The sequence below is a fragment of the Homalodisca vitripennis genome, unplaced genomic scaffold (genome assembly GCF_021130785.1).
Source record: "Homalodisca vitripennis isolate AUS2020 unplaced genomic scaffold, UT_GWSS_2.1 ScUCBcl_2089;HRSCAF=6494, whole genome shotgun sequence".
Taxonomy (NCBI): domain Eukaryota; kingdom Metazoa; phylum Arthropoda; class Insecta; order Hemiptera; family Cicadellidae; genus Homalodisca; species Homalodisca vitripennis.
Genome location: NW_025778260.1, coordinates 25851 through 97939, shown reverse-complemented (window position 1 = coordinate 97939; position 72089 = coordinate 25851). Strand labels below are relative to the sequence as shown.

Below are 72089 nucleotides of genomic sequence, written 5' to 3'. Positions count from 1 at the left end.
TACTTCTGTCAAAAAAAACAACTAAGGTTGATTTTTATAACATTCTTTATATTTGTAGCCAACGTAAAGATAGTAATTATGATATCTGCATTACTCTTCTGATCAAGCATGAGCATGGTATTATATTAAATAAATATTGCAGTTTAAAGGTGAATTTTTACGTCAAAATTTGAATTGTATTATCTGGATAGTAAAGTCTATGTTTAACAGTGATTGCAAAAACAGTTTTAAACAAAAATTTGTCGTTTCTCTTAAGCTTACTCTATGCTTTAAAACTATAAGTGTAATATATGTTTACCAAAGAACAGCTGATTAAAAATTTGAAAAGACGTTAACATATGTTTGCTGCAATGCATATTCTTATGGGTATTTCTGTAACCAGTGGGGCGGAATCCTGAATCGGGAAAGGGAAAACCTTCTCCGTGGAAAAATACATATACGTACAAATTTTCATCATGATCGGTCCAATAGTTTCACGATTCCATAAAGGACAAACATACAAACATTCATTTTTATATATATATATAGATAAGACTTGTTCAAAATAGGTATAAGCTCTGTTTTTCTGTTTGGATTGAATCAGTTATATTAAGGGATTTATCGAATTCATAAGCCAGAGTTGTTTTACTTAAGTACAGGTATATTTGTTTTCGCACAGGACTTGTGGGGGGTTACAATCAATAAATATATCTATTTTAATTTTGTAAATTTTGACATGAGAGTGTATTGACAGATTTCTATTACTTTATACCAAAGTAAGCCTTTGTATTTCACAGCCTTATTATTTGCATAATTCACAAATATCTGAAACAATAAGAAGTTGAATCGCGTGTTATACAAAAATAATATAACAGTGATTTATATGACGTAAATCACCCCAAATGTCGACGATTGAGTAGCTTTTTCCAGCGTTGCAGCGTCGCTAAACTAAGACTTGGTAATGCCGAAAAACGTACTAGTAACTTTATACTTAGTAGCATGCAATTGGGAGATTTATCTTTTGCAGTAACTCTCACCCGCTTTTTGTCTGTAACCACCACCTGTCTGGATCTTTTACATAAACAGCTATAATTATAAACAGCATAATTCCTAAAATCTCCTAAATTAATATTAAAACTTCAAGTCTCGCGTTCCATTATATCTCCCAAAGCAGATTCCAAATAAAATGGTCCCAAACATAGATGTCACCTGGAGTTCTATCTTGTAAATTGAACTTGTTCCTAACACCAAAACAATTCTACAACCGTTATTAGTAACACAAAAGGCAATAGTTATAGCAGCTCTACGAGTAAATAGGCGATACCCTACAGATGCCGTTTTTGACAACACAGTTATTTGTTAGGAAATTGTTGAAGCATATACACACGCGATTCGACTAAATCTTCCAGGAAGTAACTCACGACTACAACACTAGAAATGCGGACAATGTTGGAATACGTGTACCAAGACTTTCAAGGACTTACTCGATCACTAATCCGTCCATTATATCACACTATTTATACAGAAATATACCTGAAAACCTACATCACAACTTTTATAAAAGCACACAACATATAAAAAAAAATTAATACATGGTTACTGGAGGTTGGAAGGGACAGAACTGAACAAATTATGACATCAATTTATAGATAACGAAACAATTATAAACTTAACTTTAGACCCAAATACCACAATACAAATGTGTTGTGTTTGCGCGCTAGCGTGTTTGAGTATATGTGTGTACGCGTGCGTTCGAGTGAGTGTATGTTGGGTGTATGTGAGTGCGAGTGGTTGGGGACGTACGAGTTATTAGGTGGGGGGAGGGTTACAGCTGACATAGTCTTCTCCTATGTAACCAAACAAATCTTTAGTCTCTTTTTTATAAATTGCTAAAAACATATTCAATTAATAAGTTTTGTTTTTGGATATTTATATATTTATTTTTACAGCAATTCTATTTATTTTTTTATTGTAACTAATTTACAATAAAATATTAAATAACAGTGCGGTATATTACAAGAGACATTCCCAAAACACACTTACTTAGTTTGGGAACTAATTTGTAAGTATTATTTTATAAAGTTTTTACAGCAACCTAATCAGTTTATTGTATATTGTATTACACCTAAGGAAACGCATGTAAACTAGATGTAAATGCATTTTGTTGGAAGAAATAAATACTTTTTTACTTTTGACTTTGACCACTAAAGGAGGTCAAGTCCATTGAAATAAAACTCTTCTTTTGGGTTTTGAAACCAAAAACCAAATATGAACTCTCTAGAGTTCATATTTGGTTTCCATGAGTTCTGTGACAGTGTCAGATTTCAGACATTGGACTAAGTGGAAGATGAAATGGAACTAAATTCAATATCGCATTAAATCAACCCTTCTCACCATAGCTACGTTATTCTGTAACTACCAAAACAATATTTGGAATAACAGATTTACGTCACAATATCTTTCAGTATCCATTATATCATTGGAGCAATTTCTCTAATATTCCTTTGATCTTTGATGTTGTACAAGTCAATCATACTCAGAAGGTTCTTAATCAAATTATTTGCACGTAGTTAAATCAATAACATTGCTAATCAAAATGTACTCGTGCGTAACCAGCGTGTTCATTGATAACTTAAAGGGTTATGAAATATATCTCTATCATCGTAAATCCTAAAATATGCTGGATATCGAAAACCTTAAACCTTTTTATCTTGGTCTTTATCATCATTTCATACTACCTACTCAATTGCCTTGGAAAAATTTTGTAACACGAGACGCGTTTTCATTTTAACCAGCTACTGCTATTCATAGTAGCTTTATCTCCATAGAAATCAGTCAGCTGGTTGGAATTATTGCTTGTTTTCGTAGATATAATTAATGTGTTAGTCCACTTTAAAGTGATATTAGTCATCAGATTCTGATTTACTTAGTTAATTAAGTACAACCAAACATATTACACACATTAAAAGTTGGTTAATATGTAACCAACTGACATTCACTGATATCATATTAAAGCAGATGAGTAACGGGAGAAGGTGCGGCAATAGAATGAAGGTCGAAAACATAATGTGCATGATAAGGAACTGTATTGCTTATAGTCAAGGAACCGACAACCATTTTACTCTGTATAAGCACACAAATCTACAGAGTAATTTTTCTAAAAAATTAATTGATCGTCAGCTGCGCGACTTTTAATGGGAGAGTATCAAAAGGGTTAAAAATATAAAATTATAACTTTTTCTTAGATTATATTTTTTCTAGTTTAATGCACATAAAACCAGCCATCGCGTCCACTCGTAAATATTTAAAAAATTTAATCAGAGTATTAGTTTAATAACAAGCTTAGTTAATTTTTGTCTACAATTGTGTGCACCAGAGTGAAATAAGTCACCAGAGAACCCGGTGTATTCACAATGCCACCTCGACACTACTGGTGAAGGTACTGGTAATATAATGTACCATTAATACTCCAGTATATTGGTAAGATACAGTTTTTAGATAGAGATTGCCATATAGTAAGAGTTGTAAAAAATATCCATCTGTGGTTAGTTGTTCTAGAAACTAACTAAAATTGTATTTCGATGTTTGTTGAAATGCATAATTAATGAGAAAAAAATCTCTATTATATCCAGTATAGTTAATATTTTTAATGCGACTAATAAATATACATAAGCACGGGTTTATTCCATTTCACAGATATAATTCATTTTAATAATAACTGAGCATTTAAATGGGCCTGTATCTTTTGAAAACAACTAACAAAACACTTTTTCCATCTACTATTATAATTAGACATAATTTTAAAGCCATCTATAAAGATGTTTTTATAGATAGTATTATAAATGAAGGCAAAGACTTGCGAGCTGGTGATGTTTGGTATAGATAATTGTAATGATTGTGGCAAGTATATATTAGCATTCAGGCATTTGTAATATAAACCTCTCCCCTTCCCCAAACTTCTCTACCGACATAGTTGTACAACTTTGCTTATTTGGTTACATGTGTTTTGTTACTTTATTAACAAAGTAATCCTATTTTCACTACTTTTTTTGTAATGAAAATAATGTCTAAAGTTTTAGGTTGTGTTTTTTTACTACTCAAAGTTTTTTTAAATTATATTTGTATTTACCTTTTTTAACTAAAATGGAAGACACTAGGAATTTCCATATAGTAATATTCCCTTTTTACTATCTACAAATTTAAGAGCAAATAATTTAATGTTTTTGTAAAGTCTATTATCTTATATCTAAAAAATGGCTGCAAATGTTTTTTGTGTTCCACAACTTTTCCAAAAATGAGTGATTAGAGAGGAACAACAAATTTTGAAATAGTTAACTCCTTTAATCGTGTCTCATCAGATAAAAAGATTAAAAACTGAACCCAAAGCCGTTATAATATGGGGTTTTAAAAATCAACACCCATTCTGGAAAGGTGGAAAAAGTAATTTTTAAATTTGAAATTAAATAAGAAATTGGGTCATGGTTGTTAAAGTGTCCACGCCAAATTTTATATCTCCATTCTATGATGAAAAGTCCATGGCCTATGATTCAGTTCACTGCTGTCCCCTAGATTCACTTCTTACTGATTTATATCTTTCAGTAAAACCTTAACTGGATATATCAAAAGCAGCCCAATGGATAACCAGGGGAAACACATCACAAACCACAAAACATCATGACATTCAAGAATCAAGAATCAAGAAATCAAGAATTTTTTATTGCCATCCCACACAAACGATGCATTGACAAAGTCATAGAGTTTAAAATATGTCCTTAAAACATATATAATATACAATATACAAATAAAAACACATACACAAACCTTAACATAGGCCTACATGGTACAGTTATATCCTCAATGCTGAGCATACATGCATGAACTACATTGAAAATCCTATTACTTATATTGTAAAGATACATTTCTTCGATAGAATAGAATGCATTTTGCTTCAACCATTTAGACACAGCTATTTTAAAATTATTACATGAAATTTCCCTAACTTCTAATGGTAACTTGTTATAAAAGCTTTATGCCTATATACAGATATAACTATTATGGGTTTTGGCTAGCCTAGCATGTTTTTTGGTTGATTGAGTCTTGGTTTCTTGTATAATGAGTATGTATTGAGCTTCTTAAGTCAAATTGTTCTAAATTTTCTTTTACATATATCAAACTCTGGCAATACAAAAAATACAAGGGAGTGTAAGTATATCATATTCTATAAAGTAAGGTTTACACGAGTCCACTATTGCTAAGATTAAAAATTTTTCGCACAGCCTTTCTTTTGGCACAGAAAAACCTCTCTAGCTCCGCTGGAGTTACCCCAGAGAAGGGTACCATATGTAAGGTGGGAATGAAAGAGGGCAAAATAAGCCTTTAAAACCAAACTAGGACTAGTACAGGATGTCAGTTTTTTTTTAACAAAAAGATCACTCTCGATAACCGAGTACATAAGGCATCAGTATGTGTTCTCCAGGTGAGCTTAGAATCAAGATAAAGACCTAGTAACTTCACAGACTTATTCTCAGAGTTTGGCACCTAGACTAAATATAATATGCTCTGATTTATCCTCATTAACATATAGGTATTTGCAGAAAACCAGAGATGTGATCTCTCTCTCATATAATTGATCATTACTAGATTAAGTTGAGAAAGTCTATTGGAGCACATCAAGGTAGTGTCGTCTGCATAAAGGACACACTTGTTGGGAAGAAATTTTGGGAGGTCGTTAATAAAAACAGTGAACAAAAAGGGACCCAGGACAGAGCCCTGGGGTACCCCCCTTGTCACCCTCTTGAGAATCAGACCTCTGGTCACTTATTCTGACATACTGGTACCTGTCAGATAAATAAGAAGTCAAGAGAGACAACTCAACACCTTCCAGCCCATAGTGGTTTAGTTTTTTCATAAGTTCTGAGTGAGGCACCACGTCAAAAGCTTTACTAAGATCTAACAGTAAGGCACTAATCTCTTCTTTACCTTCAAAGCCACCAATGATATAGGAGACAATGCTTTCAACTGCTTTGACAGTGGAGAGACTATGTCTAAATCCATATTGTTCAGAGGAAAGCAAGTGATTGTACTCAAAATAAACATTCAACCTGTTGTTTAATTAGGCTTTTCAATTACCTTGGATTACTACAGGAACCAGCGCAATCGGGCGGTAGTTGTTTACATTAGACCTGTCACCCTTTTTGTAAATTGGCACTGTTACAGTTGTCTTAAGGCATTGTGGAAAAAACACCAATCCTGAGCATTCCCAGTTAATAAGTATTGTTAAAGGATATAAAATTTCACTTAAAACTTTCTTTAAGACAAAGTTTGAAAGTCCAAAAACATCTTCTGATTTTGAGTTACTAAGTTTTAAGTACAGTGTTATATAAACATCGACAGGGTAAACATCATTCCACTTAAAAGGTAATGTCTGGGGATTTCTTATACCAGAAGATTTCAATATTTCAATAGCACTAGCATTATTCAGATTGGCCCCATTATTATTTACATTACTAACACATTAATAAAATAGTCATTTAAAATCATCAGCAGACAATGGAAGCTTGGACAGAGAAAGATTTTTAGATATAACCGCCCCAGATTCGGCATTGATTACATTCCAGGCAGCTTTGCATGGGTTTGAGATTCCAATTATGTATCTATCATTTGCACTTCTTTTTGCAATTTCAACCTGTTCTTTATAAAATTTCTTAATTCTTTTATGTCTTTCTAACAAAGTAGGATTATTTTTACTCACTTCATAGCTAATATCCAGTAATAACCTAATTTTCTCTAAAAAAGGAGTGTACCAGTTTTTATTTCTACATCTAAGTTTTCCTTCAGATCTAGTTTTAGTCATTAAAGGACACAACTCAATCATGAAAGTTGTGAGACAAATGCTGCAAAAAAGGAATTAAAAGCATTGTCAAGGTCATCAGCACCTAAAATCACATTTGACCAGTTGCTATTAGTTAACCTACACTTAAATCTATTAATATTTACATCGTTCAGCAACCCTATAGCTGTATGTTGTTTTTTCACTCACGTTTGGCGGTGAAGGACCTGCAGCAAGAAATTTAGTCTTTAACAGCAGGCCAAGATGATCCGAGAGATGAGGCTGTACAGTTCTACAAGTGTAATCAGTTGGGTGAAGATTGGAGATGAAGTTATCCATGGCAGGACTCAAGACGAGTTGGTTGTAGATTCACACAGAAGCAGTCATAAGATTTGAGGGTATTAATAAAATTTACAGTTTGCAGACTACTACTCCTAGGATCAATATTCAAGTCACCTGCAATAACAGTCTTGCACTTGCGGAATTTAAGGCTACCCGTTATAAAGTCAAGAAGTTGACACAGTCTATCAGTAAAAGCTTCTACAGATGAATCAGGTGTACGATACAGTGTCACAATCAACAAACCAACAGCACTGGACATAATCATAGCAGCCTCAAAAACCTTGCACTCACAGAAAGTGTCAATATTTACTACTTCAAATGGATGCAGAAAGGAGTTCTTTAACAAAAAATTGCAGCTCCCCCGTAGGGAGACGGTCTACAGTAACTAGTAATTAGGGAGTATCCTTCAGGTACATATAACCCTAATTCGTCCTGAGTGCACCAATGTTCCGTTGACACAAAGCACATCACACAAAGTATTGCGATTAAAAATCTCTAGTAGGTTCAGTTTATTTTTTATTGACTGAAGATTAATATGTACAAGTGTGAGTTCACTCGACAATGTAGTTTGAGCACTGGGAGTTAGGCCTATGCCCACTGTCATTAATCAAGTGTGTAGGCCCATGACTTATGTATTGTGTCCATTTTCCTGGCCGGTTTCCAAAAAAGGAGCCTCATGGGCATTTAAGGGATTATTACGTGAGTATTTGAACCGACTCACATAAGTTTCCTTCTGGCCAGAAATTTTCAGCATACACCATATTCCACAGAGACAGTGGAATACCAACTTTAAAGGAACTATATCCTGGATACCTATTCCTTAGCTTGGTTACTTCACAATCATTATTGCCCTTCACACCTTCATTTACATATTGTTTAATGTCTACACTTTCCACATTTTTCTGCAAATCTAGAAACAAAAATATGTCTTTGTTTTTCAACAACCCTCAATTTATCATTTGTTACAGATGCACAGCCCAATATAAACTTGGTCTTCTTGATAATGGCACTTCTCTGAGGTTGAGTTGAATAATTATTGCGTTTCTTGCGTTTCACTTCAATAAATTCATTGTTTACATCTTCACTACCCAAGTCCTCTTGTTCCCCGTCCGAGGATCCAAGTCCAAGAGCAGACGGAAACACCAGCTGCAGGACTGCAATGCGAAATAGACGGCATACGTGATTTGTCATGTAACCTTGCTTTCTTAGCATTTTTCCTATGACTGACAGGCACAGGTGCCTTCTCAATCCTGTCCTTCATAGACGATATTTTTTTGCTACCGGTCCAATGTATTGGGTGACAGCACTGAGTTTGTATTGCCTTGATCAGAAAAATCAGAAAATGGACCGCTGAAGTCAAAAACACGGTCGTAATTTCTAACCTCACTAACCCCGACACTGTTTTCTTGTCGAACAACTTTAGTCGACAAAATTGAGTTTGTGTTTGGCAGAGTAGATTTTAAAACACTAGCGTAAGAAACATTATTGCCGTTATTACTAGTAAATATGTCCCCAATGGCCTCCGTATGATTATTCACAATCAAGGTTAGGTTTGAATTCTCTTTTTGCACAACGCTCAACTGGCTTCTAAGCTCAGTTTGATTTGAGTCAGTTCAGAAATTTGATCCGTCAAAAATTTTTATAAATTCAAAACATTTACAAACACAGTCATTTTCGGTTTTATCAGCAGTGTTATCAGCAGGTTGCGTACTTACGCTACGGTCACGTTGGATATGTCTGCTGCACACAGTTGTCACACATAAAGTTTGATTTTTCTCCTTTGGAATATAAATAATCACTTTTAGATTTCCCAGCGCACTCAAAGTGAAACCATTCCCTTACAGATTCCCTCGCACAAAATGCCACCAGAACTATTTATGACTTTCTCGGGCAAGCTCCACAGTTTGGATTCTTGTTAGTAGGCGCCATTTTTTCTCCCCAACATTAGAGTAAAGGGATAACTTGAAGATTTTCCTAGATGATTGGATGGACCTCATTCTGGGCAAGAATACAGATAGATATCACTGTGAGAATTCCAAGTTTGTTTTAAAGGCGGCTTTAGAGCTATCTCGAGGTTTAGAGGCTACAGCACGCTTTTATGTAACAACAACTCTTTTGAGATTATCACTTGAAGAGCTTCCGCCAGAGTATGATGTATGTCAGATTTGATGTAAGGCCCTCGTTGCTGCGCCTTTTTTATGTATGTCCCCCGGGTTGCAGCGCCAATTGATGAATGTAAATTTGAAGTGATGTCAATTTGATGAGAGTGGCAGATTATAACGCCAATTTGCTGTGTGTCACCCCCACGTTGGTTGCGATAATTTGATGAAAGTCAGTTCTTTAGAGTTATTGACTCACCATGTAGTTGTACGCCCCTTGTCACTAGTGGCACGTTGTTGTACCATGTTCCTCATCATGGTATCGGTCGCCATCTTGCCCAATGCTAGCTGTATTCCCTCGGTATTACTCAAAAATGATTAGATTTGAAACGTCTCTGGTGTTATCACCAGAGACAAGTCTGTGTGTATGTCAGGGTTCCAAAATATGGTAAGTAATGATTACAAAATTTAACATCACTCCACACTTTTTATAAAAGGGATATTTAAAGAAAGTCAAAAGCAAGTGACCACGAGATTAATTTATTAAATGTCACACTCTCAACACATATTATAACTTCACTCACCTTGCAGTGCTTTGATAATTTTAAAAGTCTAAACAATATCCCATCCTTGATTAAATTTCAATATACTATACAACAGATCATTACTATCCCAGGAGAAACCAACACAACCTCCTTGCTTCGAGTCTGGTGAAAGAAGAGCGAATCTCCGTATAAAACGACGGATAACCGACTCAAAACAATACTCATCCTTCTCTCGTTCAAATCAGCGTCTTCACGAATAAATATAATTTGATTCTTTTTATAATTGTCGAAATTTATTACGTTTACTATAATTAATCAATTTAAGTATTTCTATTTTCTTTTTATTATTTTTTCAAAGCTTTTTATTTAAATTTTTAGCAACATGTGCTTTATGACGTCATCAATATACAAGTCATTCATACCACAATTGGCTTTTCTGCGTAATTCTATTTAATGTTTTTGTAAAACACACGAATTTTGGTTATGTTTACTTCATTTTAATTAATCAAATCTTTTCCCGAATAAAGTTCAATAAATTTCTTCGTTATTAAATAAATCTCAATTCCGACAACATGTGATTCACTGACGTCACAGTCTGCCGATTCATTGACGTCACAGTCTGCCAATTCCCCGCGAATATTCAAATGTCGTAATTTGACCTGTTACACAACCCCCAAATATAAATTGATCACATATTCGTTATTAATTTATATTTCTCCTCCAATTAAATCTTTTAAATTTTTGTCCAATTTAGCTATTATTTAAATTTCTTGATAATTTTGTTTAAAAGTATTCATTTAAAAAAAAGTAAAATATCAAAGCAAAGCTTACAATCATATTACACAAATTACAATGTATTAAATGTTCACACAAATTACAGTGTACATATAAATCAATTACACAAATTACAATTAATACAAATATCAATGAATATATAAATCAGCTACACAATTACAATTAATATTAAATGATTACACAAATTATAGTGCACATATAAATCAATACAATTAATACAAATATCAATGAATATATAAGAACAGTACTAAAGTTTTAAATACTTTTAAATTAAATACTTGTAAACCTCTATATGTTTTGAATATAATGTTTAACGTGTCCATTTCACATAACATAATGTTCAATACAAGTTTAACTCTATTATACACTCACAAGTTATAATAATACACAAAACACCTTGAAAAATCCTAAAATATATTCTTACTGATAAACAATATTGTAATATCCTTATATTGTCCATCTCCTACTGGAAACATATTACATATACTATCTACTATATTACATTATCGTTGTCACATTTATTCTAAATATTTATACAACCCTATACTAATCTGACTTACTCTTATTCTATGAATCTCTTTAGTTCTCTTACATTACGGATCCCAAAGAATTCATTATTGTCTAGTCTGGTTAATGCATATGCATTTTCTCTTTTAATGCCTGTGATTACATATGGTCCTTCATAAAGTAAGAAATATTTTTTAATCTTCTTATCTAATGCATTTGATAAAATATGGTTTTTTACTAATACTTTGTCATCTATTCTATACTTAATTGGATTTAATTTCTCATCATGTCTTTTATTCCTTTTTTTCTGCCTTACTTATTAAGTTTTCCCTTACCATTCTAATTTTATTAAAATGATTAAATTTACATTCAATTGGAAATTTAATTATTTTACTTAGAAAATTATCAGATCTTCTTCCAAACATTTACTTCATATGGTATTGCTTCAATGGTGTCCTGTACTGAATTGTTTAACACATGTTCAGCAAATAACAGAATGTCAGGCCATTGAGTGTGTCTTTTATGACAATATATCCTACAAATTTTATTTACTTCTTTATTTGTCCTTTCCACTATTGAACTTTGTGGGTGATAAGGTGTACTGTGATAAACTTAAATATTTAAGTTATTAAGAGTTTATGTTCCACAAATTTGAATTAAAACATGGACCATTGTCGCTGACTATTTGCTTTCATTTTTCCTACTTGAGGTATAAACTCTTTAGTTACTTTACTTAATACACTTCTACTGTTTGGTTTCTTTATGGCATATAAATTTCACAAATTTTGAAAAAACATCTACCATTGTTAATATGTATTGTACATTTCCTCTTCCCTTTGGTAATGGACCTATCAATCTATTGACACCAAGTCTAGCACATTCTGAGATATTATATTCATTTGTCTACCTTCTTGTCTTACATTCCCATGTTTACTCTTTTGGCACAATATGCACTTTTTTTAACTGTTCCTTTACACTTCTTTCCATTATTCTTAAAAATACAATATTCTTTAAGTATATTAAATATTTTATGAACCTCCTAAATGTCCATATTTTAAATGTGTAAAATTAACTAAATCCTTTTTAATACCTTCTGGAATACATACTTTCCACACATCACTATTTTCTATCCTTTCTCTTAAAAATTATCCCTCTATACTCCATAAATATTTTATTTATTTTTCCATAATGAACTCCTTCGCTGTCATTTAAGATATTTTTTATATTTTCTCAAATACTCATCCTGTTCTTGTTTTTTATCTAGATTCTTTAATATTTCCTTTATCTCACTATCTTTAAAACCTAAATCAATTTTGTTGTACAAAACCTTGATACTGTATTTTTTCTACTGAATTTTGACTATCCTTCTGTGTAATCCTTGACAGTATGTCTGCTGGAATGTTTCTCTTTCCCTTTAACAAATTCTATTTCAAGATTAAACTCTTGTAATGCTAAAGCCCATCTCAACAATCTACCATTTGTTAATTTTACAACTTTTTAAGAATGTCAATGCTTTATGAATCTGTTCTCTCACTATCACTCTGGGATGTCCTATTAAATATGATCTAAATTTTTTACAAGTTAATACTACAGCTAACAGTTCCTTTTCTGTGATCGTGTAAAATTTTTGCGCTTGTGTTAAAGCCTTGCTATAAAATGATATCACCTGTTCCCTCATTGATTTCATCTAACTGATATAATATTCCACTAATGTTAAGGTCACTTGCATCTGTATTTAAATAAAATGGTTTGTTAAAATCTGGATGTTTTAAAATGACTGCATTTAAAAAATTCTGTTTTAAATTTGTCCAAATGCCTTTTCTTCTTTTTCTGTCCACTTCCATTCTATTTTATTACTCAATAAATGATTTAACTGTCCTATTAAATTGCCATAATGTCTTTGAAACTTTGCATAATACAAACATAATCCATTAAACATTTGTAGTTCTTTTATGTTTGTAGGTCGTTTAAAATTCACTATCTGTTCAATTTTTATTTTTATCCATTTTAATTCCTTCAGCTGAAATAATGTATCCTAAATAATTTATCTCTTTTCTTAAAAATTGTGATTTTTTTAATTTGACTGTTATTCCTCCTTCTTTTAATCTACTTAAGGACCTGTTCTACATGTTTTAAATGTTCTTCATATGTGTTTTGAAGTGATTAATATATCATCCACATATGTAGTTACAAATTCTGTCAAGTCATGACCTAATACTTTGTTTAACCCTTTAATGAACAACGCAGTACTAACATTCAAACCATATGGTAGTCTTTATATTGTAAATTCCTCCCTTCGAAGACAAACGCTACATATTTTCTGGACTCTTTACTTAATTGTGTTTGTAGAAATCCTTGTGATAAATCTAATGATGTCATGTATTTGACTCCTATAAACTTTTTCAATACATCATCTATGTTTATTGGTGATTCCCTATCTGGTATTATGTGTTGATTCAAATTCCTGCTATCTAGACATATTCTTAATGACAGATCCTTTTTAACTACACACACCAATGGGTTAGAATATGGACTATCAGACTCCTCTATTATGTCTCCTTTCAACATATTTTCTATTTCCTTTCTTACACCTTCCCTCTTTGAATAAGGTATTGGGATAGAATCCTCCCTACAAATGGCTTTTCATTTGTTATATTTAATTTGGCCTCATAATTCTTTATACAGCCTGGTTCATCTGAAAAAAATATCTTTATTTTTCATCAGTATACTTTTTAATTTATTTAAATCTTCATTTTCCTTTACTTCACAATGTTCTAATATTTCTAAAACCTGTTTATCCTTCTCATCATCAACTTTGTCCTTCATATTTTCTGTATGTGTTTTACATAGAAATTCTATGTTGTTCCAAGAATTTTTCAGCTCATCTTCACTTACTAATGTATTTATGTAATTGCACCTAATTAACTTTATACCATTGACTATATCCTCTGATTCACAGTTTGATTTCAGTAAATTCAACATTTAATTACTTCTTTATCTACCTCCGACTTTATCTTACCATGTTCAAAGTCAATTTTTGCATTGTGTTCTCTAAAGAAGTCACATCCTAGTATTATTCCCAAAGTTCACTGCTTTGACTTCTAGAAAATTTATTTGAAAATAAATTTATTCTCTATTTCCACCTCTATCATGACCTGTTTATCACAATCTTTTTACTTCTAATACCTGTTACTCCTATTATACTTAAATTTGTTACCGGCAGCTCTAAAATTTCAAGTACACTTCTTTCTTTTATCTCATTATAATACTTTTCTGACATTATTGTCGCCTGGCTTCCTGAATCTATTATCATGTGATACTCCTCTTTATTTATTTTTTCCAAGTATCTCAGGTAGTGCTTCTGCTACTGGTTTTATGGGAATTTTTATTATAATTATCTTCATTGGTCAATTCATCAAAGATGTCATTTTCTGGTATAAAAAGCTGTATTCACGCCTAGTCTTAGTCCGGATTTTTTCTTGTCTGATCTTATCAGATTTCTAAGCTCATTTGCTAGAATTGTTAGACCCTCTTTATTCAGATGTATTAAATCTTCACACCATTTTCCTTTATAGAATATTTCCTTTTTCTTATAATTTTCACATTACAGTCTGTACTATCATAGTTATCATAATACTTCTCTGCCACTTCTAAAACTGTAACTTTTTCATTATTTTTCTTTACTTTTTATATGTTCATTTATTCTTTCAAGTTTATTTAAATGATATCTGTCATTCTCACCTAACTTTGGTATGGGTGGAATGGTTACCAAGATTATTTTATCAGCTTTCTCTCCAGTAAAAACCTCTACTAGTTTGTCATAATCATTACAAATATTTTTTACTTCTTTATCCCTTAATAAAATCATTTGTACCTATCATTACTATTAGCTGTTTTTCTAAATTATTTACATGTCTTAGCTCTCTGGTCAATGTTCAATTGTCTGACCTCCTTTGCATAAGTTAATTCTCTTTTCCTCCTTTCTCTCTATATTCACCTCTTAAATTCATTATTTTCTCCCCAAATCTACTAAGTTGAGAATCTCCTATCATTTGGTATCCCTCAAAATTAGGTTCCTTTTTCTCAATTGTTTCCTTCATTCTAGCCTGTCCTACCCATTTGTTTTCCATCCTGTTTTCCTCTAGTCATCTATTACCTCTCATACTTCCTCTTCCCCTTGTATATTTCATATTGATCTCTCTGATGCCTTGTTTCGTTGTTTTTCATACCTTTCTTTCTCCTTTCCATAATCATTTGTATCTCTACCCCTATTATTGCTTTGTCTTCTCCTATCATTTTCAAACTCTAGTCTCTCCCTATTATATGTGTTCCTATTGTAGTATGAGCCTACTCTAGTCCAAATTATTTCCTCTAATATTCCCTCTAACTTGTGTCCCTCTATATGGTGTATCTCTTGTCCTAAATTCTTGTATTGATTTACATTTTTATTGAGTGTTGTCTCATTTCTCATATCAAAATGATCTGTCATAACTTCTATATGTGTCACTATTCAGTATATTAAGTTGTGATTCAACAGGTTTTCTAGATCTTCTGATCTTTCAACATTTTGGGCTGCAGCAATTGCACTACTTATGGTTCTAGGAAACATGTTTGCTTATATATGCTAGGAATGTTCCCATGTCAATTCTAGTTTCTAAATACTGGCTTTTTATTATAAAATTCCAATACATAGGTTACTAGATTATCAAATCCAACCCTATATGTACCGTTTACCCATTAGTTCTTTTTCAAATTTTTTCTGTTCTCCTATGGACCAATATTTCCCTTTAAAACTCCTATAAAACTGTTCAAAGTTTGTCCAATTATGTATATGCTGTCGCCCCCACTTTCCTGCTTCATTTTTCATATATTTTAAAATTATCAATACCTGGAAGTCCCATCCTTCTCCATTTTTCTCTATATATTTTTACAAGCTTCCAAAAATTCCATAGGATGTACATTATTTTTTATTGGATCAAATTCCAATAAGAATATTTCTGTGTTTGCTGGTTGGCTTATTCTCATGCCTAACATGCTTTGATTTCTCATCATATTTTTCTAGTTGTGTTTGTTTGTTTTCTAATTTCCCTAAAGTTTTTATCCAATCTCTTATTCAGGGATTTTTCTACCCTATTTCCCATGTCCTCTATTTCCTGAAAACTACTGCCCGTTACTGACTTGTTTTCTACATCCCTACTCGCCTTACCATTTTCTGTATCCTGGTCAAGTTCTAAGTTAGCTCTGTCCCTATCTACCCTACCATTTAATTCATCTAATCTTGTTTTAAATCTCTTATTTATCTTTTCTAATCTTTGATCTATTTTCTTTTTATCATCCTCAATGTGTACAAACCTTTTCTCAATTTCCCTCATATCTTCTTCTCTTTTATCTTTTAATTTCTTTATCTCGGTTGTAACCTCTCCTCTAACCTGACTTTTAAGTTTATTCCTCTCACCTTTGTTTTTCTCAGCTTGTTCGTTTATTTCAAGTCTGACCCCCTCCTCCAAGTTCTTTAAAGTCTTTATTTAAAGTATTTAAGTCTTTATTTTATCTCTACTCTCCGTAATCTCTACTATTTTATTGTTTAACTCACCTCTCATCTGTTCCATGTCCTCGTTTTAACTGCTCATTACTTCTTAGAATTTCCGTTTTTAGTTCCTCTTTATTCTGATCTATTTTATAATTCAGATCCCTTAATCCCTCATTATTTTTATCCATCTTTTCATTCAAGTCCTTCCTTAATTCCTCATTATTTTTCTTTTAACTCCTCATTATTTTTTCTTCAACTCCTCATTATTTTTATCCATCTTTTCATTATTTTTATCTATCTTTTCATTCAGACTGTTCATCATAGTCCTCATGAATGCAATAAGACCTTCATCCCTATCAACTTCCTACTGGACTACTGACTCTGCTAACCTCATTCTCTAATGAATTTCTGTCATCTCTTGTCGACACCTCCTGTTCTACTGTATTAGGGGATGACCATCCTAAAAACCCTGTATCTCCTGAGCTATGAAGATCTATTTCTATTGGTCTAAATATTGGTGTGGGGCCCTTCATTATTTTGTTCGCCTTCCATTTTGTAGCCTATGTTTAATTTGAAAATTTATATTATTAATTTAGGCTTTATTTTTTGTTTTATTAGCCTACCAGGAAAATTTTACCAATTTATATTATAACTAGGTTGTTCAAAGTTATCAAACTTATAGACTAATAATAATTTGTCATACTTCTTCTAGACACACACCTGAAAAATACAATTTATAATTATATAAAAACAGTGATTTTCACTTAGTCTAAAATATGCTACCACTAACCTACTTAAATTAGTTGTGGAAGTTCGAGCCCTCCAGTTGGTGCGCCATTTGATGTATGTCAGATTTGATGTAAGGCCCTCGTTGCTGCGCCTTTTTTGATGTATGTCCCCCGGTTGCAGCGCCAATTGATGAATGTAAATTTGAAGTGATGTCAATTTGATGAGAGTGGCAGATTATAACGCCAATTTGCTGTGTGTCACCCCCACGTTGGTTGCGATAATTTGCTGAAAGTCAGTTCTTTAGAGTTATTGACTCACCATGTAGTTGTACGCCCCTTGTCACTAGTGGCACGTTGTTGTACCATGTTCCTCATCATGGTATCGGTCGCCATCTTGCCCAATGCTAGCTGTATTCCCTCGGTATTACTCAAAAATGATTAGATTTGAACGTCTCTGGTGTTATCACCAGAGACAAGTCTGTGTGTTATGTCAGGGTTCCAAAATATGGTAAGTAATGATTACAAAATTTAAACATCACTCCACACTTTTTTATAAAAGGGATATTTAAAGAAAGTCAAAGCAAGTGACCACAAGATTAATTTATTAAATGTCACACTCTCAACACATATTATAACTTCACTCACCTTGCAGTGCTTTGATAATTTTAAAAGTCTAAACAATATCCCATCCTTGATTAAATTTCAATATACTATACAAACAGATCATTACTATCCCAGGAGAACCAACACAACCTCCTTGCTTCGAGTCTGGTGAAAGAAGAACGAATCTCCGTATAAAACGACGGATACCGACTCAAAAACAATACTCATCCCTTCTCTCGTTCAAATCAGCGTCTTCACGAATAAATATAATTTGATTCTTTTTTATAATTGTCGAAATTTATTACGTTTACTATAATTAATCAATTTAAGTATTTCTATTTTCTTTTTATTATTTTTTTCAAAGCTTTTTATTTAAATTTTTAGCAACATGTGCTTTATGACGTCATCAATATACAGTCATTCATACCACAATTGGCTTTTCTGCGTAATTCTATTTAATGTTTTTGTAAAACACGAATTTTGGTTATGTTTACTTTCATTTTAATTAATCAAATCTTTTCCCGAATTAAAGTTCAATAAAATTTCTTCGTTATTAAATAAATCTCAATTCCGACAACATGTGATTCACTGACGTCACAGTCTGCCGATTCATTGACGTCACAGTCTGCCAATTCCCCGCGAATATTCAAATGTCGTAATTTGACCTGTTACAAGTATTATTCTGCAATGAATGTGGTCTTCAAAGAAGGTAATTTTTGTTGCTGTTGGTGTGCTTACAATTTGTATTCTTTCAGTAAAAAAAAATAGCAGAACTGAATCTAGAACACAGCTTGTCAATGTAAAGCTTCCAAGAGAGATATTCATACTGTATTACAGCCAGATATGTGGTTGCTTCAACCCTTTGAAGATTTGAAAGCTCGGCCATTTCATCTTTTAGTCTTCCTAAAGTTGTTTCTTGGAGAAGTTAAAAACCATATCATTGTTATTACAATGTAGTGCTGTGCCACGCTCAATGTTATGTATTTGTTATTGTCCAAAGCTCAGTGGAGTTACTGCCAGTTAACAATATCATCAGCATACACAGTGGAATAGAATAAATTTCCAAAGTAGTTTGTAAGATCTGAAGTGAAGAGCACAAACAAAACGGTCCAATACAAAACATTGAGGGACACTTCTTATAACCATTTGTAGTTTTGATTTTACAATTCTTTCAGTCCCATTCTGAATTTGTTTAATTTAAACTATTTGATCTCTCCCTGTAGGATAGCTTTAAAAACCACAACAGTGCAATACTTCAAATTCCAGAAATGTAATCTTATGGTTTATTAAACTGTGATCCAAACAGTCAAAGGCTTTGCACTTGTGATTTATTTTCCAGGGGAGAGCCCATGTTCTCTTGCATGAAAGATGTTGAAGTTTAAATGATGTGTGAGATTAACCAATACTAATCCCAATCATAATACTAATATTAAAAACGCGAAAATTCCTTTATTCTTTGTTTTGCTTTCACACGTAAACTATTTACTGTATTGTACTGAAATGTTACATGGACATTCTTACAGTCCTTGGTACGAATATAGGCCTATTCTTATTTCGTAATTCTCTCTGGGCTACACCCCATTGGTCTTTAAGCTAGCAAAAATCCCATCTTGGTCTCTAAAGTGGAATATTAATTCAAAGATCCTGTCAAGTATAATCAACTGTTCTGTGTAAACGTTGTTTTATGACAGCACAACTACATGTTTAATTAATTTAACCACTATTTTTAATTTGTAGTGTATATTTATAGTGTATATTTATATTTATAGTGTATAAATTATCTAAAAAGTAATCATTAGATTTTACACGGATTTTAGCAATTAGTTAAGTATTCCTCTACCTTAGAAAATGTCAAAAAACATAAGATGGTTAGAATTTGACTCCGAAGACTCTCTTTGAAGCAGCTGGCAAGAACTATGCTACATGAAAGTTCACTGGACTGTGCTTTTGAATTAATGTAACAATTCCAGCTCTTAATGTTACGTAAATAATGTCACTGTTAATGTACTTTTAACCGTACACTTTTATTAAATACTAAGTATTAGATATAAAAGACAAAGTTACTATTTAACTTTTACTATAAATGTAAAGACTGTTATAGAACCCATCTTAGTTGTATTCTGAAAGAAGTAGACTTCTCATACCTGTGTATGTATACTTGATCGGGAGAAGGCAAAATCAATTATAGAACAACAAATACTCAGACCTAAGTAAATTAAAATGACCATAAATATACACTTTTTACATATTTTCTCAATTGTGGGAAAAAGGCAAACACAACTTTGGTGTCCTAAATAAAATTCACTTGTACCAGAAGTGCTCATACAGGTGGAAACCGAACAAAATTGCATGCGAAGCCACGTGTACGTGTAGTTGCTAGTTTTTCAATAATTTAAAAAATAGTCGGAACTAAGGATATGGGCCTGTAGTTATTTACCTCCTGTTTACTACCTTGTTTAAAAAGAAAATTAATTTTTGATGTTGTTAATGTAGATGGGAAAGTTCCCTAAGACAGAGATTTATAAATGATATCAATGAGAGGTGTAATAATTGCATCAATGCAATACTTAAGACAGCCACATTTAAGACGTCTTCATGTGATGCAAGTTGCAGTATGTAAGAGATTTCCCTTAGAATTAATTATTCATCTGAGCACTATTTGTCCTTTGGATGTTAGTCTAGCTTAACATTTTTCAGCTGCAGTAGTAAAAAAACATATTAAATTGTTCACTTACTTAGTCAAGATCGCTAGTAATCTCTTCTGTAACCTGCCATGTACAAACCAGGATTACGCTACAGGACAATTTCTCGTTGTTTATAATGTTCATTTTACTAAGATCTCTTCAACTTCCAGACCTATATTGAATGATAATTATTTGTTGAATGTGGGCTTTATCATAGGGTTATTACCCTTGAATGTAATTAGGTTGATTACTGAACATAAGTTACAGATTTACAAGAGAGAATGTTGAACCAACTTTTGAGAACATCTGAACCAAAATACTGCTCCTAGAGATCAATTGTATACTTTAAAACAAATTTCTGCACCAATGTTAGCTTTCACTACGTTCAACATGTATTGTTAAACGCATGATTCCCTTGGTTTCCTGCTATTATTTTTTGTTATTCTACAAAAACATCTAACTATTGTTTATTACATTGCCAGTTTTAGAGAAGATAGACACATAACACATAAAACAAAACTACAAAAATGTGCGCCCAAAATTAATTGCATAAAATGGTTTAAGGTATGGTAACATTTTATGGGCAAAACTCAAGGCTTTTTCAATATGGCCAGAGCTTCAAACCCGGTAACAGAAAAATCATTCGTATCCCAAAACAATTCATTCATAAATCCAACAAATTGTTCATTTACATATTGAACGAATTGACAATGAAGGATAGTTACCAACTCACAACAAGCTCCTACAAATGACAATTTGTGATTCAATCAGATACTGAGAAGCAAAGTTGAAGCCAATTAATGAAGTGACATGCAATCTAATAATCCTCTCGGCTGCATAACAAGTTATAGTATAGTTATGTGCAGAGCAAACTTGTAACTAGCCAACTTGCTTCAAGTTTATCAACACCATTTAGCAAACTAGGAGTTAGCATAGATTATGTTTTATCAACAGATATTAATTACCCAACTGAATTATTTATACACTAACGTTTAAATAAAAAGAAATATTTAATTCAATTTAAAGTTAGCTCAATTATTAGTAAGCTCATTATTTTTGTTACATTTTTTGAGCACATTACAAATAATTATGTATTGGTAAATGTTCAAAATTACACACAGTGTACGAGGTGTGTTAGAAAAGTAATGAGATTGGTAACACTGCGGGAGATCTGGCAACGTTGTGTCTACCGGCTGACGCTAAACCTGTTTATTTATCCCTTCCACTTCCTCAGTCCGAGTTACAACTCCGTACAGTTAACACATTAGTTTTGACAGCGCCATTAGTAAAGTTGTGTTTTAATTGTGCGTCACAGAAATGGAGCATCGAAATTTAGAGCAACGTTGTGCAATAAAGTTTTGTGCTAAACTTGGTGAATCCGCGAGTGTGACTTTTGAAAAGTTGAAACAGGTCTATGGGAAACAGTGCTTATCGAGAGCACAAGTTTTCCGCTGGCACAAATCATTTTTGGAAGGCCGAGAACACGTTGAAGATGAACCTCGCTCAGGGAGACCTTTGACTTCAAGAACGGACGAAAACATGGATCGTGTGAGGGCGCTTGTGAGATCAGACCGTCGTTTAACAATAAAGATGATCAGTGAACAGCTAAATTTAAACACTTTCACCGTGCATCAAATTGTGACAGATGATTTGAACATGCGAAAGGTTTGTGCCAAATTGGTGCCGAAAAATCTCACAACTGAACAGAAGGACAATCGAAAAAATGTGTGCGTTGATCTTCTTGAGAGGATTGCTAATGACCAAGAATTCTTCAATTGTGTGATCACTGGTGATGAATCCTGGATATTTGAGTACGATCCTGAAACAAAGCGGCAAAGTAAAGAATGGCACACTTCGTCATCTCCTCGGCCGAAGAAATGTCGAATGAGCAAATCAAAGATCAAGACCATGCTAATTTGTTTTTTTTGACAGGAAAGGTATCGTACACAAAGAATTTGTTCCACCAGGACAAACTGTCAACCAAGTGTTTTATAAAAGTGTCCTTGAAAATTTGAGGAAAAGAGTGATCCGTGTGAGACCGGAAATTGCAGACAAGTGGATGCTTCATCATGACAATGCTCCATGTCACACGGCCATTTCCATCTGTGAATTTTTGAACTCAAAACGCATTACTGTTGTTCCTCAACCCCCCTATTCACCTGATTTAAGTCCTTGTGACTTTTTCCTCTTCACGAAATTGAAACATGTCCTAAAAGGACGTCATTTTGGAACTCTGGAGAACATTCAAAAGACTGTGACCGACCAGTTAAAAGCCATACCAATTGAAGACTTCCAGCGCTGCTACCAAGAGTGGGAACGACGACTCCGCCGATGTATAGCTGCCCAAGGAAACTACTTTGAAGGGGATAACATTGTTGTTTGAAAATAATAAAAACTTTGGTTAGTATGAAATCAGTCTCATTATTTTTCTAACACACCTCGTAGCTAATTTTTATAGCTTAATATCACAAATTTTTATAAATTCTTCCCTGTGAGTTTCTTTTAAGATTAGTGAAAAAATCCTCTAAAAATGCCTCATAACAGTCATGATAAGTAACCACAAATTTTCACAATTAATTAATGCATCCTTCTGACTCATGACTGAGCTTATAGCAAATACTCTACTGAAAGTTCCTGATGAAGACATCCAATTTCTGTATGTCTGTACACATGACATCTATTGAACTTAAGGTTTAAATTTGGTAGAAATTCTACCTCTGCATCAGTACCGGATATAGTAAACATCGGTCAACTAAGAGTTCTAATTTCTATCTGTCAAGGAAGAAGCCCTGGTTACACTGGTCTTATGGGTAACAATGTTGGCACAGTATAAAAGGGGAACGGAGTAGTAAGATGTACCGAGCCATGAGTACGTAACATGAGGGACTATCAGGAAAAATGGCTGCTACTAAGCCAAGGGCATTGGACAGCTAGACTGATTGGAGGCCTGGGAGAAAGGGTGGAGGGAAAACATGGTGAAATTACATTTATACCTAACCCAAGTTTCCTTACCGGCATTGGAAACTGCTGAGACCCTGCTGGACTGAAGTAATGCCTTTTGGTGATCCCAGTTCCAGTTAATGAAGCGCAGGAGGTTTTAGTGGGTAAACCTAGGGATCGTAGAAAAAGAGAAGAAAAGGGAGTCCCACACACGGGGAGCTCTAAAGCGGAGACCCTAGGTGTGTAACGCATTTCCTCCTGAGGAAAAAAAAAAAAAACCAGTGTCCCCATAGAGATGCGGAGAATGACAACGCCAACACGTTCTTGAGACGGTGGGAAAATAAAAGAATGAAGCTCAAGGCTGCAATTGCCTTTCACTGGATATCATTGTTTGGAAAATGGTCTCGGACAGACAGGCTTGGAACAGTGTCTCTGCATACGTAGAGTGGTAATGAAAATCACGGAATTAGAATAAAGAATTGATGTTGCCCAACAACGTACTGATACCATAGGAGCCCTCTGTCAGGTAGCTAGTTGCCTTCTTTACATTAGCAAGTAGGTACCCTCTTGAAGTAATGTAGAAAGCAGTCATAAGAGGGAGTAGTGCCTGGGCCAGTGAGGGTTCACAATGTGCATCACTCTAAAGCGGAATACGCTGACAGTGCATTAGCATTGTAAACGAGGAAACCAGACAATTAAAAAATTAGTAAACAAAGTGTATTGCGAAGATTAGTATTTAATTTTTCAGTAACTTATCAACACACGTGATGAAGTGACTATGCTGGATTTGTTGGTTTCATACAAAACTTGAACATTTTATCTTAACCTGCAGTTGAATATTGCAGCAGGATAACATAGTACACACTGAAAATTCAGTGTTATTCTCATGCATTAAGGAAAGCTAATTGATGACCACTAGGCTAGGGCGTCCCATCACTCGTGTATGCTCAGCCTCAATTTCACATCTTGATGACAAAACTTAATACCAAAGTTTTACTTCAGTGATGCCAACCTTGGAAACACGTAACCCTCGATCAGTAGCGTATATAGAAATTATTTTGCCAGGGGGAGGCTGACGCACTGAGTGATTTAAAAAGTATAAAATATCTTCCAAAAATAGGGGCTCAGGAATCTTCCACTACGAATTTATTCAGTTTTGGGACCTCACAAATGTATTAAAGCTTAAAACAAACTACTGGTGGTGCAATTTTCATGTTTGTTTTTCAAAATTTCGAGGGGCTTGAGTCCTCCTCCTTATATACGACCGTGTCCTTGATGACACTAATTTTTTAATCCCTTTGAAACCTGTGTTACTGATGATTCACTGTAACACATTTTTAGTATGTTAATATACTTTAACAAAGAGAATCAGACAAACCTTTTCCAAAAAACTGTATTTATTACTACTAAACAGAGATAAATCTGCACCTCTTCTCTATCAACTGCTTACATATGGGTATTAAAAATAATACTGCTCTAACAAATGGGGAAATCGTTTTTGTCAAAATAAAAAGCTACCCACACTGGCCAGGGACAATAAAGGAATTAATAGTGACTGATAAAGGAAAACCGTCCAAATATGAAGTATTATTTTTTGGAGACTAAACAACAGCAACTATCAAAAATTCGGGCATATACCCCTATCAAGAAAATAAGCAGATTTATGGAAAACCAAAAGTTGACTGCCCAAAAAACAAGCGTTTTAACGAGGCTTTAATAGAAGCTGAATCAGCTTTTTCCAAAATCCAAAACACACCAGACAACCCTGATGTATCTTACTATGGCCTCCAATACAATTACATGAAGCCTCAATCAAGATCTTCCGCCAGCACTTCAAAATGCTTAAACAACAGGCAAAATAGGCCAAATTCAATCCTGGAAAGCACATTACCAGAGCTTGAAGAAAGCCTTATGGAAAATGCACTCCAAAACGAGGAAGACAGTATAATAATGGCAGCAAAATTAGGGAAAGCCTTGCTTGACGAAAACGAAGTCCTCAAAGAAGAAAATAATAAGCTGAAATTTAAACTAACCGAAATGGAAGCTAAAAGGAAGACTATGTAAGATCCGAAGAAATTTATCTCTCAAGAACTGAACTTCTAGAGCAGAAAATATCTGATTTGGATAGGCAGCTTATGAATGAAAAACAACAACTTTCTGAAATACAACACATTTTCAAGGACCATGACAAAACACTAACAAGGACACTAAATGAATTTGAACAAACAAACCAGGAGCAGGAAAAAGAAATACTGATGTTAAAAAGGAAAATAAACTTACACGAATATTTCCACAATGAAGAAAAAATCTTAAGGAAAGTGCTACTCAAACAGATTCTTCACAATTTTCAACAGCACAGTCCACCCCACTGGTGATATAGATAGCCCAACTCAAGGAAAAGTGCAACCTACTCAAACAACAGCTGAAATCCCCCAAAAACAAACTGTTCTGAGCATTTAAGTAAACAGGAAAGAAAATACAACTCCACTCAACGTCATAACAGGCTGAAATGTCAAAATAAGAAAACTAAAAATAAATTCAGCATCTCCATGCAAGAAAAAAGAATGCAAGAACATTCAACCTTCACTCCTGTGTGGTTGGGTGGTTGTGAGGTGAGGGTGGTCTTTTTTCCTGCTCCTGCAGCTAAAAATGACCAGAACCTGGCTAAACTAAATACACACTCTTTATTTCCAGCAAATGATAACGAAGACTCTCAAATGATCCAAGTGAAAGTGATGGTACATAGAGAACAAAACTCTTTAATAAATGAAGCTGAAAATCTGAACAAACCCCCTCAGCAACCTATAAAGACACCACCCTGCACAGCTAGAGTTAAAGCACCAAATGAAACATTTGAGGGATTTTTTGCTGAAAATATTGAATATTATAAGAAAATAGACAAAATCTACAAAGACCAATCCAATTCAAACAACGGACATCAAGTAAACAATTCTTTTTTAGCCCTTGCTCACCGGAAAATGGGAAATCTCAAATACAAATCAAGAGTTTTCAGAAAATACCTCATTACATCAAAGAACCAATAAACAATCCAAATTATCTCCTTGAACATACCATTAACCACAAACATGTTTGCACATTACAACAGAATGTACAACCTGCACAAGAAAAGACAAAAGAAAAAAACCTCACTTTCCTACACCAAAACACCGACAGGATATCCAACAAAATAGAGCACCTAAACACCCTTCTTTTTTAATTAAAACCAGACTTTGTGATCCTAACAGAACATGGACAAAAAATTGAATCACTGCAAAATACAAGACTTATTGGGTATATACTCATTGCCCAATACTGTAGGAAACACCACCAAAAGCGAGGAGTTGCTATATTTGCAAAAGAATCTAAACCATCATGTTGACACATAATTGCAGTATACAATGCAGTACGGAATTGGTATGCGAAATAGCTATTGCTAAGATTACCCTTGGTAGGTCCCATCTCTTTCTTGTTGGAGTTTACAGAACAAATGGAAACCTGGAAGCCAGCCTGGAAATTCTAGCTGAAGCACTGGAAAGCATACCAACGAACCAACCAGTATTAATAATGGGTGATATTAACATTGACAGCCTGACCAAAAAGAATGACTACACTTTAAGGCTGCGCTCTACCACTCTGGTGAACGCTGATGCAAGGGTTTTGAATCTGCCTCATTGTAGGCTCATTTTTTGAGCTATTACAAACATATTGATGTTATTTAAGTAACTAAATATTTGTATACGTGCATTAGTTTTTGAAATTTCAATTTCGATTCAACTTAAGCTGCACATCAGGTGGAAAGTTTTTTTTAAAAAAGGGTATTTTCAACGTTTCATAAAATAAAAACGCGAATTTTTATTAAAGAATAAAATACAGACATTCGTAGATTGGAATATAGTAAGAGTAAAACTGCAAACGGATTATTAAAAAGTTCTGAAGTTAAGGTACAATAAGGCAGACATGAAAGGTCTGCAAGCGCTATTCAACGCTCTGTCAGGTGGCGCGCGTGGCGGCTACAGCTGGAAACTGTAGGCAACTCTCCCACCACTACCTGCTGGATATTTCCCCTCACCTGCTTTCGCTAGGTTTATAAACGTGTGGCCTTTCAGTGTTGGTGTTCCTTCAATTTGTTGATTTATAATATCTACCCCGCGCGGCGCCGGGTCTTTCCAACGGGCCATGGACGAAACACTACTTACGCGCCACCGTTGCGCGCCATGCTATGAATGATCGTGTGTTCGTGTGGAAGCTCTCATATACATCTTCATATCACCGAAATAGTGTTGGCGAACCCTTTCCGTAAAAATAAATTCGTAACGTTTAAACAACTACCTCTACCTCCTGGGAAACAATAAATTATTGAATAAATGTCAATATTTTCAAAATATGAGTGACATACCTCATTATGAGGTATTTTGTTTAGTGCAATATTATAGTCTAACTATAATAGGTTTTATTTGACTTAATGTATGATTGCTTCATTTGATTGTTAAAGAAATCTCATTACATGAGCAGCTATTACCCATTACAAAATAAAGGAATTTAAAATTTTAACATTTTAATTAAAATTCCACTTTTTAACTACAAATGCATATTGCCAGAACCAGTTAACCCAAGATACCCTCGAGGGCTTCCTGTGAGAGACAGACTAGATAACAGTGCAATAAAATGCACCTTAAAAACTCTAATGATTAGAACTTCAACTATTTCGGACTTCTGTTATTGAGGGTAAACGTGGTATTTTTGATTGAGAGTTAGGACGACGATTTTTTGTTATCATTAAACTGTACTCGACTACCTATATAATTTATCGAGAAAAAAATCACCTTCCGGTCGGTAAAACCGATGAAACGCTCTCTACAGATTCAAGTTTTTGACGGATTTTGGATTTCACTGGTTGAGTGGTTGAGGTAAAAGTGGGTACTTATAATTTTGTTAGGACATTATTTTATGTAATAATTCTACGCCGACTAATAAATATATAATTATCGAGTAAAAAACAAAAATAATCAATTCCGATCGGAATATACTAAGGAAAATGAAATAATGCCTCAGTCAATGAAATCCAAAGTAGTCGGAACTTCTTATCAGTAGAGTTGTTCTCAGTGTATTATCCCGACCGGAAGGTATTTTCTCAATTTTTCTTCGATAATTATATAGTTATCAGTCGGCGTTCAATTGATATCCAAAATCAATGTTCTGTCATAATTCTAAGTACCACTTTTACCTCAACGACTCAACCAGTGAAATCCAAAATCGTCAAAATCTGAATCAAGTAGAGCTTTTCCTCGGAAGTGATTTTTAATGTTTTTTCTCGATAATTATATATGTATTAGACGGCGTAGAATTAATACATAAAATCAACGTCCTAACATAATTCTAAGTACCACTTTTATTTACCTCAACCACTCAACTATTGAAATCCAAAATCGTCAAAACTTTAATCTATAGAGAGCTTTTTTTCTTCGGTATTTACCGACAGAAAGTGATTTTTTTCTCGATAATTATATTGGTACAGTGTACAGTTTAATGATAACAAAAATCGTCGTCATAACTCGTCATTGAAAACCACCAACGTTTACCTCAAACACTGAAGTCCAAATTAGTTGAAATTCTAATCAGTAGAGTTTTTCAAGTGATTTTTCCGACCAAAAGTGAATTTTCTATATTTTTTTTTCGATAATTATATACCCGTCTACAGTTTAATGACACCTAAAATCAACGTCCGTAACTTAATTCTAAGCTGTCATTTTACGTCCCCAAGACGAATTTGAACGAAGTGAAGTGGTCGCTAATTTAAACTGTTCGGCCGTGTTACGGTTCAGGTTACTTTGCGATTTATACTTTTACTCGTTTGATACTTTATGATTTAAACGAAAGGACAATTATATTTTTAACAGCGGTTCAATTTTAATCAATTAAATCAATCAATTTAATCTTTGTAGACAAGAGTAATGATAACTCTCCTTTTTTTCTCCTGCTCTATGCTTTATTTTTTAATATGTCTTAAAATTTCGAGGGGGGGGGTCCGGACCCCCTGGACTCCCCCCCTTCGCTACCCCACTGAGAGCAACTGATATAGTAATTCATTTAATTCACATGTATACCTATATTATCCCTTACAGTCATGGAGACTAGTGGTAAAAAAAAAACTACACAATTAAATATAACAGATAGGTCCGTATGTGTTATTAATTTCAATGCAACATTAATATATTTTGCGTAATGAGGGTAATAGAAATTGTAATTTTTATAACTAAAATGAGTTGTCCTTCCAAAATGTTGAAGAAAGATGTTAGAGACATTTAATTCATTTTGCATCTAATCTAGGTATAACAGGGGTGAGTGGCTCTTGGTGTGACAAAACTTTTTTGGGTTATAATGCAGTGTAAATGTGATACAATGGTGGTTATAAAAAAGTCTAACTCCAAAAATTAGGTCTAAAATTAATTATTTTCAGTTTTTTTTCTAAAAAAAAACCGTGTTTTTGTACGTAAATCTGATTTTTCTCAGCAAAGTATGTGAGCAAACTGCATCATTTTTAGATTATCAATGTTTTTAATTCTTTATCTTATCACTTTATACAGTATTGTACATTCATTCCTTATCTTGTTTTCTAAGACCAGTGTCCGCATGAATTACTTCTACCTCCAATAAAACTATTTTTCTGCTCAATTTAGGCAAGTGTAGGCTGCCATGGAGTTCACTACTGGAAATACGCTGATATGCACTTTATTTACGGGTTTATGTGATGAAATGCGCATTGAACTGCATGACAGATTTACGTACAAAAACACGGGTTTTTTAGAAAAAAAACTGAAAATAATTAATTTTAGACCTAATTTTTGGAGTTAGGACTTTTTTATAACCCTATCCATTGTATCACATTTACATTGCATTATAACCCAAAAAATGTTGTCACACCAAGAGCCACTCATCCTGTATATACTCAGTGTAATATACTCAGGTAAATTTTTTATCCTATACAATTGCTAAGTAAAAACTAATTTCTCTCATGTTGGTCTTGTGATATTTTGCTTGATTGTAATTTTAATGTCTTGTTGTGACTTTGTTTTTTGTTGCTGAATTTTGTTATGTTACTATTGTTCAATTCTGTAAAGTTTATTGTTGTTACAAAGTTATAAATTACATTCTAATTTGGCAGAACGCACAGAGAGTGACATGTAGCTGTGTGTATTAAGTCGTAAATATATGAACTAAGCTCATAAAAATATGTAATTTTTTAATATACTGTTGCTGGTAGCGTGGTTAGTTAGTCTTAAAAATCTTATGTGATCTGATAATTCTAAAAACATGAAAGAATGATTATATTTACAAGAAAAATGTGTGGGTTTTACATTATGTACCGTATCAAAGAATTAATAAAATTATGTTAGGTTTGTTGATAACATTACAATTATTTAAAAATTTTCTATGGTTTTTCATAACAATTCTGCCTTGCCCAGTTTTTCCACGTATTCCCAGATCGGTAGACACTCTGACCTGACAATATCACTGGAATGATTACGTTTCTCTGTTCGTTTTCAAAATATTTCAGTAGACCGAATTTAAATTAACAAAAATTAAAATATATTTTACTAAAACGTTTTATTGCATAATAATTAAAAAGTATGTTGCACCAACGAGTAACGGTAGGAAAAGTACCAGTTACAGTTTCATACTGATTTAGCCGATCTCCACACTACGTGGCGCGAGTGCGTTGTTACGAGCCGAACGCATTTTCTTTCGGCAAATAGCTGAGATGCTCCGTAGTCCCGATACTCGGGTCCCCTCGCTCGGCAAATGTCGGAGGCGCTCGGTAAGTTCCGATCCCTTCCACAGCAACTACTCATTGCCCTCCCTACAACCGATTTTGCCAGCGCTCCAAGCGGATTTTTGAAACATCGTACTGCGATTTCTGGCCTGTGGTAGAGCGCACCCTTAATGAATGAAATCCTGACTAGTCACAACATCCCTCGTCTTGACTTATCACCTACAAGGATAACACCGACTTCAAGGACATCCATTGACTGTATTTGTACTAACCTTGAACCAGAAAAGATTTACGTTGAGGTCATAAATACGGCCATCTCGGATCACACTGGTCAGCTCTGCACCACTTCAATGGAACAAACACATACCACCCCCACCTAATACTGAGCGCAGAAACATGAGCAACAGAAATCTGCTTAACTTAAAAACTTTGCTCCGTCAGCAAGACTGGACATCAGTCTTCTATACGAATGATGTAGAAGAATCCTACAATAACTTTAACAGTGCACTTTCTTTTACCATCAATTCAACTTGCCCTATAATAAAATTGAAAAAGAGGACCAAGCGGGCCATACAAACTTTAACTGACCCCATAACAGTTCATCTGAGGAGGCAATTCACTGAAGCCCAAGATTTGTACAACACTACAGGAGATGAAACTGACAAAAGAAATGTAGCCCTTCTAAAAAAAGAGTACGACCTACGACTAAAACATCTTAGACGCCAAGATAACATAAAAACAATTTCATCAGCAGATAATAAATCCAGTGCAGTCTGGCAGGTTATAAACTCAGAGAGAAAGCCAAAGAGGAAAAGCACCTTCCCGTAGCACTAGACATACAGGGAAAACTCATAAGAGATCCCACAAAAATTGCAGATTATCTCAATAAATTTTTCATAAACGTAGCTGAAGATACTACACTAAATAGTAAACAGCCAAGAAACCACAAAATCCTACCAGCCCCAAACCCAGACATACCAAATTGGATACTGCACCACACAACCCGAAAAGAAATAGATCAAATTATCCAATCATTGAAAACTAAAACCTCAGCTGGATATGATAATGTCTCAACAAAACTTTTGAAAGTTTGTAAAGAAGAACTAATTGGGCCTTTAATTAACATAATAAATAAATCTTTTAATTCTGGAATATTCCCGACAGCACTTAAACTAGCCAAAGTGTACCCTAAATTTAAGCAAGGATACACTATACAAGCAGCTAACTACCGCCCTATTTCATTAATACCCACCTTCTCCAAAGTTATTGAAAAATTGGTACTAAACAGATTGCTCCATCACATAATAACTAATCAACTTCTGACACCCCACCAACATGGATTTTTGACTGGAAGATCAACAACAACAGCTCTTATTAGCCTGGTGGAATTTTTAACAGACCAATTGGAAGGTAACACAGCCACTGCCATTCTAATCGACTACAGTAAGGCATTTGACTACCTTAGTCATGGACATCTCTTAGAAAAATTTATGACTTTTGGAATAAATGGAAAATCACATGACTGGATAAAAAGTTACCTGACAGGACGAAACCAAGTGGTAGAAATAAACCACACCTCAAACAATTTAACACGTCAAATAAAGTCAGTACCACAGCCCATCACGCATGGTGTGCCTTCAAGGCTCTGTATTAGGACCGGTCTTGTACATTTTATACACTAATGACCTACCTAGCTTCATGCAAAGTCTCGGACAAACGCTGATGTATGCAGACAATACAGTGCTCCTACTAGGTAAAAAAGAACCAGATCAACTTGAAATAGCTGCTTACACTGCTCTGAATATGGCTTTTCAATATAGCCATGGAAATGACCTTGTGGTAAATGAAAATAAAACTAAACAGCTGATCCTAGGAAGACACAAGGAAATTGCAGGGAGACTACCAGAGCTGGAGTTAACAGACACTTCAAAGTACCTGGGCTTAATAATGGGACGACCGCCTTACATGGACAGACCACATAGTGCAAAAAGTTGAGCACAGCATTATATGTAATTCGCAGGATAAAAAGTACATGTGACACAGCAACAGCCAAGACTGCTTACCACGCCCTATACGAAAGTCACCTTCGATATGGGATTGCTGCCTGGGGAGGCACCTCAGCGAATAACATGCAACGTCTCCTAGTCCATCAGAAGAGAGCAATCAGAATTCTTAACAACCTCCAGCAAAGGGAATCCTGCAGGCATCCATTTTAAAGATCTAAGAATTCTCACTGTTGTCAATCTCTACATCTTGGAAACTATCACCTTTCTCCATATTAAGTCACCTGAAGCAGCAAGAACCGGTGCACAATATCACAATTACAATAATAGGCATGCCACCAACTACTAACTCCCAGTACACCGACTCACTATGACAGAGAAGAAACCTACCTACGCAGGAGCAAAGTTATGGAACGTCCTCCCAGAACACCTTAGAAAGACTGAAAAACAGCAGTTTGTACGAAGACTGAAGAACTAGTTACTAGAGCATCCGTTTTACCAACTGAAAGAATTTTATGAGTGGACTAATAACAATGAAAGTCTAACTGTTTTATATTAACTTGACAAAATATTCCATACTAGACTTCCATGACCCTTGTTCTTATCTCTATGATAATGTACAACAGAATGTAAATAAATATACAGAATGCTACATTGATACTACACTTGATACATTCAAAAAATATGTCTGCTCTTACCAAACTTATTCTTACTACACAGGAAAATATAATACAAAAATATTAATTGTTGTGTTTCTTAATTGTTGACATTTTTATACACTATGTATATAACAAAAAAAAAAAAATATATATATATATATATATATATATATATATATATATATATATATTGCAGTATTTAACTCTCTCTCTCTCTCGTGTGTGTGTGTGTGTGTGTGTGTGTGTGTGTGTGTGTGTGCGCGCGCGTGTGTGCGTGCATGTGTGTGTGTGTTTTTGCAGTATTAAATTAATACAATAATGGTACATTATTTTATTATTAAGATAATTTTCAAATTCCATGTTTTAATAATTCATAAAAATTACAGATTGTTTTTAGACATTGAGTATGACATTTTACTATGCCATACACATCTCTAAAAAGCCTATATCTACGGCATAACTAGCTGAATCTGAATTTGCAGATAAATGTAAATACAAACAAACATGCAATGTTTTACATCTGCTCAATCTACTAGGTTACCTTGTAAAATAAATGTTCAAATAGAACCAAGTTTTGATAGCATTCTCAAAGTGTAGCTTCAAAAATTAAGTAAAAAGAATCTTGTCAAAGTTTTGAGCACCTCAAGCTTCAATGCCAGCTACACTAATAATGTTTCAACTTTATCAATCAAGACATTCTCATTTGTGTTAGCTATTGAGTAAACGTTTTCTTTGCCAAAATATTGAGAAGGAACATTACAGAAGTAACATTACAAAAAAAATAACACTACAAAAGATTTTCAACTATTTGGGATATTTCAACATTGAGAATGATTTATTTTGCATATGTGCATTCTCACATAGCATATGGCATAAGTATTTCTAGATTAGCTAAAATATTTACCATGGATCTAATTTTAAAAACCCCAAAAATATCAATTAGAGTTATGTTGAGACTAGGCACACAAGATTTAGTTAAGGAGCAATTTATAAATCTTAAAATTTTTAGTTATTTATTAAAAAAGTGATTTACTCTTTGAGTGAGTTTTTTTTCCAATACACTATAAAAAACAAGTTAGACTTAGTGACCTAGAGTAGGAAATCTTACAAGGACTGGTATTTAGTATATACCTTGTAAATACCAAACAAATTAAATTAATATACATATTTTCATGTATTACTTATACATATGACACTATTCAATTGTGTTACAGGCACAGATTATGAATAAAGATTGAACTGATTATATTAAATAAAAAAAAGTTAAAATGTGCTAGAGATTTTGTAGGATTATGAGTAAACTGTTAAAAGGAGTTATTGTTAAATGTATTTATTCAGTATAAAGAAATTATGTTAAAATTACAATCTTAAACATAATTATAACATCACAATAGTTAATATTAATTACATAAAAAATATATGTATCTCATATATCACACTTTACAAAATAAGAATTGATAAAAAAAAAATGTTATTCTTCATCGGAGCTGGATGACGAGAGAATGTAGTCAGGTTGAGCAGAGATGGGCCTCTCCTCTTCGTTAAACCTGTCAGGCCAACAATTCCTGTCTTTGAAGAACCGTATGTGCTGTTTTGACAGTACTGTAATTATTTCAGCTTTGACCTAAAACAGTACAAATCAAGAAATTGTTAATATTGACTTTTAGTAAATAAGGAGTTTTCAAACTCTATCATTTATAGTACATCATTATTTTTATGTAGTAAAGAAACAACAGCCAAATGTAAAACAATCAGCAATGGCTATTCTTTGGTTTATATGGAGATAAAATCCCAGAATGTACAACTCAACCCTCTTCTTATCCTTCTCATCCAGTCAATAGTATTCAGCCAGACTGTCAACCTATTCTACACATTATCAGCATCACTTAAGTGGTAGTAACCACCATCTTATAATCTTTAACCCTTTGACTATTACTCCTGTAGTGCCACCTACGGTAATCTGGATAGCCATGTGGGAAGTGCAATGGTGCTAAAGAGTTTTCAGAATAACATCTATTGAAAAAAAAATCTCTCTCGCCTTAATTACGTATTCAATCTAACAGAAAGAAGAAGAAACACTTTTAAGTAGTTTCCATCCTTACCATTAGATCACAGTTACTCCTCTGTTTATTTCTTTTCGGTTCTAATTTACCGCCATGTGATCTTATTCAATCAGTTGTCCTAAATGATAAGCTGATTCTATTTGTATTTGTGTACAATTCTGTTTTAAAATCTGACATAATTATGTTGCAACCTAATTTTTACATTGCGGGTGACCTGATAGTTGGAAAACGGTTTTTGTGTTTGGCATGAGTACATGGCTGTGTAATTACTAACACATGCATGGAGTGAGTTACTGTAAGTGTTTGTGAACAAGGAAAATTACTCCGATCTTGATGAAAATTTATGGATAAAAACTCCCTTTTTTGGGCACTTTTACAGAGAAAAAAACCACCAGTCACAGGGTTAACCAGCAGCTTCAAGAAGAGAATGTAATTGATATTCTCCAGCACTGCTTTGACAATGGTCATGCTGAGAATGCCTCAGTTCTAAGTATCATCTTGTCAGAGTTAGAGTGTAAAATGTATGTTGAATAAATACAAATAGAGCTAATATTAAAACAAAATGTCAGTATATTGCTTATTTTAATTGATTAGTGATTTTAAATGAAATAATGAGCAACATACACACTTCAGGTCGGCATATTTGTCCTAATTTACTCCTTTAAAGTTTTGTTTGGAAAGGAGAGCAAAAAGAAAGAAGAGGAAAGAAACAATACACCAATAGACAGGAAAATGAGTCACCTGAAATCATCAACAACAGCTTGCACCACTTACCCAAGATCCCATAATCTCAATTTATTATCTGGCAGGCTAGAGGTTGAAACGACCCGAAATAGATAAATATTGTCAATTTGCCAAACCATGTCAGTAATGGTAATCAGGATAAGTTATTTCTCATTTTACGATTAACCAATAAATTCACTCATATTTCAATATTTTCTGATATAGCTGGATTACTTCTTCAGTGTATGTAATATATTTAAAACACTTAAAGTATTTTTCCTGTATACTATTCTATGTGAGCAATTTTTGATGAAACTTACCTTATCTCCTTCCGGTATCCTCTCCACCAGAACGAAGTCTCCTCGTTTGACCCATACGTTTTTGCGGAACTTACTGGGCATAGAAACAAGGAAGACATCACCAGTGGCACTCTCTACATCATGAAGATTATTGCCCCGACCTGCTTTAACACGCACAATCTCTTGTCCTTCACTCGGCACCTGGAGCACAGATTGCTGCAGCTCAGCATACACATGTTTTCTCTTGGTGGATGAAGACATTTTCATCTACAGAGACAAAAAATAAATTAATTGCATTATCTTTTTCACTATTCAATATATAAGCTTCAATCAATAGTCTTAATTGTAATGCATTACACAGTTAAGAGAATAAATTTAATAATCAGCTACAACTTCTGTCATAAAATCCTGTCAAAAAATCCTCAGATATAAATTGAGGAACAAAAAATTAGTTAAAGGTTAAAAGAATACATTCTAGAATTAATGTAAATTGTACAAGTGCTTAATACAGAATTGCTTATTTTAAATATGAGTACATTGAGTATGTAGGGTGTAAAAATGACATGATGAATAATTAACATTCCTAACAAAAAGAAATTCAAACAAGAATTCCAGAAGATGGAATAGATGTTCCATCACACGACTTCAAGGGTTGAACATCCTTAAATCAAGCAGGACAACTTTTAAATGTTTTTAAATGAAAGGCAATAAAACTATGCCTACCTTCATAGTTTCTTATCTTATGGAATTATTGTAAAGAACAATGGTAACACAGAAAATATTAATTTTACAAAATCGTGCAATCAAGATTATAGCTAATGTAAACACAATGATTCACTGTAAACATTTATTTAAAAAGTATGGTATTCTTACAGTACCTGCATTTTATATTTTAGATATGTATAAAAAAATAAATTTACATGCCATACCTACAATTAGATCAGTTCATAACCATATGACTATAAACTCAAATTGTCTTAGAATATCTCAATGTAGTCTTTAAATTGTTTTGCAGAAACAGGCATTAAACTCTACAACTCTCTTCCTTCATATCTTAAATCTCTTAAATGATACTGCTATACACTGTGAAGATGTTCTGGCAATAAAGAATTTGAATTTGACCCAACCCAATTAAGAAATTTAATATTATTTCTCTTTTAGTGTTGAAGCAAGTTAATATGTTGAAGGAAAATTTACATTTTTAATTTCAGACAACCCGTAAATAATAACTGTGCAACAATCAATTTTTACTGTCTAGTTTTTTTGCTGGGAGGAAGAGAGGGAAAGATTGAATTTCAGATCTATTACTTTACAAAAATAAATGTATGTATTAATTTAAAGCCCATGCAAAGAGTACACATCATTACAAACATTGCTTGGCCTTTGGGAATTGAAGTAGTTCCTGTAACTCTACGTCAATAATTTAAAATTTTTCACTGCTTAATCAAAATACAAATGCCGATTTTTTTTATTTCACGTCATGATAGTTTTTTGACATACATAGTGATAGTGCCACAGAGACGACAGGTCAGTGGTGTGCACAGTAGTCGATTGCACTTTTTCCCCACTACAAAATTTGTCACTGCCAAGTTCCGGTAGTCATTTTGTACTGAACTACCAGTACAATAAACATGGCCGCTCCTATTGATTCTCCTGCCAAATGCAAATTGAGGAGTGATATTCTTATTATATTATTCCCGCAAGTAGAAGAGAGTAGTTCAGCAAAAATCCATCGGAGAACATGACGTGGTGTTTACGGAGAAAACATTATGAGTGATGGTGTTGTTCATGAATGGTGTTCAAAGTTTAAAAATGGCTGACCTGACGTTCATGTTGAAGAAGGTTAAAGACGCATACATACCACGATGAAGAAGATTTTTAATATCAATTGTAACACAAGATATAACATGGATTCTTTATGACACACTTGAAACAAAACAACAATCTCAACAGTGGATGCAAAACATTCACAGAACAAATCCAAAATTTCAAGCAAACTTTCTACAACCGAAAAGTTATGGCTACAGTCTTTTGGAACCAAAAAGGTATGTTGCTTGTTGAGTTCATGCAGCCAAAGGACCATGATTAATGCACCTGTTTATTGCCAAACCTTACAATGTTTGCAACCATCCATCCAGAACAAGAGAAAAGGCATGCTGACGTCTGGAATTGTTCTGCTGCATGACAACGCCCACCCTTACAGTGCTGGTGTAACCCAACAGCATTTTCAACAATTTCAGTTGAAAATTATTTGACCACTCACAATACAGTCCTGACATAGCACAGAGCGACTTCAATCTTTTTTCTGAACTGAAGAAACAGCTTGGCACATTCCAACTACTCAGAAACTATTTGACAAGGTCACAACAATTTAAATTCACTGGCGGCACATTTTATGAAGAGGGTATTTGGGAAGCTTATCCACAGTTATGTCAAATGTCTTAAATTTTAAGTTGATTATGTTGAGAAATACACATATTAGTGAAAACATTTTGGTAGTAAAATAATTTTTTCTATTCACTTGTCTTTTATTTATGGTCCATAAGAGGTTGAAAAAAAAACCACCCTCATATTTTGAATCTCAACCTTACCAATACAACCAGTGGTAGTTCTGCCCCAATGGTGTTATCAAAGGTACATATACAAAGGTTTCTTTGTTTGTTATTAATGTGAGAGATCCCTTCCATCTGAACAGCAGTGTGTATAAGTTACACACATTTTATAAGTCTTAAAACTCCATATATTTTTTTTTCCTTCCTTACTTACAGGAATGGAAGCATAAAAGTGGAGAAGGTAGACACGCACTTATAAGGAAAAATTATTTCTAGCTCATTTTCGCAAATCAGCAGTGTTACAATAAAACCTTTTTCTTCAAAATAAATTAATTAACTGTAGGTAATTATTAAGTCTTATATGTAGTTTTCATAATTCTCAGTAAAAAAATACTGTTTAAATCTTTTACTAGTTATTTTTAATTTACCAATTTTTCATTCATCACTTGTCAGTTACCATTTTATGCCTCTTTTGTATGTAATGAATTCTACCTATATTATCCAAATGATTTTAAAATTTTACATTAGTTATTAAATATTGTTTTATAATAAATACAAAAGCTCAATTCATCCATTCAAAATTTCATTGTATAGACATGAGTATGGACTGTCTTAAGATATATATAAATATATGCAATGCTATAATGTTGTAAATGCTATTTTCTGGGAAATGTGTTTTACTGAACAAATGTTACACCTTGTTTCATATTGAACAATAATAGTAACAACAGTAGTTATTTTGCAACTATAAATTTGTACAAATCGTAATGTTTGAAGCACCAGGGTGCAACTTATGTTGCTTTTCTTAACATTATCGTTAAGATTTTGTTACGTGCTGTATTGTGTGAGATCCACCTAGCTTCTACAAATGTTCTACTTATGACGCTAAATCTGAAAAAACCTTTGATGCACACATCTTTTGATTTGCAACACCTGTCTCAATTGATTTACTGTGAAATGCACTATGCTCAGCAGTTAGCATGCTCTAACCTCAAAGGATCTATGATTCCAACAAAGATAAAGGATTTATGTGTTTGTGAACTCAGAACAGGAAGAAAAGGATGTCTAGATATCTTCCTGTAAATATGACTAACTCACCACTGAAGCCGATGTTGGTAAAAAAGAAATTAATATTATGATCAGATAACTGTAGTGACCAGAACAAGAACCAGTTTATGATAGCAACGTATCTTGTGTTGTTGGCCAATGGTAGATGTACAGAAATTGTTCACAAATATCCAGTAAAGAGACACACATTTTTAAGTTGTGACAGGGATTTAGCTATAATAGAAAAACGTAATATTAAATGTAATCCTATACTATTGTGATATTTTGGACAAGAGGAAGTAAATTCTTATTCAATGCCAAAAACACAAGGTCATGGCCACAATTTTGTATTTTAAGAGAGAAAAAAATGTACACTTTGTTCAGTTGTGTATTGTGTGTTTAGATTTATGTCATAATTACATCTTATTATTTTAAAATGTTTTTGGTTATAATTGTTTCTATTTCCACATATTTAAATTATATAACCATATTTAAATTTTTTTTTAATTAATAATAATATTGTTGTGTGTAGTATTATTAAATACTCAATTGAAATAACTTATATAAGCTTGAAAATTTTGTAAGCTTATATCATGAAATAGAGAAAAATACATTTTTGTAATGGCATACAATTTGTGTAATAAAAATTATACACGCATATTTATATTTTTGTCCAAAATTTGAAAAAAATAGTCTAATTTTTTGTTTACTAACTTAATTTAAAACATTTTTATAAAAAATTTACAACTAAACTTTTTAATTGATAATCCTTTGTTTTAAACACACTAAGTTTACAGAATTGAAAATACTTTAAACAAATTCTCAGGGGTAATTTTTGTGTAAACAATGTTAATATAAGCATATCTACAGATACAATGTGTCACCAAATTGATCCTTCTCTTTATTCAAGAGCACTAACACTGTCATCTTTCAGTAAAAAGAGAAAAAAATCAGTCTTCAGACAGGCATTGCATGTTAGGAAAGAGTTGCTCTTCCCCTAGTGTATAATAAACCAACAAGGGTGCCCGAGATCAGCTCGACAGGCATTGACATATTTGTTCGTCATCGCAAGGTCCAGTCAGCGGTTCTACAGACCTCTGTGACCGACCACTACTCCACTGCCCTCACCATTACCTGACGTACGCACACTACTACACAGAGCGCTTCCTCTCACATCGACCCTGCACCTCGAACCTATATCGACCATGAGTTATTACATGATAGTCTTTTAAATGCTAATTGGCAATCAATTTTTAACAGCACTGATGTAAATTTTTGTGCACTACAACTTCAGAATATTATTACAATTTCAATGGATCGAGCTAAGAAACAGTCAAATAAATTTACAACTAGGTCAAAAAAGCTAAAACCATGGGTTACTTCACATTTAGTTCAAGCTACAAGAAAAAGAGATAAATGAAGTAAATTGGTAAAAAAAACAACCATTTAATGTGGAACTTAAAAACCGGTATGTGAATCCCAGGAACATATTAAGCAGAAATTTGAAGCAACTTAAAAAAAGATTATTTTTGTGATAAATTAGACCAAGCTAATGGGGATTTTAAAATGTTTTGGGGGAAGTGGTAAATGAATTGAGTGGTAGAGAGGCTAATAAAGTTTCTTTTCAGCTAAATAAATATTTGCCAAATACCAAATTATTCAAAGACAAAATTAAGCTTCAAGTAGCTTGAACGAATTTAATGAATTCTTTATTAATGTGGGTCAGAACTTGGCAGACTCTATTGGCTCAAATGTACTAAATTTTTTTGAAGACCGATCTTATAGGCTGAATTGGACCTTAAACTTACGCACTGTTACGGAAGAAGAGGTTATATGTTACATATCCAGTTTGAGAAGAAATTCTGCTCCTGGACACGATTCAATACCTGCAAGTATATTAAAAAAAATATATTCATATTTTGTCTAGACCGTTATATTACACGTTATAAATTTAAGTACATCGACCAGCGTTTTTTCCTAATCAGTTCAAAATAGCAAGAGTAATTCCCATTTCCAAAGTTGACCGATACACAAATTACAACAACTCCCGTCCATAATCATTGTTAAGTTTGCTATCAATGTCAAAGACTTAGAAAAAATAATTAAAGATCAGCTGGTATTATATTTGACTCAGAATAATATATTTAATAAAAATCAATTTGGTTTTAGAAAGCATAGAAATATCACAGATGCTTTATTTCATATTAACAGAAGCATCAAAGATGCATTGGTTAACATTAAACGAGCAATGCTGATCTTTCTCAACCTAAAAAAAAGCTTTCGATTCCGTTGACCAGAATATTTTACTAAATAAACTAAATTCTATCAGTACCTGGGATACTGATTTAAAATTGTTTAAAAGCTATTTCAAAGACAGACTTCAACGTGTGATTATTGGTGGAGTAAATAGTGATTCCATGGAAGTAAAATACAGGATTATTCAGAGCAACACGCTAGGGCCTATATTATTCTAATTTATATTAATGATTTGTCCAGATTATATATTAATGAGAAATTATTTTTGTTTGCTGATGACGTGGTGGTTTTTTTTGTTTCTTTTTTGGACTGACGGAACTGGGTCGAGGTTCTCGAAAAAGCTCTATTTGATCTGTTTACATTAAAGCAATGATTTGACCATAACATCTTATCATTAAATATTTCCAAAACCAAATTCATTCATGCCTACCACACTAAGGAAAGCTAATAATTATAATTAAGGAAATCTTAAAATAAATGGTTCAAGTAATGCTCTTAATGACGATTGATTCAATTAAAAAAGTAACAAGTTACAAATATTTTGTGTAATTTTCGATTCAGAAGTGAACTGGTCAAAACACATTAATTTTGTTGAAAAATAAAATCCGGAAGTACATTTTTCCCTTCAGACAAAATTACGGGAAGTACTCACAGATAAGGAAATTAAAATGGCCTATTTTGCTTTCGTTCAATCCCAACTTTCATTTGGTATTACAGTCTATGGTGCCGCTTTCAAAACTATTCTTCAGCCATTAATTATTGTACAGAAAACAATATTAAAAATAATGTTCTTTAAGTTTAAAACATAGGCTATTCTTTATAATTACTTTTCTTTGAGACAAAACTAATGACCATAAGACAACTGCTTATCAAAACAATTCTTATTTACTTATACACTCATTTTCATATTCTTTTTGCATTGACAACTCATACTCATAACACACAATACTCACAACAAGTTGGTATTAGTTTATATATTTTAAAAAATATTCAGCATAACAAATTTGTATTATATTTCCTATGTTTTGTACCGTAACGTGTATGAATTATAACTTCGCTGATGTGTTTCAATTAACTGATCTAAGGGTTTAAAAAAAACGCGTGAAGAATTGGTTACTATCGTTAAATGGCGAAGAAGTGGATAGACTTATTGTCCCTTGTTATCGCTGAACTTCTAACCCTTCCTCACTTTTATTGTTGTTTGGTCTGTCCTTCACTATAATTATCATGATTAATACTTGATACGACAGTGCAGCAAAAATAGATTTACACTCAGTTATGCGTATCATTATCAATGTGACTCACAATTGCCTGTGAGCTCGCCGTTGTCATTGCCACACAGTCGGATTAAAAATAAATTCTATAACCCTTTAATAATCTAAAAAATTACAAAACTACTGTTTTTCCTTCTACTTATAATAACATTTGTCTTATTACAAAGTTCCAATGTTCAGGAGAGCCTACATACAGGCCTTAGGCCCATGTAGGCTCATCCCAATTATAATATCACTCTTTTTTTTAAATTTTAGTTGCATTAAATATAACTACTACAAGGTTAATATAATAAGAAATAACTATGTATAAGTACTGTATTGTAGTGCTCTGATACATAGTTTCAGATATTGTATGTATGTGCATATGTTTGTTGCAATACATGTTTAGGTATATATGTATATGTGTTTTATTGTACTATTTTTGGGAAAATAAACCATTTTCATTTCATGAGCCATTTTCATTTCAGTTACAGTTGACTTCCACAAATGACACCCATTACTTCTGATGAACTCCCATCTGGGTATTGTGCATTTCAGTTCTTGAGAGAATTTGTAGAAACATTCATAATTTTTCTCAGTCAATTCTTCCCTCATCCAGCTTTGTCACATTCAACTCAGTTCTACAGCCATAAGGCCATATAACATCAATCATCTATCATTATCAAGATGGAAAGTGACTTATGATGACTTAACCTATTGGGGAAGACATACGAGCTGGTTAAGTACAGAGTGATCTGGCATGAATGCTGAGGTATGAGCTGATTTCATAGTCCATGTTTAGTCATTCTTTATTGTTATGGGCTGTTCTAGTACTGAAAATATCTGCTAGGTATAAATGAATTAATGAATCATTTTATGAAACACAGTACTTAAAAGTTTTGTAACAGAAAAATATGAGAATTCTTAATTGGTACACATTCACTGATAACATTGCAAAACAATTGTAAGATTTACCTGTTTACATTAAATGTACTTATCGAGTTGCTGTGGGAATGCTAGGAAAGCACATGTGTCCTGTGTGCATGAGGGTCATTATTTGTCAAAAATATTATTTTTTCTAATTATTACTAATTGTTGTTATAGTCTTCACTGCTACTTTTAGTAAGAGGAAAATGCATTTCATTTAGTTTTGTTACTGGCAGCACTAAATCCATCACGTTTGTTTAATAAAATTGCTTTGTCGTTGTTTTAGATTATTAGCTACAACATGCTAGATTAGATGTGTTGTTTGAGTTTGTTTAGGTGAGACATTTATTGTAATGGTTGTAAAAGAAACTGTGAGACTCTTTTGTTGCTTTGTTATTAGACAGTAATATTACAAGTGCAATTCTGATATCAGTGATAGTGATGGAAGCGAGGAAGATGTAAATATTTTCCGTGCTTAAAAACCGTTTGCCAATTCACACTCTGTGCGAGGATGAAGAACTTGGTCAAGATTAAGGTTATTTGGATTATTTTACAATTGTACAGAATGTTTTATTATTTGTAAAGTAATTTTGTGTACAGCGAATAAAAATATCTGAATTTCCTAGGAAACAAGAAGGTTAAGTTGTGTCCAGCAAAATCATAAAAACATTACTCATAATTTTCTATTATTTTATAAAATAAAACTCATAACTACAAAACAATTTTTATATTTTTGCACAAGGGCTTTCAACATCAACACCATTGATGTCGAAAGGCCTTGTGCAAAAATATTAAAATTATGAGTTTCTTTTATAAAATAATAGAAACTAGTTTTTCCAATACGAAAAGCTCCTCCTACAATGAAATTTCCCGTAGTATATTTCTTTATTTTATTTTTGAGTTTATTATTTTACATATATAAATACAAATTTTTATTTATGTAAGAGACGTTCAATATTTTAGGTAAAGTAAGTTAAAGTTAGTTAGAAAGTAACTACAGAATAATAAGTGTTTTTTTCAAATATTTATATAAAAATGTTTACAAAATTAAGTCTTTTTAATTAATAATTTTGTTACAAATATAGTATTTGGTATATTAAATACATATTCTACTGTAATGTCAGTGATAAAAAATTATTACTCTACCTGTTATGAACTTTGTTTTTGAAAGCTTAACCAAAGTCTTACATTTTGCCCAATTTAATTGCTGCTACCAGGTCTCAATAATACTTTCTCAATGGGTTAATACAACAAAATCTTGTATACATAGCATTTATTTTAAAACATGTTGTACTATAAAATAAATTCACACTGTATTCATATCACGAATGATGATATATCCAACACAGCAATAATCTACTTCTTTCTTGAAAACTTTGTATTGAATTTTGTGTACCTTAATACAGACAAAAATGATCAACTATTGTTTTATATGAATAAACTTAGGTAAACTAGGTGAAAACGAAATGGCTTTAATAATAGTGAATCCATATTAATTGTACAACTCCTTTGGTAAATATTTATTTCAGAACAATATTTACATTAAAATCATAGTAAATACAACAGAATAAATTCAATTTTCGAAGTGAGAGTTAACAATACATTATATACAACATTATAACAATATTATATGCTTACACTTATTTAGGCACAACATTCATAGTATAAAATATCATATCATATAAGCTATCAATTTGCTTTATAAAAATGACTAGTACAACTATCAATAAAATACTTGTTCCTTACAATGCACAGATATGGCATTTGTTCTAATCAGATTATAATTTCATTCTTATTAACATAGTGATAAATTCTACAATATGATAACAATTAATTATGTCACTTATACATATAATAATTTTTTCTTTAAAGCTTTCATCAAATAGAAACATTAAAGCTTCACTGGGTAAGAAAATATGGCTCTTTAACCAAGGTAACAGGTTAAATTCACAAGGAGATCAACTTACTAAAACTTTAACTGTGGTTTGTTTTTTCCTAAAAGTATCTATCATATTTAAGTACAAAATACCAGTGATATAATATAAATGCCCCTATAACAAAACTTGCAAAATAATCTTGCAATAATAAATATTCAAACAAGCTTCTTTTAAAATTCATTAAAAATACTTACTTTGTTTAAAGTTTGTTAATGATAATGAATGTTTAAAAAGATAATAGAATTTCAAAAATGTTTAATTGTTATATACATTGTTATACATGTACATATTGTAACATTTAAAATAATTATCACCAGTTAAAATAAGTCCATTTGCAAAAAATAAGTAATCCAAATAATAAAGTATTTTATAATGTATATAATTTAGCTAAATTTATCTTGTTAAAAAATAATTACTCAATAATCAAATTTAGATGGCTGTCCTAATGTAATGTGATACATAATGATTTTCACCCTCCAATAAATTTGTAGCATTGAGATGTATACAGCTTTAGGAAAGCCTTGATTAAAAAGGTAGGAATACAAATAAATAGTAGTTCTGATAATCTCTAAATTGGTCAATAAATTGTATTCTTTATACATACATATACTATATGTGTGTGTGTGTGTGTGTGTGTGTGATTTATAAGCAAAATCAATTAACTTGCGTAAAAGTGAATAAAGAAATTAATTTTAAAATTTCCCAAAAACTACTGCAACACAAGAACTTTCATGGCCACTGTTGCCTGGCAGAAAGTTACTTTTCACCACTATAATGCAAGAACATCAAGTTAGTTATTGTATCCTCTATATCCAACATCTCTGATTTTTTAAATAGCAGTCTATCCAGACTTACACTCTTGCCAAATTTTTAAAACAATTTACCAAAAAATACAAAAATATTTAGCAGTGGGGAACTAGAAAAAGTGGGGAAAATCATCAATGCACATTGCCTTCCGGTACCCGTTGTCAAACAAACACATTACAACCCTTTACAATTTTGTAGCTAACCTGTAATGATTTATTGTAATTGTATACAATTTACTGTGTGTCTTTAAAATGTTCAAGAATGGCACAATCTGGGTAAGATATAGTCAGTGATGTGTTTTTTAACGCAAGAGACATGTGGGTTTCAGACAATCATCATCAGCTTTGTGAAGTTACAGTGGTAATGCAATGAGTAAAGGCATAGTGCAAAACTGGATCAGGAAGTAAAAGCATGATTGTGAAAATGTTCATGACAACAAATGTTCAGGTCCATTACACAGTAGTGGTGGTCGGTGTAATGGGGGTGGTGGTGGAAAGTAATAATTGGAATGAAAACTTGAGAGAACATAAGATTAACAATGCTACTCTTTCTATAATTTTCTCAAGTGTCCTATCTTGTCAAATGATTTATATCCCGTGCAAAAACCAAAAGTTCAAAACATACTTACTTACAGTCCAATTTTTTTGACCGTAGACTCGAGCTGGGGGAGCGAGCGGGGGTGGTAGGCGGAGGGGTGCGGTGCGGGTGGATTGTAAAGGGCTTTTCTGCAAACGTTACGCTCAAGGTCACGCGCTTGTGTGACTAGCAGGATAGATGCGAATAGACGGTTGGACCTCTCATCGACTGTCAGTAAAGTTATATACCGTTACACAGAACTCTATGGTATATTTTTTTGTCCTATATCGACTGCCTGCCTGCCTGCCAGTTCAGTCAGTGCACTTGCAGCGACCTCGACGAGCGCTTCGTGAAAATTGCTTAGCCTATAACTTAGTGCGAATTTTATTTTTAAAACATTTTAAGTTTTGCTTACTGGAGTGTGTTTTTAGGTTAGTGCGGGGCTTGTATATAATGGAAAACATTCGTATCGAAGGTAACTTCAGGGAAAAAAACTTCACAGTCAGGCAAGAGAAATAATTTGGCGATCGTGAGCGTGTTCATGCTTAACGAAAACTATTGAGCCAAACCTCATACCGTTAAAGAAAGGTATAGAAAGAAACAGCGGCAGCTTGCGGAGTTTCGGTTGGAGTAGTGAAGAAAAATTCGTAAAGAGAAGAAAGATCTTGACACCACGGATGATACAAACGTGCTCATTTGCTACACCCAAGAGAAAGAAAAGAAGTAAAATCGTCACAGATATTGATGACTTTGACAAATGTGTAATAAGAAGAAAAATTTACAATTTTTACAAATACCCGAGCGTTCGCTTCCTTCGCTAAAGTTATTAAAAAACACCACTCGCAGAAGATTTAAATTTCAAAAGGTAGTGTATCAAGTCTTCGAACAATTATTAAAGAATTAGGATTTCAAATGGAAAAAAAAATTGAAAACAACAGAAAAATCTTAATTGAACGGAATGAAATAAGAGCTAAGAGGATTGATTATTTGAAAAAAAATAAAAGAAATCAGAAAAGAAAAACAAATCAGTCGTATATATGGACGAGTCTTATGTTTTGTCTACTCACGTTACTCGAAAAGGTTGGTGTGATGGTAGCTTAGAGGGTTACAAAAAGTATATAAAGTAAAGGCGATAGAGCGATTATAGTCCACGCAGGAGGGGGGACATGGGTTTCATTCGCAATGCATGTCTAGTTTGGAAGGCTGGAACAACCGAAGGTGGAGCTATCACATGCAAATGAACCATGAAAACTTTGTGACTTGGACAAAAACACAGTTAATTCCCAACCTTCCACAAAATTCGGTCGTTGTCATTGACAATGCTTCTTATCACAACGTACAAGTAAATAAAAAGCTCCAAATTTCAAACTCGAAAAAAGGCTGATATGACTAAATGGTTGGATGAACATGAAATTGAATACGACCTCTTCATTACTAAAAACCTGAATTGTACGAACTAATAAAATCTCCATAAGGACAGATACAAAATTTTTGTTTTTTGATAACCTCCTCCATCAATTCGGTCATTCAGTTCTTCGATTACCGCCCATACCACCCGGACCTTAATCCAATCGAGATGATTTGGGGAATAGTTAAAAAACTTTGTAGCCCCTGAAAAATGTTACCAATAAAATAGCCGATACAATTCAGTTGTGTAAAAATAAAATGGATGCTATATCTGTAGAAGAGTGGAAAAAAAAAGTTTGTGATAAAGGTAATAAAAGTGAGGAAAATGAGTATTTGGAGAAGGAAAAAACGTAGTAGATGACGCAACCGAAAGTTTTATAATAAACATCGGTGATTCTGAGACCAGCGATATGTGAAGAGGATAGTGACGCCAGTGATGTGGAGGAACTCGCCGCCGCTCCATTGTAAAAAAGTACTGTAAGTATTAAAGAATATTATTTTAATGCAAAAAAGTTGAATGCAATCATTATACTTGTTGTGTAATTGCTCAATATTAATAGTTAGTTAAACATAGAATACAAGTGAGTTAATACGTTGTAAATAATACAGTTATTGCTACGGGTAAAGTATATAATTGCAATAACAATTAAAACCCACAATATTTTAAGACTAATAAATTAGTTTAATTAACTTGGTTATTTCGTAAAGGTATTTTTATTGCACAATAAACTAATTTATTGAGTTAATACGGTTATCAGTGAGCCAAATGCGCCAACTACAGTTCCGGGGGCAGAAACGTTCACTCATCACTTCATATGATACTACAGGCTAAACTAAGCTTCCAATTAAAAAAAATGATAAATTACAAAAAAGAATATTCATCTATTTTCACACAACTTTCTCGCTGACAAATTTTGTCTGACCAAAAAATTAAAAAAAATCCTCGCTTACTACTTTTTTCTTGTCATTGTAAACGCTATGTAAAATGTAAACAATAATCAAAAATTATTTTGAAATTTTTGTAATATTTAAAAAAATGTAACCAATATATTGCCAATATTAAGAGCTTTAATTTGACGCATCTTAATTGTTACGACATTGGCTTCACTTTTTAAATCGCGTGAGAAGGAAGCGTTAAAGGTCACTTGATTTTTGCAGTCCGTTTTCATTACTCCGCCGGGACAGTTTTAACACAGTGAGACTGACTTTTTCATGCAGGTTAGTAGTCCGCGGCCAAGTCTACGGTTAAAAAAAAATTGGACTGTACTTACTTATACTTACATGTCCCATAAACCAATCTACTAACACCTTCTCAAGCTCATCAACAAAGGAGGCATTTAAGATAAAAGGATACAACACCTGCTCTATAGAAAATCGCATTCACCAACTTCACTGCTAACACTGTCCTGCACAATATATAAGCCTCACAATCAATAGCCTAAGAACAAGAATGAACGGGAACAGACAAGATGTCAAAGTAGGCTATAAAAAACAAACGAGTCTTCCAATATGCTGCAAGCCACAACATCACAGACTTCAATAACCGTTTTAAATCCACAATAGTAAAGTCATTACCAAAAGACTGTAATCCCTCACAATTAAGAGGATGGGAACTAGCATACCAATGGATAACAAAATTAAAAAATCCTCCAAACCTAAACCTGATGTAAGGCCCTCCCTCCACTCCCTTCAGGGGTTAACAGTTTTCATAGATATTTAATATAGTACTCAATACACTGTCAACAGTTACAAAGTGATAACAGTGTCTACAAAAAGTGAATTAGCAACACTGTTTCCCACAGTGACTCTGTAACCCAAAGTGAATCAACAACTAGAATGAGAAAGATTGCAGTGAAATAAAAAATGTCTAATTATGTGTAAAATGTGTGTACTAGAAAATACTTTAAATGCAAGCCCGCTGATTTTCCTATCGACTAGTAACAGTCCTTAGCTTTCAGCCCTATTAAATGAAACGTAGATCAACAATAAGATATTTAATAAGACATAATGATATGTAAATATGCATCTCCAATTATAGAAAGCATAGCCCTTGTAAACTTCTATACTAATAAATTAATATTACCATTTTAAAACAATCATGTAATATTAAACTACACCTTCTTTTAAATCAACATTCTGTACTTTAAAAGTGAACTAGGTATATGATCTTATATATACAGTTCTATTTAAATTAGATCTGATTTGTAATCATTGTTATGAAAGCTAACAGACTAGACTGATACATTTCATATTGAACACTTGTAATTTGTGAAATTATACAAATATATGTTTTTAACTAACAATGGTATAATTTTATGGTTATAAGTTTGACAAATATATTCCAAATTCTTAAATTAAAATATACTTACTATTATGAATTGTACATTCAGACTACAACTTTTTCTTCCGACGAAAACCAGGTAAACCGATAATTCCTCTAGCTTTTGTGACAGCCTCTTCTATATTTAAACTTTCTCCAGGTGAAACACCATATCCCTTTGACAATCCAAAGGGGTTGGAAGGCGTCTTACAATCATGATCTGCCTCTTTTCGAAGTACACTATCCACTTCTACAGAACTGAAAAAAGCTACTGATCGTGGCATATCTGTCATTCCTAACTGACTCACACAAAAAGCCCTTGTGTAAAGATTTGTAATATGTAGAGCCAGAGCTACTTGATAGCGTTGACTATAGGGAACTAAATAACGAACTTCATCATGGAAACTGAGGCAGAAACGTACTTCTGGTCCCAAAAGCCACCGCATGCACACAAGCATCAAATGTAAGAAGTCTACTGCTCCACTCTGAACAACCCAGTTTACCCTGGTAGGTATAAATTTATCATCTTTATCAGTCCCTGGTTCAAGAGCTCTACTTAAACGTCCTTTTAAGAAAGGAGTCACTGGTGAGGGACTTGAAGCAATTTCCTCTAGTCGGTTGAACATTGCAGATTCAGTACCTCCTACCCATTTGGGCTTTTCAAACAAGTCCTCTGCACTCTTTCCATATAATGAGCACACTTCCTTTGCACCATATTTTGTATAAGTGCGTTGCTTTAAATCAGGTAATACATCTTTCTTTAACATATACAATCGTTTTCCTTTGGTCATTGAAAACATCTTAGAAGCCTTTTGCTTAGCTTCTGTTGATGACATCCCTGGATTAAACTGCTTTAACAAATGTTCTGCAAATGGTTGCCCAGCACCATATATTCTTGCATAATTAATCACTTTTGCTTGATTTCTTGATATACCAACAGCTTTAGCTGTAACACTGTGCATGTCCGTTCCATCAGATTTTTGTCCACTTAATGTCATCCATCCAAAAGGAGTTGCTCCATGCTGCTTGTTTAAATATGCATCTCCAATTATAGAAGCAATCCATAGCTCTTGTGAATCAACATCTGCTCCCACAAGACAGTAAGCAGGAGGTGCCTTAATCATAGCTCGTAACTCTGAACCTACACGTTCACCTAGGGCATTTGAAGCTGTCATCCATGTTGGTTCTACTGCCCTTCGGGTCAATGTACCACAAACCACTACTTGGGGAAGTATGGCACCCAATTCTTTGTCACCAGCCATGAAAGATGGTATATCTTTCTTTGATAACCAAACAGTTAATTGATTTCCAACTCTCTCTCTATTATTTCTCCAATATGATAACATTCTGCTTATTTCTATCAATCTCTCAGTTTTCATATTACCACTACCTAATCCAGTCTCTGAAAATTTATGAATATAATCTCTAGCTAAAGGATTACCAACGTTTAAATGCTTACCATCTTTATGGGGCAGTTTAATGAGACCACATGCAGATCCCATTTCTGACCTGCAAAATACAGTACTTCCATTTTCTCCAGATCTATTTTCAGTATTTTTTTTATTACAAGCAAATTTTACATTAACTGAGTTACTACGGTCAAGAACTTTTGAACAGTTACACAATAGATCACTCTGTATATTTTGACAGTGAAGAACTAATTGTTCGAGTGGAACATCTTCAGAGTTATCTAACTCTATATCTGTTTTAAAAGGCACTAGCATACCCCATCCATGTCCTTGAACATAATGCAAAGGCATTGATTGCCAAGTCAACGAAAGCAATTTTGGAGCTATCTGCATTCCTGTGCTTATTAACTGAGGACCTGCTGCCCAATCCATGGATGACAGCTTTGGACACAACTTAGTATACCAGGCTGGATATCCTGGAAGATGGGGAGTCCTTACTGGCAGTAAACTCTTCATTTCTATCAAATCTTTAAATTTATTTTGTAACTGTTTATATTCAGGGTTTTCATCTTGAGTATCATCATTAGCTGTTTGGATGTCTGAGGCAGTGGGCATTTCACTTTCATTTTTATTCTTTACCTTTTTTGTTACCTTCTTTTTTAATACTAAATTTCTAATATGCCAGTCTTGGTCCCAAAACCAAAGATTCTTTTTATATTCATCATTATGTAACAACTGGCATGCATGGTCAGCCAGTTGAGATAATATCAATTTTGCCTCACCGTCAAGGTCACTGTAAGTCTCATCGCAATCTTTGATATACTGATTCCAATTTGAATTTACAGGCAAATAAGTTAAACCTAACTCTAAGATACCAGCTAGAGATACAGGATGAGGAAATCTTGATAAATACATTGGGAAAAGTTTACAGAGAACTCTGTGAGTAGCAATCACATCATTTGCACAATAGGTCATTAAACTCTGAAAATTGTTTGAGATATCTGTAAGTGTTCCCTCGACGAAAAGATCCCTTTCTTCTTTGGAAAGTTCAGAGCCACAATACAAATTGTGCACTTTACTCAAACTATTCAAGGAACTCAACTTGCTCCACTCATCATCTTGGCCTAGACCTGCTTTAAGCAGATTTTTCTGATAACTTGTAACACCACTCACAGAAATATGAAGTGACATTGTATCTAAAAACCTCAATCCAGTTCTTTCTATCCAGTACTGTTCTTTAACTCGAGCTCGATCATAACTAACATTATGACCTATAACTATTCGAGGTTTCTTACATTTCTCCTTTAAACGGATTCCTTTATCCTCACTGTTACTCTCCAGTGGGATTAGACGATCCAATGTGTAATGATTGTTGGCAGCACTCTGGCTACCACGAATAAGGTCAGAACTTACCCAAGCATACCATGCTTTACTACTGACAGCTGTTGCCAATGTTGGCATTTGTCCCTCAGAACAACATACTTCAACATCAAAAACTAATGCATCTTCTTCTGGAAACTCTACACTGCATGAGCCCTCATTAGTATATTTGGTCCACCCTTCTTTCATTTCCCATACTTTAGGAAGTACAGGTAATTCCACCAATAAATTCATAATGAGCTTTCGATATGAGGCACACTGGTTTTCTCCAATATTATAGAAATGATCTTCAATTGTTTCTCCTTCAAGTTTTGGTAAATTTAAATCTATATCTGGTACTTCTTTAACATTAGACATCAAACCATGTTTTTTTAATTCCATCTTTACTTTATTCAAATCTTGTAGGTTACAAAAATTACCTTTTATTTTATTGCCAAATAAATGATCGCACATAGCTTCAGATATCATCTGTATATTGAAATCATTAAATCTAGGACTATCTTTATCAATGACTCTAAATGAACTCTTAAAACTTGGTGCTGGGTATTCATTTTTTGTTATTTCTATAGTCTTTGAATCCTTCTTCACTGATTCAACCTTCTTTGGTTCAATGACACTGTCCAGCTTAAGTGGTATATCACTTACATGACTGAGACATCTACAGAACACATGAGGAACGCTAGAACGTTTAACGGGTGTCAGATGTATCATTGCTCTTGAATAGCATCTCTTCAGCAACCAGATTGTCTGCAATGGAACCAAAAAATTCCATTACATTGTGAAATCAATCTGACTTGCATTTTTCTTACTTACTTAGGGTAATCACATTACTGTCTATTTCAAGATTCAAATAATTAGCTTATACACCAAAAGAAAAATTAGCCTATATTTTAAAAGGTTGCACAATGTGTTGAAAATTAAAATTTCTTCTATTTCTTTTTCTTTTTTGTTCAAAACAAAAGAAAGCTGAGCATATAATTTTCATAGAACACAACTCTAGTGTGGTCCATTACATGTCCACTGATATCTATCTTCAATGCATACTACATCAAGAGTTCAAAATAGACCTAGTTATTGCCTATTACAGAACTATTAGAAAATGCTCATTTCAGTGAACTATAATACATTACATAGGTCATACACACATTTAGGTTTTGAAATTGTTATAGAAATCAGAATTAAACTATGATATTTTATTATTCAATATGACTTTTTAATCAGTTTGTTTGACAAACTAATATTATAATTATTACCATTACAATACTTTAATCCCTTGAAACAAAACCAAAATTAATCAATTTTAATTTTTTTTCTAAATATATATATATATTTTTAATTGTTATAAATAAATACTTTGAATTTGATTTGAACAAAAACGTTTTTAGAGTATTATTAAATTATTTAGAAAAAGATTCATGAACTTAATCTACTTAATAATTAATCAAAAATGTTAAAATCTTCCACACACAAAAGTATAAAAATTACAACATATAGAATAAAAATATAAATCACGTGCTTACACATGTATATGACAAAAACAAGAGACTTAGAAGGCTTTAATTATCACAGTAATAAAAGTTATCATTGTTAAATCTTAACAAACCAAAATTGAAATTGTTTATTTGTATATAGACAAGATAGAGTTTGATGAGAGTGCATATCTCTCCATGGGATTTAAGTAGTCATTAGGAACACCTATAACTCGGGTTGATATCTTGAGAATGAATTGAGCTAATTTATAATCTTTTGTCTGCCTGTATGTCTGTTTTGCACTGGATATCTCAAGAACAAATTGAGCAATGAACTGGTTTACTCCTACCTTGTAACACATTAGGTTCTAGTTTAATATTTCGGAGGGGTAACACATTAGGTTCTAGTTTAATATTTCGGATAATGACACATTAGCCATAATGATCTAAAACCACTTTTCAAATTTCTTAAAATACATATGTTTTAATTTCTGGAGTAATATGTTTTATTCCTAATTGTTCGTAACTGATAATATGGTTGAACTTTAAAGTTATATCCCAAACAGTTCATCAATCTAGGAGACACAGATATCAGTGTTTCTGGGTGTGGGGACTATGGAAGCTCTAATGCTGAAATGATGTAAAGAGTTCATTTTGAACTTCTGATTTTTTTTGGATCTCTTCAGAGCAACATGATTTTACATCAAGTCTATGACATCAGAGTCCAGGCACTGCCTAGAGGACGGTGAACCGAAGATCACTCAATATTCACCTGGCCTATTATTGCCAAAATAATAACAATGCCCAAATTATATAGCCAAAACCCATTTTATTGTCTAAATACACACAATAATTTAGTAATACAAAGTATTTAGTCTAAGTATTGAAAAAATTCAAGTAAGGAATGAAATTGTTTTTGTAACTACGCTTAAGTTTCAATTTAAAATCATCTCCAATTCAGATGGTTAACAATAAAAACTCATATAAATTACTTTTAAAACGTGAATACAATTAATTAGTTCTATAATTAATAGTAAGGTTTTAATAGTATTAAACTAATTTTTATATGAAATTGTTGAAATGTAAAATGTGTGATTTAATAAATGTCACTGAACTTCATTGTTACCCCAATAAATAGATTTTCATTCAAGTGCAAAACATTATTTTTAGAGCCAAGAAAATATGGTACAAAAATATAACTAAAATGTTAATATTATTCTATTGTGTAATTTTTTTTATAAATAGAAAACAAATCCTACAACTGAACTACTTAAAGGCTGAATAAGGGATGGTTACATAGCCTACCTGTACAAAGCCAAATATCAGAAATATTGTTAATAATCCCTCCAGCCATCAGTGCTAAACTACTTGTTTTTTATATTCTAAATCACAGTACCATTTATAATAAACCCTTCAGAAAAATACAGAGAAAATAAACTTATATCAAGAGATCTGCCTTTTTATAAGATTTCTGGGGGAGAATAATAAGCGGCCTATACTCGTTATTCAATTGCTATCATCGAACAATTCAATATACTATCCAACTTTGATATGTAAAAATCATATATACTCTACGATAAGAATTATAATAACTGTAACAAGAAGAATCTCGTACATTACAATTAAGAGATTTGTTTTTTAATGTTATTGTAAACATAAATTTAACAATAACAAATTACAACATAACAAAACCAACTATGGCCTAGACTTATATATCAAAGAAACCCTACAGCATTAGGCTATAACTTGCCCAGCTTAATATCAACGATTTATCGCTATTGTGAAATAAAGGAAAGAATTCTCCCCATGGGTTCCCAGGAGCCAAATCCACATGTTGAAACCACTTAAACAGTCGCTTGTGAAAAATATCTGGGTAGGGTACAATAAGCGGACCCAGTTTTTTTATATCGAAATTGGCAAACCATATTACTTAATCATAACCATAGATATAATCAATTGATACTGATTATTTTTAACGATTAATTAAATAATCTATATCAATAGCTGTAAACACTCAAATAATACTCAAATAAGTACTCTTAATGTAATATTTCAATGTTTATATAAGTAACATTTGATTACTGTATTAAAAATGACAGTCAATTTTAGAAAACTACATGACATTGCTTTGAAAGATGGATAAGATATGCTTTTCATGACTTCAACATGTTGGACTTGTGTGGAAAAACCCATTATGTGAAATTTGTGGGAAAGAAACAACTGTAACTGTGAGAGGAACAAATATGGTCATCTTCAGTTTTCCTAATTTTGGTTATAATAATTTGTTTGATCACTGCAAATATTAGATTCATATTTTAATTTAAAACATATGATTGTAATTGAGAACTATAGATACTTTATATCGATTGATAGTCTAGCATTTGAGATGCGAATATTAGGTATCGATGATTACATTCTTCAATAAAAAACCGGGTCCGCTTATCGTACCCTACCCAAATATCTAACATATTTTCCTCATATTTATCTCTATTTACAAAGTTTAGAAATATTAGTTACTTCTTGCTGTTTATTGTTTACATTAAAATTACTATAACTAATAAGTTAAAATCATATGCTAAGTTAAATAAATTGTAATATTGAATTATTCCTTTGGATAAAAACAATCAAACCATTCGATAATTTAGCATTTGAATAACGAGTGTAGGCCGCTTATTTAAGTCTACCCGTTTTCTGATTTTTGTCAAATTTGTTACAAAACCCGGGTTATAATCACTATTTTTGTTAAAAAAGCAACAGATAATTTTTAATCCCTCAACTTATTTTTTGGCTTCCAAAGGGAAGGTTACTTGTTACAGGAGATGATGTAATTGGAAGGGGTCACCTTAAAAGTGTAAGAATAGTACTGTACCTTAATTTTTCTTGGTTTTTCCCCTCAAAAAAAGGCATTTTAATTTTCATGAGCTAAGTAACAAACTCATGACTGACTATTCAATATATAAGAAACTAACAGTTAGCATACAAAGAATGTAATTTAAAGCCCACTAACAATTGTTTAACCTGTGAAACATCCAAAAAAAACATACCTTGGGATAATCACAACTTTCGAAGAATGATTATTAATAGGGTATGTATCTTTAATTTACACTTCTTTCCCTCCTTACAGCACTTAAATATCACTTATATTCTAAATTAAAACATGTGAAATCGAGGCATGCAAATAGGCCTAGGCCTAGTAATGTTACTTACCATCAAATACTTTTCTTCTTTAAGACGTTAAAAATTAAAATGTTATATAACTTCAACTAAAACTCCTGTATTCTTCACAACTGTATTTATCAATTGGTTAATTTGTTCATTTACGTGTAAACCAAGCACATTTTCCTTTATAACCACAAATACCAAAGCAAAACAATGGTGTTGTAATAATTCATAAACTGTAAGTTCACGTACCACCGTGAAGTTAGCGTCACTTTATCGTCCGTCTATATTCCGTGCAACAATTTTGCAGTCAACAATATGAAGGCGCTAACAAACATTCAAAATCTGAAATAATAGTATAAAACTAATTAGTAAAAAACGATCTTTCACAAAATCTACACAGTTAATCGTATTTATTACTTACCACAAAGAATTCCCGTTAATATACTTTAATTATACTTTAATATACCAACGTCAAAAAGGTGGTGTCGGCCGTCAGAGGTCCTATCGTCTAAATTAAATGCACCGTTAGACGGGCGTTCTCGTATAAAAGTAACTCCTGAGACTTAACCAAACAAGTGCCCGCAATGAAACTTTGTACACAGATGCTCTGTAAGCTGAACTTTAATATACCAACGTCAAAAAGGTGGTGTGTCGGCCGTCAGAGGTCCTATCGTCGAAATTAAATGCACCGTTAGACGGGGCGTTTCTCGTATAAAAGTCGCTCCTGAGACTAAACCAAACAAGTGCCCGCAATGAAACTTTGTACACAGATGCTCTATAAGCTGAACTTTAATATACCAACGTCAAAAAGGTGGTGTCGGCCGTCAGAGGTCCTATCGTCTAAATTAAATGCACCGTTAGACGGGGCGTTCTCGTATAAAAGTCGCTCCTGAGACTAAACCAAACAAGTGCCCGCAATGAAACTTTGTACACAGATGCTCTATAAGCTGAACTTTAATATACCAACGTCAAATAGGTGGTGTCGGCCGTCAGAGGTCCTATCGTCAAAATTAAATGCACGGTTAGACGGGCGTTCTCGTATAAAAGTCACTCCTGAGACTTAACCAAACAAGTGCCCGCAATGAAACTTTGTACACAGATGCTCTGTAAGCTGAACTTTAATATACCAACGTCAAAAAGGTGGTGTCGGCCCGTCAGAGGTCCTATCGTCTAAATTAAATGCACCGTTAGACGGGGCGTTCTCGTATAAAAGTCGCTCCTGAGACTAAAACCAAACAAGTGCCCGCAATGAAACTTTGTACACAGATGCTCTGTAAGCTGAACTTTAATATACCAACGTCAAATAGGTGGTGTCGGCCGTCAGAGGTCCTATCGTCAAAATTAAATGCACGGTTAGACGGGCGTTCTCGTATAAAAGTCACTCCTGAGACTTAACCAAACAAGTGCCCGCAATGAAACTTTGTACACAGATGCTCTGTAAGCTGAACTTTAATATACCAACGTCAAAAAGGTGGTGTCGGCCGTCAGAGGTCCTATCGTCTAAATTAAATGCACCGTTAGACGGGGCGTTCTCGTATAAAAGTCGCTCCTGAGACTTAAACCAAACAAGTGCCCGCAATGAAACTTTGTACACAGATGCTCTGTAAGCTGAACTTTAATATACCAACGTCAAATAGGTGGTGTCGGCCGTCAGAGGTCCTATCGTCAAAATTAAATGCACGGTTAGACGGGCGTTCTCGTATAAAAGTCACTCCTGAGACTTAACCAAACAAGTGCCCGCAATGAAACTTTGTACACAGATGCTCTGTAAGCTGAACTTTAATATACCAACGTCAAAAAGGTGGTGTCGGCCGTCAGAGGTCCTATCGTCTAAATTAAATGCACCGTTAGACGGGGCGTTCTCGTATAAAAGTCGCTCCTGAGACTAAACCAAACAAGTGCCCGCAATGAAACTTTGTACACAGATGCTCTGTAAGCTGAACTTTAATATACCAACGTCAAATAGGTGGTGTCGGCCGTCAGAGGTCCTATCGTCAAAATTAAATGCACGGTTAGACGGGCGTTCTCGTATAAAAGTCACTCCTGAGACTTAACCAAACAAGTGCCCGCAATGAAACTTTGTACACAGATGCTCTGTAAGCTGAACTTTAATATACCAACGTCAAAAAGGTGGTGTCGGCCGTCAGAGGTCCTATCGTCTAAATTAAATGCACCGTTAGACGGGGCGTTCTCGTATAAAAGTCGCTCCTGAGACTAAACCAAACAAGTGCCCGCAATGAAACTTTGTACACAGATGCTCTGTAAGCTGAACTTTAATATACCAACGTCAAATAGGTGGTGTCGGCCGTCAGAGGTCCTATCGTCAAAATTAAATGCACGGTTAGACGGGCGTTCTCGTATAAAAGTCACTCCTGAGACTTAACCAAACAAGTGCCCGCAATGAAACTTTGTACACAGATGCTCTGTAAGCTGAACTTTAATATACCAACGTCAAAAAGGTGGTGTCGGCCGTCAGAGGTCCTATCGTCTAAATTAAATGCACCGTTAGACGGGGCGTTATAAAAAGTCACAAGTGCCCGAATAAGCTGGAACTTTACTCGTCTAGACTAAACGTCAAACAAAGTGCCCGCAATGAAACTTTGTACACAAAAGTTAATGCTGAATACTTTATCCTAAACTCAAAGTGCCCGCAATGAAACTTTGTACACAGATGCTCTGTAAGCTGAACTACCAACTGTCAAATAGGTGGTGGTCGGCCGTCAGAGGTCCTATCGTCAAAATTAAATGCACGGTTAGACGGGCGTTCTCGTATAAAAGTCACTCCTGAGACTTAACCAAAACAAGTGCCCGCAATGAAACTTTGTACACAGATGCTCTGTAAGCTGAACTTTAATATACCAACGTCAAAAAAGGTGGGTGTCGGCCGTCAGAGGTCCTATCGTCTAAATTAAATGCACCGTTAGACGGGGCGTTCTCGTATAAAAGTCGCTCCTGAGACTAAACCAAACAAGTGCCCGCAATGAAACTTTGTACACAGATGCTCTGTAAGCTGAACTTTAATATACCAACGTCAAATAGGTGGTGTCGGCCGTCAGAGGTCCTATCGTCAAAATTAAATGCACGGTTAGACGGGCGTTCTCGTATAAAAGTCGCTCCTGAGACTAAACCAAACAAGTGCCCGCAATGAAACTTTGTACACAGATGGCTCTGTAAGCTGAACTTTAATATACCAACGTCAAAAAGGTGGTGTCGGCCGTCAGATGTCCTATCGTCTAAATTAAATGCACCGTTAGACGGTGCGTTTTCGTATAAAAAGTCACTCCTAAGACTAAACCAAACAAGTGCCCGCAATGAAACTTTGTACACAGATGCTCTGTAAGCTGAACTTTAATATACCAACGTCAAATAGGTGGTGTCGGCCCGTCAGAGGTCCTATCGTCAAAATTAAATGCACGGTTAGACGGGCGTTCTCGTATAAAAGTCACTCCTGAGACTTAACCAAACAAGTGCCCGCAATGAAACTTTGTACACAGATGCTCTGTAAGCTGAACTTTAATATACTAACGTCAAATAGGTGGTGTCGGCCGTCAGAGGTCCTATCGTCTAAATTAAATGCACCCTTAGACGGGGCGATCTCGTATAAAAGTCACTCCTGAGACTAAACCAAACAAGTGCCCGCAATGAAACTTTGTACACAGATGCTCTGTAAGCTGAACTTTAATATACCAACGTCAAAAAGGTGGTGTCGGCCGTCAGATGTCCTATCGTCTATATTAAATGCACCGTTAGACGGGGCGTTTTCGTATAAAAGTCACTCCTAAGACTAAACCAAACAAGTGCCCGCAATGAAACTTTGTACACAGATGCTCTGTAAGCTGAACTTTAATATACCAACGTCAAATAGGTGGTCCTCCCCTCAGTTGGTAAGACCTTTTCTTTCCAGTATGAATCGGGACAGACGTACCGCTGCTCGTTATTCTTACATCAACAATATCAGTTATTTCAACTTCAAATTTAAACTCTTTACATTTTCCAGCTGCGCTTGAGCCACACCTTGCATATGTTACATATTTTAAATTTTCATTATGTCTTAGTCTACTATTTGTAAATATTAACCTGCAACTGATATTTGCTTGTTTTATTACAGCATTTCGGAGCCAAATTCTAAATGTGGCTGTATCAAATACACCGTTAACCATTACGTCGTCTATGTGACCAGTAACTCTTTTTTCTTCAACTGCAAATTTATTAGAGCACGACAAGGAATGTTTCCTTTTAGGTACTGCTATGTACGATTTTCCTGATTTTTCTGCAATATTTTCAATATTTTTTTTAGGTATTCCTCATTGTTTGAACAATTAGCCGATACATTAATTTTTTCCTTTTTTATGTAATATTTCCTTATTCATATTGTCAGTCTCATTGGTGACATATTCACTGTAAACATCTTTTGAACTATCGAATACTGACATCCATATTCTATCTCGATATAAAATTTCGTCCATTCTATCAAAAGGGTATTTTTTATCGTCATAATACTGGTAATGTCCACAGATGTCGTAGTTGTCACTACCTCTTTCTGATTCTCTTATTTCAATTTTTAATTCGTCCCCAACTGTACTTAAGTGTATGATCATTTCATTGTCGCAAAACTTATACAAGCACTTTTTAAAAACTAGAATTACGGGTTTTTTTGATAGATCTGATTTGTTTTAGATTTTCTTTATATTTATACATGTCATCAAAATCTGTCCACGTACACACTCCACCGACCCTACGATGACAGCTAATAAACTCTTTGACTAAATGTTCAAATCTCTGATCTTTTTTACACTCATTTTCCCACAAAATAACAGTGCTATGAATTGTATTGTTAATAAAGATTTCTGTTTTCGTTGATGTTTGTAAGTCCTGGTGGCTTGGTGATTTGCAATAAGTCAATGATTTCACACAGCCTCTGCTGTCTTTTAATCTATCAGCGAATGTTTCTCCTTTGCCTGTTATTTGCTTTATTCCAATATCTGACTCAGGTAATTGTGTTAGAAACTTATTCCAAACATGCTTGAATTTTCTTGCATTATTTTTATTACTCCCTTTCCATCCTACCTTCTGACAATAGTGATTGTACACTTTATGATAAACGATCTTTTCCTTTTCCATTAGTTCTTCTTTTGTTATTTCATCACCGAGCGTGCTCAAAACACTGTTTAGTAATTCCGCATACTTCTCGTTTACTTTGTTCCGAGGAGATTGTTGGATGTCTTTTTCTGCTGTAACTTTTGTTATGAATTTTGAAAAGTTTTTTTCATACAATTTATTAAGCAATAACATGTGTTTGTTACTGCAGTCCCCAAATATCAACAAAGCAGCCTCTTTGAATAATGCGTGTCTTTCCTTACTACGTTTTTTTAATTTTTGGTTACAGCATCCTTTCTTGTTTAAAAACGCAATCAATTTCTCTAACACATCAGGATATGTTGAACTAGTCATCGATTTCTCTTTCAATTGCAGACTCTGTAATGGGGTTTTTTTCTACATTTTTAGGTTGATCAGACGAAATGTAACTGTTTTCTGCGATGCCACTTTTATGAATGGTAGTATCATGTCTGGTGTTAGATTTGTGGGGTTCATCGGAGACTTCCAACTCAAATAAATCTCTTTTTATTAGTAGATCATAATGGCCTTCTGACTCGTGACCTTTTTCTATTCCTTGAAATACAAAATCATATGTTGTATACACTTGATTGATATTAAAATTAGCAACCTTAAAGATAGTATCTTTCCCACAAATCCTTTGTTTAACATCTCTTTCTCTGTATACAGTTGCATTTCTCTTGTAAACCTCGCAAAAAACTGTAATTTCAAATTCCGATCCATATATTCGCTTCTGTACATTTCCCATTAGGTTTGCATATTTTAGAGGAGAGTTAAATTCTTCTCCGAGCGTATATTGTATTCTCTCATAGTAATGCTGCCAGTTTGTTACTACGTGGTTCACTATGCTCGTCCTAACTTCCGCGTGCCGATGTTGTGTACCCCACAACGCCATACTCATTGCCCGAAATAAACAATGACCGTCCCCTATAACCTTAACTCTTTCAAACACCTCCTAAAATAAATATTTACTTATTTTATTATTATTATAACATAATACGCATTATTGATTACATATTACAATGGTCGCATCATATAACTTGTTTTGAAAATAAGCAAAAACTGCTCATTTAGAAGATTAGGATAAGTTTATAACAGAAATATGAAAAAAGTATATATTTTACTTATATCGCCTCCTTCATTTGGTCTTAGTGATTTATCTATTGTCCAGGACTATTCAGGCCAGTCTTCAAACCTCTTTTTATCTCAATAGCATCATTTAAAAGTCATTTTTAAATACTACACATTATACAAAATTTACACAACTATGAAACCTTTGTTAAAGTTAATGCAGGCCTACCTTGTCTCTGCTATTATATTCCATAATGGTAGTAGCGACACCACGCAAACAAAGCCATGACAAAGTAGCAGATTTATCAACCAACAGGATTTAGTATAACTGACAAATCCTGAAAAAATATCGAAACATGTATCTTCGGCCAGTAAGGAGGATAATGTGTTTAAGTTGTAAGCGTAAATACATGTGCATTGATTATTTTTAAACGATTACTTAATAAATGTTTTAAATTCAATAGTTCCATTTTACTAAATTATTTTAATTCCATAATAATACTTAAATAAATTTCAAATTGAATCACAGTTAAGTCACCGTAACTTATAATAAACTACTTTTATTTTTGGATTATGATAGATGGTGGTTAGCACTATAAGGTCAGATATTAATGCACAGCAAATAAATAAATTTGTTTGTAAAAGACTGGCCTCTGTATTCACTGTTCTTAAATCCGCGCATGTATTTATGTTTTAATTGTCATATTTATAAAAAAACACGTGCACAAAAAAATAATATAATACCGTAATGCTCAGTTTAAATATGACTTTGAAAATATTTTAAATGCATCAATAAATCCTACTTTAATAATAGGCGATATGAATGTCTGTACAATGAAAGAAATTGGATCGGGTCCAGAATATATTAATTTAATATCTTCCTTGCTGTGTACAGATAGGCATGGTAAGAACCAATATCGTCGTGTAATAATTTAATTTATGTTCATTACAGGTAATGTTTTGTCTAGAAAATCGTATTACAAAATTAAACCATGTTTTGTAACTGGTATGAACAAAATAATTTTTCTGTAGAAAGGTTTAAACTAAAAAAAAAGTTGTGTTAGATTACGTGTAACCACTGAGTTTTGAAATTAACTGTTAAGTATAAATCTCTTATTATATTTTCCGTTATTTGTAAAGTACGGAATGTTTATGTTAAAATTCAAACTTGTTGCTATTTGATAAATAAAATAATCAATTGAAGCCTACATCTGTTGTTTTCAGATGGATGATATACATAATTTCGATTTCACTATTAGTACGAAATGATAGACTTTATCTATTATGTCATAATTATGTATCATTAAAAATTTAATCGCGAGTGATAAGTATAAAATATTAATACCAATTTATCCATACCAGGTAAAGTTTATAATAGGTTTTAAAATTTTAAAATTTAATTACCTCAGATAACAGGATACAGAAGATCAAGTAGCACTCCGTGTGTTGAACTTTGCACTAATGCAAACAACGTTCACAGATCACAGCCAATCCAAGAATGGTGCCAAACATCCCTCAGGCATCGTTTTTTATATTTATTTGACATATTGGAGATTTACAACGGGGAACAGAAGGAAGATGGTCCTAGACTACTGTAGGGTTTTCAGCAAAGTGTGAGGTCCAACTTTCTCCGGGGTTCAAAGGGCGCCGCCCGTGTGCCGCCCTTGTGCCAGCAATTTTGAATAGAATTTATGATTCTATTGGCAAATCCCAATATTCACTTTGCCTAGTAGAAGCAAGGACATCGCTACCTACCTTACAAAAGCAAGGAATGCAAAATCAGAACTAGGCATTTTCCTCTCAATGTCTTCCAGGACGTTACTTAAACTACAAGTTTAAAAAAGATCTACAGGGTGATTCAAAACTAAACGGCAATCTCTCGGGAGCTTATTCTATAGCTAAAAACAAGTAAAAAAGTTCATATAACCATATGCCCGGAAACGCTTCGTTAGCGAGTTACGCCTAGCGAAAGATTTCGCCCGGATTTCAGAACCCTTGGTGAAGTCAGGCCGTATAAAAAAATGGTAAAGGTAGTTACAAAGATACAAATACGATTGTTTTTTTATGTTTTTATATCTGACAAATTTATTAAAATTCGTCCCAGAGCTGTAAATGCAATACTTTCAGAGATATCTTACGTAAAACACAAGAATTAGTGCAAAGAAATAACACATTTTTGTGTTTAACGTAAGATTACTTCCATAAATGTTAAATAAAGGTCATTTTTTTCTTAAACAGATTTGTAGAACATTTAATTCTGAAAAGATTCATGTAAATTACTTAGGAAAAAAATTAATAATAGGTATTGAAATTTAGCTTTATTTAAAAATAAAACAGACGCACAAAAATGCATATTCTTATCTGCATAAAATATTAACTAATGTTTAGGTTGTGAGTAACAGCTGATCATTTATTCTAGACTGAACATTAACATAAAATGTATTTACCTTTATAAAACTGTAATAATCACCTATAATAGTTGCTCAAAGTGTCCTCCGTTGTTAGCAATGCACGTTTTCGCACGACGAATCCACTCTTTTCTAGCGCGTTTCATAACGTTTGGAGCATTCTTGATAGTTTCTGCCGCCTCTGTAATGCGATTACGTAACTCCTCTATGGTGTTAATCCGTTTTGAATAAACAATTGACTTCATCCAACCCCATAAGAAAATGTCTGCTGGCGTGAGGTCAGGAGAACGTGGTGGCCATTTTACTGGTCCATTTCGACCAATCCATTGTCTACCGTATGTATCATTTAAATAGTTTTTCACATCATTAGAAAAATGTGGAGGTGCTCCGTCGTGCATAAACCATGCATTTATTCTGTTTTGAACAGGAATATCTTCCAAGAGGGTAGGCAGGTTTGTTCTTAAAAATTTTTAAGTACGCTACTCCATTAAGTCGATTAGGGAGGGAAAATGGACCAATCAAATTATCACCCAGAACACCAAGCCATACATTGACTGAAAATTTATGTTGAAAATGCCTCGTCGCAGTTTCATGTGGGTTGTCGTACGCCCAAGTATGGGTATTACGAAAATTTACAATTCCATTTCTAGTAAAACAGGATTCATCAGTAACGAGAATACGCCGAAGAATATACTGATGTCGTAAACAATTTCTTCTTAACCGGTAACGGTAATAAGTCTTGAACACGTGTTATATGGAATGGGTACAACTGTGCTTCATGAAGTGTCCGCCATACGCTTGACTGGCAAATATTTAACTGACGTGATAATCGTCTGGTGCTTGTGGTTGGTGATAATTCTACAGCATTTATTATTGCTTGTTCATTATTATAGTTCCTTGCGCTACGTTGACGACCAATATCTATTCGCTTCGGTTTAAAGCTACCAGTTTCTCTAAGTCGTCTCTCCACAGCTTCAAATGTTTTGCGATCAGGTGTTCTTCAATGTGGAAAAGTATCACGATATTCCTGAACTGCAGCTAAACCATTCTTGTTAACTTTGCCGTAAATCAGTATCATGTCCGTATACTCTTCAAACGAATACATACCATTTACATTATCTGCCATTATTTACTAAGATAATTACATACACTTTTATAAAAATATTTAATAAAATATTTTAAAAATAAATATTTAATAAAATATTTTATACACTTGTATAAAATATTTCCAAATAATCACAGGATCTCACAAAATACAATCTTCACACGCCACAATACAAAAACCTCCATAAAGGTTATTCAAATATTACTTCATGAACTTAATTGTTGATCAGCTGATATTGCCAACCTTTGCAAAGAAAATATGACGATAAAAAGTGTTGAATAAATGATCAGCTGTTACTCACAACCTAAACATTAGTTAATATTCTATGCAGATAAGAATATGCATTTTTGTGCGTCTGTTTTATTTTTAAATAAAGCTAAATTTCAATACCTATTATTAATTTTTTTCCTAAGTAATTCACATGAATCTTTTCAGAATTAAATGTTCTACAAATCTGTTTAAGAAAAAAAATGACCTTTATTTAACATTTATGGAAGTAATCTTACGTTAAACACAAAAATGTGTTATTTCTTTGCACCAATTCTTGTGTTTTACGTAAGATATCTCTGAAAGTATTGCATTTACAGCTCTGGGACGAATTTTAATAAATTTGTCAGATATAAAAACATAAAAAACAATCGTATTTGTATCTTTGTAACTACCTTTACCATTTTTATACGGCCTGACTTCACCAAGGGTTCTGAAATCCGGGCGAAATCTTTCGCTAGGCATAACTCGCTAACGAAGCGTTTCCGGGCATATGGTTATATGAACTTTTTTACTTGTTTTTAGCTATAGAATAAGCTCCCGAGAGATTGCCGTTTAGTTTTGAATCACCCTGTATACTGTGATTTTATAAAAAGAGCGCTATTCAAATAATTAACAAATACATTTTGTACATTAAAATTCAGGATCTATGTACAAAGTTTCATTGCGGGCACTTGTTTGGTTTAGTCTCAGAAGGATCTTTTATTTGGGGGGCAGCTCTTTTACTCTACGAATCGTTATCTCAACGACCCTATTTTTATATTTGCAATATCAGTGTTGGGTCTTTTACACTACTAAACGTTTAGAATCGTATAGAAACTAAATCACGTTTAAATTGGCATTAACATTAAATTTATGAGTAAAAAATAAACCTTTCCTCTACTCTTTGATGCCCCAGTGGGAAAACTGCCCTCAGTGTAGTTAAGATATCTGGAGTTGTTATATAATCTCCAGTAAATTACAGTAAGAACGTACGCGTGTTACGTTTTGTATACAGAAACAGATTTGTAATTTTCCATTCGATTTTTAAGGAGATTCTAAATATACATTCTTATGCCAATAACGTGTATTTTGATATTTCCGCACTAAAATATTAAGTTCAACGATACAGTATGTTATCAAACGTATCTGACGCATATTATAATATAAAGCCAATATTGAGGTCATACTTTGTATTTTAAGCAGCAAACAATTTCCGAGGTTTGTGCGTTAAAACCACATGTTTTAGGTTTGCAATTTATGACTTATTAAACATAGTCAATATGAAATAAATGCTTCAATGGTATTACTATTTCTATGAGTTGATGTAATGGTACCGCCATTTAATTATATTATCAATTCTAAAAATTTAGAACTTCTAGAAGGATTTTTTCTCTTAAGTCAATGCATCATTATCATGTTATTCATTCTATTTGTCTATTTTGAAAATTATAATGGTCATTTGTTAGTATTAAATTGATGTTTACCTCTGTTTAATGCATACGAGCTTTAATATTAAAAACTTATAATACGTTTTCTTTCTCCAATAAGCGAGTCCCTGGCGTCATATATGGTATATTGTTACGTAGAATGTTTGGCGTGATTAGCCTACTATTCCATGTAATCGATTTGTTAATTTCATGTATAAGTTGTACAAAGATGTTTGTTAGCATTGCATGATTTTTACAGTTCAAATTAATCAACGTTCAAATAATGGAATGGAACAAATATTTTAACTACAACAGAATTAACAGTGAGGTAGTCTCAGGTAAAGGCTCGGGTGAGGTGGTTCCTTCCTCGAAATGGTGTCATTACCAGACAATAGGTTTATGGCAACCGGTCTCGAGTTTGCGTGTCCCTTCTGAATGTGTCTAATGAAATTACGTGTAAGGGTTATAAAACTATTCTCAGAAATTCCGTGAGGGGTATTGGGTAAAGAGATAAGTCTACACAATAGCTTTTCTTCCATATTATAACATCTGCTCATACCTACCAGGTGTCAGCAATAACATAAATTTCTCAAGCCTCAACCACATCTGACTCTGAAAAATTAGAAAAAAATCAGGGAAACCCTAATGTCCTAAATTACACGACATTTAAATACAATACAACCATGCGATATAATAACTCTAAATAAGATTCACATACCCTGAATAAATTCAGTGATTACAAAAAACAATAGTTCAAAACTTTACAATAGTAAAATAATTGGTGACACATTTAAAAATAAATTGTTGCAGATAAAAACAGAAGTAAACAGAATAAAAATAATAAATGAAATATAAAATAAATTGTTTTTTGAAATATATGTGAGGTTAGAAAAAATATATTGTTAATTAGCCTACAAATTTTACTTATTATTTTTCATGGATATAAAAGGACAACGTCATTTAAAAAAGTGCGCAAAAGAGAAGCAGTAATATTTATGTTATAACTTCTAAAATACTTCCGCATGCTAGAATTTCAAGCTATCACTTTTTATAATGCTTTTAATTTTTCATGTTTTAAAAATGATGAAACTTTGGAGTACCAAATTCCATACG

At 33.3% G+C, this 72089-nt stretch overlaps 1 protein-coding gene across 6 annotated transcripts; it reads right to left on the bottom strand.

Moving 5' to 3' along the window:
- Positions 1 to 35324: 35324 nt before the first annotated feature.
- Positions 35325 to 59839, bottom strand: LOC124371854 (DNA polymerase subunit gamma-1, mitochondrial-like). Of its 6 annotated transcripts, XM_046830218.1 has the most exons (4): positions 59647 to 59833; positions 55616 to 55717; positions 37121 to 37366; positions 35325 to 35638 (listed from the first exon to the last, which is right to left on the bottom strand). In XM_046830218.1, the coding sequence occupies exons 1-4, from the start codon at positions 59647 to 59649 to the stop codon at positions 35486 to 35488; spliced, it is 504 nt and encodes a 167-aa protein (XP_046686174.1). In that variant the 5' UTR covers positions 59650 to 59833; the 3' UTR covers positions 35325 to 35485. The 6 variants fall into 6 exon arrangements, with proteins under 6 accessions (XP_046686174.1, XP_046686176.1, XP_046686175.1 ...); XM_046830220.1 differs by lacking the exon at positions 55616 to 55717 and having other exon boundaries at positions 59647 to 59830; XM_046830219.1 differs by lacking the exons at positions 55616 to 55717; positions 59647 to 59833 and adding an exon at positions 53641 to 53847.
- Between the last annotated feature and the right edge of the window lie 12250 nt (positions 59840 to 72089).

Excerpts from the sequence above, each read along its gene's own strand:
- LOC124371854 (XM_046830216.1), bottom strand. Across the intron at positions 37,367-53,640 it reads TAAACTGCCCCATAAAGATG|ATGAAAATGTCTTCATCCAC; the intron begins GTAAGCATTTAA and ends TTGTCTCTGTAG.